The sequence below is a fragment of the Accipiter gentilis genome, chromosome 8 (assembly GCF_929443795.1).
Source record: "Accipiter gentilis chromosome 8, bAccGen1.1, whole genome shotgun sequence".
Lineage (NCBI taxonomy): Eukaryota > Metazoa > Chordata > Aves > Accipitriformes > Accipitridae > Astur > Astur gentilis.
The window spans coordinates 17,623,332-17,695,420 of NC_064887.1; the positions used below are offsets into that span (position 1 = coordinate 17,623,332).

Here is a 72,089-nt window from a genome sequence, read left to right on the forward strand (position 1 = left end):
GGATCTGGGTCCAAATATCCCTTAACTCAAAGGCAAGATCTTTATCCTGCTGATGTCAATGTGATTTCTATTGCTGGCTTAACAAGATGAGGGTCTACGCTGTGTTTTAAACCACAGAGTTTTAGTTTGACCTATACGTAATGTAAAGATGGGTATTAACTGGGAAGCCTAAATTTCTGGAAGTCTCTCTCTCTCAGTAGTTCTTAGTAAATTCACTACTCCAGCATAATGTAGCTTTCTGTTCTAATCAGCATTGCTGTACTTGGGCATGGCACATCAAAGGGGTTACCTTGCTCTTATAGCAGAATCCTCCTTAGGTTCACTTACTCTGGGGACCCACACCAGATTTCCCCAGTTCTGTGCACAGGCCAGATTTTCAGCTCCCTTTAATCTTTGGCAATTTGAATTTATATGGAAAACTCACAGGTGACAGTCTGGCTACGTTGAGACAAGTTGGATAGAAACCATGTCAGAACAGTCCCTGAAAGTCCTGCGATGTGCTTAAAGCATTTCAAGAGAACCCTTGATCCAAAGTATCAAAGGGTTACAGTAAGATCAAGAAGAATTAAAACTGATGGTGTGCCAGAAATCACGTGCAGCACAAGGTCATTACTCACCCTCGTTAAAGCGGTCTCAGTACTGTGGCCTGATCTGAAGCTTAATTGAAAAGTTTCAAATGATGCATTATAACGAAGACAAGACAGCCACTGCCCATTCCACGACCTCTGCTAAAAAAGGCAGATCGGTAATAGGGCAGAAATCTAAGCAATTGCTTGAGGATAATCAAGGCCTAATGAGGTATCCACTTCAGTCTTTCAAAGGCGAAGGAACCTCACTGTGATGCTGGAGAGAAAGCAAGGGCTGATGCGAGCAAGTTCCTGCACCCAGGGAACAGGCCACCTGGCCAGGGTAGTCCCGGTCCTCGGCAGCCGAGGGAGTACAAAGGGCAACGCCGTATCTGTAGAGTGGGTTTTCAGTTGTAAAGAAGGTTAGTGTTGTGGCCTAGGACAGCCTCCTCTCAGTTGCCTTCTTTTGCAATCATTTTCTGTTACCCCAGACCTTGACCCAAAATGATCATAAGGAGCCCATCAGGTCTGAATTATTAGCTGTGTTAGGAACCAAGACAGTGGTAATAGGAGATAGCTGACTGCTGATGTTATCAATTTTCCCTAAAAATTCACAAAAAAACCCAAACCCGTTGATGTTCCACTTGAGCGTGATAACAAACTGCAAGTCACAATTACCCAAAGAAATCAAGTATCTCCTTGGCATCTTCCTCTTTTTTATTCTATTATCTGTTCTAGCAGAGAGGTCAGTGCCCATATCCGCACGATTATCTCCACATCCAGCTGCCAAATTGTGAAAGCTGCTCTTCCTGGGCTATTGCTTGGGCAGCCATATTAAAGGGTTTGCACGTGCCCCTGCCCAATGAGCAGTTACAGTGTGGAATCACCTTCCAGGCTCCAGAAGCCAAATGGTTTTTCATCTTTTTGACATAGTCATCTTGCCTATTTTAACTCATATCTGTAGGCTTTGATTTTGTGAGGAGAGGGTGTCTCTCCAGATTCATAACTGTTTGCTGAGCAGGTTTGCTTGCTGCTCCTAATCTCTCCTGTTTTGATAAGATCTCCCTCCTGCCCTGAGATACACTAGCCATGGGAAGCTAGACCAGACAAAAACATTGTATAGGGTTTCAGGTTCAGTGACAGAGTACAGCCTTCAGTGGTGGACTTGCTTAAAGGCATCACACACAATGACAAGTTACAAAAATTGCTTAGCTCCATGGGCCATTTTCTTTGGCCTTCAAGTTCCTCCCTAGTTTTAAGTACAGTTAAAATCAAAGTACCTGCTTTCTTTGCTATGAATCCTACTTTATCTTCTACATTTGCGTATAATTTCTTTCAACTTTAAACACAGAGACTGAAAAAGAAGGCTAATATAGAGAAAAAAGTTATAGTAAAATAACTAAAACCCCACTTATACAGCTCTTCAGGTAGCTGTCTTGAAGACCATGAGAGGTGCAACTGGCTTCACTGGGACACCCCTGTGCTTAGCATTAAACCATGTGTTTTGCTGAAGTAAGACCTTTAATATATGACATATGGCATCAACTCTACAAAATACTACTGGTTGGCTGACAGCCCTGCTTCTGTCCGTTGCTTGCAAATTAATACTCTAAGTCTGTGCGGGTAAAGAGGTTGTCATCACCAGGGCCCGTGGTCACTGCAAGCTGCACCCACGAGCCTAAGGACTCTGGGGCCGTACCTTCCTCAAGAGGGATTTGTCTATTAAGGTGCTGGTGCTGTACCCATGAAAGCAGTGGCTGAGCAGTCTTGCCTGTGGAGGAAGCACTGCTGCTGTGTTTTCAGGTCTCCGAGGAGCGCTGGGACAGTGTGGGAGGACGGTGCGCTGCCGGCTGCTGGACGCGAGCTGCCGCGGTGGCCAGCTGAGCTCTGCATGAGCTGGAGCCAGCCACAGCATCGGCGGGGCAAGCAGTGAGAAACGGGCTGCCTGTACCAGCCTGAAGGTAGAGCGTCAAGAGGCATTTGTTGATATGTTGTTTCTTGTTAAGAATCATTGATTGATTTAGCCAGTTACAGGATTTTTTAACTGATTCTGCTTGTATATGAACAAGGACAAAATGCAGATGGAAGGATGCCTAGTGTGTCCTGGGAACGGGTACCAGTCTGCTCTTCTCAGGTGTTTGCAAATCTCAGCCAGGGCTGATCTTTTTGACTTCAGGGTTGCATTTTCCTAATCTGTTGCAGGGAGTACAACTGCCCACACTTTCCCTGGGTCATTGCAGCATTCAGACAGCTCACTGGGTCTCCCTGCTCACCTTGCAACACCTTCGGCTAGGGAGAGTTAAGGTCAGCCTTAATTTGTCTATTCTATGGGGGTTGTATGCATGTGTGTGTGGTGTGTGTGGGCTGGGCAATCGGTCATGGACTGGTCACTGCTGGTTTGGCTATGAAGGGTAAGAAAAAACTTGCAAAGTACTTAAGTGTGCTGGGGGTGGGGGGGAGGGATTGAGAGTGGCCAGTGAGAAGATGTTCTACCTATATGCAAAGCTCTAGCTTTGCTGAGTTTTAAGTAATGAGAGAGGGAAAATACCTCTGACATTTAAAAAAAAAAGTAGATGCTGGAATCCTTGTGGCAAAAAATAGGGCAGTTGAGTTATCAGTAGCTGATGAGAATATGAGAAGAATAATTATTGTATAGTCCTATTAATGAAATTGTACAGCAGCTCAAAAGAAAAAAGAAAGAAAAGTCACCAAAGAGAGCCTGGTGAGTTACTTCAGGGAAAAAATAGCTGCTCTTATATGAATAGAAATATCAGCTTGTTAGCTTAGCAGAGCGCTCTGGACACTTATGGAAATTCAAAACATTTCCATATATCCCAGTCCAGGATGGAGTTAAAGTGTTGTAAAGCTTCCCTGGAAGCCAACATTTATCTAATATGTAAGCATATTTAGATTTCATTTTGAAATGGTTGTTAAAGGCTATCCTTTGGCTGCACTCTATCCTTCGTTCTAACTTTTTTTTTTGAATTGTTGAACTCTGAGATTTTTATGCTAAGAAAAATGTGCTTTCAGAACCAGAAATGCCTGAATGACCAGTTACAGCATGTACTAACCATTGTTATATCCATTGAATCTGCTCTCCTCCTCCAATTTACTTGCTGTTTTTCCAATCATGCCTTGCATTAATGTTCTACACTTAGCTAAACTGTGTGTGTTATATTTTAGATCTATTTTTGTTTTGTCTAAAAAATTTCCAAATTGGCATTAAGTATTCAAGATGTAATCTCTGTAGCAGGAAACTAGTTATCAGATTCATAGAAAATAACTGGGCAATAGAAATAACTCTGAGCAGAATGCATTTTTTTTCTTAGAATTAATTTAGAGGGAATTTAATGCCTGTGAAAGGTGCTGGATTGCAACATCAGAGAACTGAAGCTACTATTTAACCACAGAACGGTTACAGGATGGGAGATGGCTTTACAAGATTCCCCATGAGGGCTGACAAAATATTTGTCTCAGGTTTGGTGCCTTTCATCTAGCTGGAACAACCAAGCTTTCATGTGTCAGTAACAGTCGCTCTCAGGTTGTTAGCTTTCACCTGGGTGATGAAGAGAGCCCTTCTGTAAAAAGGGGGAGATTTTGCTTTTGTGATTACTGGCTAACATTTATAATATGGTTAAACCTAAAAAAATAGATCTACTGCAGCTGAGTTGGCACATCGCTGTGAAGGACAGTCCTGGGTCACAGATTCAAAGCACAAGGTGTGTGCGTGCTGTCCCTGCCCCATGCCACAAAGGCAGGTAGAGCTGGAAGGGAAAGAAGGGGCAGGCACTGTGACCTGCACCCCACCGCACGCCATGCCGCCACCCTCACGATGCCCCCGGGCACGGCACCGCTGCGCTCAGATCCCTTCAGAGGGGCTCTCAGGCCCAAGGTTTGCATCTTTTGCGCTCTGTTGCCACCTGTTTATCAGAGGAAAGATGAGAATGGCAGGCTGTAAGATGCTGTTATTGGAATTTATGTCAGGTTTAGGGTCCAATTCTCATCTTTTCCCTTTTTTCCCCTGACATTTCCAGAATAGTTTTCTCTGAAGGCCAAGTATGGTCTGCATGGTTTGAGTCTCAGGTCTCGGTAGTCAGGTTCCTATTAGGCAGGTACGGACAATATCATGTGTGCTAACTGGTCATCTTGCCAGCCACAGGAGACACTGAAAAGCATTTTTCATGATACATGTTAAGCTTCAATTTATAGTTGCTGCTTAGTTAAATTAATAGGTTTGGTGTTGATTGTTTTTTACTGGCTTCATGAGGAGGGGGAGAGGTGAGTAGCCTCAGGCTAGTTTTCTCCAATTTCTTTCAAAGGGAGAGACTTTCACAGTACTGCCTGCCTCCCCGTGAGCTCATCAGGACCAGAAAATCACACTTTCCATGTTTCGCGTGTGCCTGGTCTCACAGGTGAAGGATGGCCTGCCCACACGGGATGCCTAGCAGGCTGTCCACCGTGGCTCTGCTGCTCTCACGGTGAGGCCAGCAGAAATACATCCGTGACTGAATAGATCAATAGGCTTCTTACTGTAATGCAAAGTCAACTTATGAATGAGCCCACTAGGAACCAGTTAAAAGTTTTTTCCTCTGAAGCCACATTCTTCTGCTTGTTATAGTATGTTGGACAGAGGCTGCATTCCCTCGCACTGGAATTTCCTGTATTAGCACTGCATAGGAATGGATTTATTTTGTAGTCCTTGAGATTTCCGAGCTTCATGGATTTCGCAGCCTTTATGCACCATGAAACAAAGATCTGGTTTCTACTGAGGCATTGCAGAAAGGATGAGCATCTGCTGACTTGTTGGTCTTCCAAAGATTGACACCCTCCAAGACCAGAGGTGAACCAGACTGGGATTATGTCACTGAAGACTGAGGTATTAGTGACACAGCTCACATATAGGTCACATATGCTTTTTGTGCTGCTTTCTGGAGCTAAAAGAAACGTTTCCTTGTTTGTTGTCAATTTGCACCCTAATGTACTGCTGAGGGAGCTCATGTTGCTTCTGTTGTAGCAGAAATATGGCGGTTACAATCTGTAAAACACTAAACTAGGCCGGGGCATAGGCATCCTGCTTCAACATATCCCACCCTAAACAAGTTTGTCATCCTCTGGGCTTGTAGGCTCAATACTGTAAAGGCAATCTTAGAGGTTCATTTTGTGCTGAGGGCTTTTTAGAGAGGCCTATGGACTCTCTCTCTTTTCTCAGACTCACCTGACTCCAGCCCAGCTGTGGTATTCCCACTTCTTAACTTAATCAAAATTGCATTTCAGATATCCAACCCCCAAATTTACAGCTTCATTGAAATGGAGACAGGTTATGTAAGACTTTCTGCATAGAAATGTGTAATATATTATACAATATTGAGTTTTGTGGAAGAGTGGAAAATATGTTTGGTTTTGGAAATACATTATGGAGTTATTTAGGTGCCAAGTTTTCCATTGTTCTACTAATGTCTTCCTGATCTGCAAGTTTTTAAAAGTAAAGCATTAGACTGTTGCAAATTTTAAAATGATATATCTAAGAAATTTTGCACTGTGGTGTTGAGTCAGGTCTCAGACCCTCACAGGAAAGGAAGTGGCAGCTGTGATTCTGTGGAACAGGTTCCCCAAAATTGCCCCGGCCCATCTCTTTGCCCCCTCTCCTTTATGCACTTCCCCACCTTAAATGGCTCTTATTGAGCTAGTTTGCCAGGGGCTCTGAGTGACTGGTGAAGTGAACTGAAATGCTTAGTTTTCCCAATATTTGTACTGTATGACTAAGCTACATTATTGGTTTAGGATTTTTTAAATCCAGGTAAGGATACTTTCCACCTTAATTGCATGCTAATTAACATTTTGCTTTGTGGAGTATTAATAGTATATAAACAGTAGCCCTACCCCAGCCTCTCTCCTATACCTGCAGCCCAGAAAACTGTTTTCCCAAGGTGACTGTTGTGCTTCCCAGCAGGACAACACGAATTTTCAGACTTGTCACTGAGCTCCCCAAATAACGAGTCAAACTTCTCCCACCCAAACCTTCCTGACAGAGTCTTTCTTTTATATCCTTACATTCTTTTTTATTAAATTTGCCTCAGCAATCAATATGTCCCAAACCTGTGGAGTGTCTTAGGTGGGAAATTTCATCAGCTCCCCCCTTAGAGGAACACTGTTGTCATGTCCCTGCTACAGCTCCCGCTTGCCTGTACAAGAGGATGTCAGAGCACTGGCTGATCTCATCTCTCCCAAGCACTAATTTAATTTGCAAAAGGTTGTGGTTTTTTTCTAAAGTGTGTGAACATTCCTTACTCTGTGCTCTTGAAACATGAATTAATGCTCTGTTTTCATCTGTATGGCCTCAGTATGTATCCTGCCTTTGCACACAAGCCTTCAAAGCTGTGTGGCAAGGACGGTATGAAAACAAATCACCGTTAAAGCGATGAACTTAAATTTTCTGTGAGTCCCACTGATAAGAAGTTTGCAGCGGTCCTTGCCGCTGACACCCTTATTGCTGCTCAGTTAATGGTGGCTCAGTTAAGCCACCACCCGTGGGTGGACACGTCTCGAAGCACTAACTTGATCACTAAAAGCTAACTGAAGGTAAAGGAGCGCAGTAGGAAACAGCTGGACCATGGTGCACCCTTCCCTACAGACCCAGAGTCAGACCATGTACTGTGCACTCGGGCAGGGCTGGTGAGGCCCTGCTATGTAAATACAAACAGAACCATGGTAAACTTTATAACTGTCATTGAATTCTTAGTTTTTCTGCTCCAAACTTAATTCTTATAATTTGTATTTGAAACCTTCTGGCCTTTAAATGAAGAGTTAGTATTGCTCCATGCAGCATCCAGGCCAAGCTCTGGTTTGAAATACCTGATTAAAATTCCCCTTGTTTTATAATTTCAGCCCAATAGTTCTAATCACGTCTTGTTGTGAGCCATGGTGCTGTACAGTGGGCTGCACATCACTGAGAAGCTTCAGTCTAGAGGTAGTTGCACTTCAGTGCCAAGGGAAATAATAACTGGATGGATGGAAAGTGTCTGGGATTGATGTGGTTTAAAGGTGCTGTTCGTGCAAGCTATTATCAAGGAAGGAGTTAGGGAAGAGATTCACTCTTAAAATGCAGGTGCTCTCGTGCTTTCTCTGACAGATGTGTTCCAACAGTGTTTTGAATTCTGTTTAAAATTTGAAAGAGCTAAACCTTCAGGCTCTTCTCTTCCTTTCTTAAATTCATTTCCCTGTTTAGATGAAAAAGAAACATTTTGCAACTTACTTTAAACTTTCTTCAAAAGAACTGCTGGAAAAGGAACATTCATGTGAAGCACATAAGCTGTAAACGAATGTTAAGCACAGCAGACGGAGCGATTTTAAATGTGCTAATGGACAGACATTAGACTGTAGGAATTTACCTCAGATGGGGGTGGACTGCCAGGCGGGGATAAAACCCCAATGAATGAGCCAAATGATAGGAAAGTGTTACCAGAGTAAAGAGCTGTTCATGCGAAATAAATACCGAAATGGGGAAAGAGCATCAGCAAAGATAATGAAACATAGAGAACATTTTGATTAAGTAACTGATGCAGGAGCATGTACACACAGCCCATACCGAAAATGCAAGCTCTGAGAGTAGATGTCTCTCTCTTTTTTCCTCTCTTCTCTCTTCATTTTGGCATTTTTTTCCCCTGCTAATGATGGTAGCTTAACAGAGTTAACAGCATTAATGGGCAAAGCTCCTGCCATCTAAATGCGCAACAGACCTTTTTTGCAGTGCTCTGTCAGATATTTTCAGGTGCGTACTTGCCTTGAAATTTCTGACAAACTGTTTTCCTCAGATAATTTTTGATTAATTTTGTTAGGCCTCCTGGCTGGTGGTTACTTTCTCAGGCTGTGTGGAAGTAGCAAAGCAAGTGGGTTGAGGTTTGCATGATTTGTGAATATGAAGGGGAGAAAAAGAGCAGTCTAAAAAAACACCCAAACCCCACAGGAAAGAAATAATGGGCAATATGTTTCCTTTTGAACTTTTTCAAATCAACCTCTGGAAAAGGTGTCATAAAGCCCCCAGAAATGAGTAACAGCACAGGGACAAAGAAAACTCTGTTACAGATGTCCCTGCAAGTCTATGAGCAAATTGTTTTTTTCTAAATAACTCCAGAACATTACATGGCCTTAACAAGTTTCCCAGGACAGGAACTCCTAGTTTATTACTTGCTCACATTGTCATCAGAAATTAATTTTGTCCCTGAAAGACAAATTGGCTGGTAGCTTATGAAGTTAAATGGAAAGAGCAAGTGAGCATCTGTTTCTTCTGCATTTTGTCTCCTTGGTGTCTTACATATAAATGAATCAGAGTGTTCAAACTTAAATTAAGATCTTTGGCTAGATAAACAGTTAAAACTGGTTCCCATAGCTACCTCTCACACATAGCTGTGATTGCATTATAATCCCCTAGTAATCAGGTCTAAATGAAAGAAAGATGATAAGGGTGCTATTTTCAGTTTTCAGTACTGATTTTTATTAGCTCTCAATCAGATCAGGACTGCTTTGCCTTTCATCACATTGTGGCAGTGTTTGTAGAATCATTAGAGTAATAAAGTGTAAATCTTACTGAGGTGCATTTTTCTTGAGGTGTTTTATATAACGAAAACTCTGAAGATTACATTGGCGGGTACAGGAAAGATTTGTTTCTGCAACTAAAGTGAGGATGTAATGTGTGCTATATTCATTTATTCTTTACCCAAGCGAATACCTAATGAATTACCTTGCTGAGGTAAAACAAAAAATAAAAATATCCAAAGAATCAGCCTGTCTGAACATGGTCCTAATATACTGTATATTGCAAGTACTGAGTTTAGTCGTTTTTTTAATTTGCCTTATTATCTTGTATCATATCTCTCCCTGTGCATTACCATGCACAAATGAATTACAGGCAAAACCACAAGCACTGCTATTACCAGCCTGCTGTTTTTAGTAAACTAGTGCAGCCCAATAAAACATCATGTTGCAGCAATATATAAGTATTTATTGTAGAGTAAATTTCAGCTAAACAAAAGCACACAGGGAGGCCTGATCCTGCTCATAGGAGAGGCAGTGACAAAGCTCGAGTTTGGCTCATACACCATTTGTGTTTCACCTGCACCCTTGATTTGCAGTATTCTTTGAGGTAAATTTTGCTTAATCGCTTTACTTCTAAAAGGTTCCTGACTGCCAAATTTAGAGGAGACTTCACCCAACCTTCAGAGGTGCTCCTGGGTGTTTCTGCAGGCAAAGCTTTCCTTGAGCACAGGAATTGCCTCGTGTAGTGTTGCAGGATTGTTCGCAGAGTTTGCAGGTGTGCCCCACATTTGCAATTAACTTCCAGTTTAATACTGGAGTGATTTTACTTTCCCATAGACTTTTTTTTTAATATCTGGTGAATGTTACAATGTATCATACTATAGTATAGCTATTAAAAGGCCTGCCCATTTTAAATATTCAAATTTTATGTATTCTATATTTAAATGAGGAGTAAGCTGTCCCAGTAATTCAGTGTTAGATATTTACAGTCATCCACAGAACTGCAGGAGTATTAGGTACCAACAGAAATGAGTCAAAAAGTTGAAAAAGCAAAAGCAAGCAAACAACTTTCTGGTTTTCCGTTTGATTTTAATGTACTTGATGTAGGAACTATGCCTGTTATTAACATTAACAAGTTATACTTACTTCCTGTTCTATAAAAGATGAATCTGTTCAGCCATCAAATAGTGGTGTTTGCATAGTTAGCAAATCTAAGATACCATTTGATGTTAGGAGATGGAATACTTTAGGACAAGGACCATTTAATGTATACAAATTTATACCTGAGATAATTAAATATTGGTATTCACATCAGGCAAAAAAAAGAATACATTAGTTCATATGATGTTATAGATAAGGAAACAAAATTTATGTTTCAAAATTTAATCTATTAAGACTTCTAAGATGCAGAGAAATTTTCAGTCTAAAATGATTCATGTGCTACTAATATTTTAAACTACAAAAAGCTCAAATTCAAACGCTGTTTCAAGGCAAATAGGCAAAGAGTATTTTGGTCAGAAAGGTGTTGTGTGTGTTTGTATGTTGACACGCAAATGTAATATGTCTGGAAGATGTTGCTATGTCTAATGACACAAAAGAGAGTAAATTGTAGAGCCTGATTATCAACAGATAACAAGACATACTGTATATAAATAAATGCTCAGCATCAAAACCCATTATTGGATTAGCTATATAATCATGTTTCAGGCTGTAAGTCTGTGCTGACAAATGAACACTTTTCATTTGGCTCAAGGTCCTCATCAGCAACGGAACTAATTTTACATTCTCACCCATTAAGTGAATAAGATGTGGAAAAAGCTGTCTGCTTTTTGAAGTGTAAATTTGCTGCTACAGGCTGTGCAGACCAAAGCTCTTTTGAAGCAGTGAAATGAGATCATCTCTAGGGACATGTGAACCTGACAAAGTTTAGGTCATTTCTGTGGAAGGTATGGTGGGGGGGGAGCCATTTGGATATGGTTTCAGTAGTGACTTATATGGGGCAATTTGGAAGATGCTGAACTTTACAAGCTTTTTGTTCAAATTTGTGAGAGAACTTGAACTGGGAGCACAGATGCAAGCTTTCAGCCCTCAGAAAGAAACCTCCATAAACATCTGAACTGGGTACTTGCCCAGCACAGTTTGGGAGTGCTAAGCAGGCTGTGTGCTGAGCCTCTCCTGCTCAGCAGAACTTAACCGAGTTGGTTTTAGGGGCTGGATGCTTCCCCTGCTTTCCCCTCTGTACGCACACGCACGAATGGAGATCCAGGAACTAACTTAGACCTCTTTCTGGAAAAGGCGCTGGAGGTGGAGGAACTAGGCCGTCACCTCTCACTTTCCACCCCTGGGTAGTCCCCCAGGAGAGAGGAAAATCGCAGCTCTGTGCCTCATCTGGCTGCCAGCCCCATAAATTGCAGCATGGCACCGGCTTTCGCTCCCCCTCTGGAAGCCCCTGGCTGCAGGGCAGCCTGCCCTGCCTGTGCCTGCGGGAGAGAGGCACGGAGGGGCATGGAGGGCAGCATGGGGGGAAGGGGAAGGGGAGAGGACTCCTCAGAGGGCTCAGTGAGGACCCCCTGGGTCAGCTAGCGTGAGGTGCAGGATTACAACAAGCTCTAGGCCTTCCATGCTAGGGAGCAGTGTTGTGATGCACTGCAGTTCAAGCAAGGGTGATGAAGATGTTGCTGACACCAGCTCAGAAGAAAAGAGTCTCATGAAGATCATTTAACTTTTTAGATTTCCAGACACACAAAGGAGTGTTTAACCACTGTTTAGGATCATGAAAAAAATGTCCCCAGGCTGTGTTGCGCGTCCAACCACAACGCTTGTCATTTGCAAGCCAACTAAAAATTAAGATAGGCTTTGATTGTTCATTCATTTATTTGATTTCACCCCCTTCTCTTTGTTTGCTCACTGGAACATGCTTGCACGGCTTAGGCTTTCAGCCTTCCTCGGAAAATGTGCAGTCGTTTCATCCACCACTTCCTGATGTCTTGTAGCCCAGAAGTGGTCTGTGGACCTCAAGCTAAGAAACACTGAAAGAATCCTGTATAGTGCTGTGTGGGTATAACAAAACTGAAGAAAATTGCAGGAAGCCCAGCCTTGCATATTTGCATGAGAATATATATCCTTGATATGCCCCTGTGTAAACAGGGCTGGTTAAATCTTAGTTCAAGCACCTTGAGCATATGGTTTTGAAATTGTTTTTCTAAGAGTAATGGCTATCAAAGACTAAAGATGTTTGTCAGGCACTTGTATAAAGCGACAGCAGGTTTTTAAAAATACCCTCTAGGCAAACAATTGCACTGCTTTCTCCCATAGCATTTTTAACCAGACGTATTAGTATTGCATAGGAACATCTGACCAGCAGAACTGAACAGAAACCTAGGTGTGTAACCTCTGTGGAGTCTTCACCTAAAAAATAAACTGAAATAAAGGCAGCTGAAAGAGAGATTTTGCACTGCGTTCCCTGAGCTCAGATTTCCGACTTTGCTGCTGCTGATGTTGTGCCCACTAGCAGGCTTAGTTGTCTACTTGCCTGAGCACATGACACAGACGCGATTTTCGGCTCTTGGAGCAGCCCATCTGCAGTCAGCATCGATTATCCAGGACCTCCTTTTCACTTTCCTCATCAAAATAAAGCTGTTAATAATACTTCTCTACCTGACTGGCATGTTATGAAAGTTAATGAGTTGATGTCTGCAAAAGACTTCGAAAGTATAAAACGGTGTGGAAGTTCTAAGCGCTGTGTTGTGAAGGTCTCCCTTTCCCCGGCTTAAGGCGGAATGAGTTAAAGTTAGCCAAAGGGGATGAGCGGAACAAGAGAGAGTTTATGACTGTATCAGGGGAAAAGGAAATACTGGAGAGAAAATAGAACCATTAGTAAATGAGGAAGGAGATGAAGTTAATTATGATTTTAAAATGGATGAGCAATAGAACTGCTTTTTTTGAAAGAAAAAAATCAATCTTTAACAAAAATAATAAGGACTGACAATTAGGAAGAAGTGAAGGCCTTGTGAAAACAGGTGTTGGATTAAAAAGCGAGGAGGAGAAAACTTGTAAAACATGAATATATGTAAATGAGCAAGTCTAGATGAAACTCATCTTAAGAACAACGCAAAACTAATGCATTTTTCCAAATAATTACAAGTAGTTTGGAAAAACCATGGCAGATGGGAGAAAAGTTGTATCAGAAAAGAAAAAGCAGCAGCAGCCACAAAAAAGCTAATGGTGTTTGGAAAACAATGCTGGTGGTTACTGGCCAGTAAGTATTCACCTGTACTAAAAGTGAGAAGCACAACTGGACTCAGCAGGCAAGCATCATGTCTGTTGGGTTATGAAGCCATGCTACACAAATGAGGTTTTGTTATAGAGTTACAAAATACAGCAATGACAAACTCAGTACCTGTTGGGTCAGATCCAGACTTGCTGCTCTACCTCTTTACACCAGCAGGTCTACTTGTAACATCTGAACTTGAGTAAATCATTTGACAAAAATACCTTACAAACTTGTGTCTGAGAAAAGAAATCCAAATTGGCTTTGATAGGAAGGGTGTCATTTGGGCTGGAAATGGCAGTATGAGGCCACATAGAAAGTGATCTGAAGACAAAAATTAAAATAGACGCTGGTTGTAAATATGTTATGATTATTTCAGCATAAAGAATGATTAAGACATAATTATAAAAAGAAAAACAAGTTACTGTGTGAGCAGCAGAACTAGGCCACCCTGGTTTGCTGTGTGTTTAGATGCTCTGGTTGGATTCTCTGGTGTCTAATAGGTTTCCTCCGTGACAGCCCCTCCAAGGTGGGGGTCAGCTGATGCCTTGATGGGGGCATTGGTAGGGGTGCGCTTTGTGATACCTGTGATAGACCTTGTGTGTTTGAGACCTACACAACCTCCAGATGCAACTGGGGTCAATATGGCCAACGTTTCTGAAAGTTAAGAGGAAGGGACGTGGAAAGGGTGATCACATTTCCCACATCCATTTATTGGGAACTCAGATTTAAAAATCATGTGAAAGGGTAAATTCTGAGTGAAAACTAGAATGTCACAAATGAACAAAATGCTCTGAATTTTGAGACTCTGTCCCCCTCTCCCTCTCCTTTCTCTTGTTTCCAAAACAGTGTCTACATGGATGGACTGCATACAGATAATAGCTGTCATGATCTTATTTTCATACCTTCTTCTTAACCACTACTTTAGAAGCTCCCCCTGCCAAAAGGATGCAGTATTTTTCCAAGCTGTTTGTTCCCTTTTAGTGTAAAGGGTTAAGGAAATAGGGAGTTTCGAGTTTCTATACTGATTATTTTGAGATACATTATTTTTTAAAACCACTGGTCTGAGTCTCTTGCTGTTGAACATGTACACCCAGCTATGATCAATAAAATTGCTTCTTGCAGAGAATGATGCATACAGAACTTCAGACAGGTTAAATTTGCCTATTGTAAGGAGGGGATTAAAGGTACTTAGAGTTTATGATACTCAACCTTCAGTATAAAGCTAGATCGGCAGAACCTGCTGAATATCAGGGCTATGTCTCTGTTGCTGTACTGGGAACTGAAGTGAGGACAAGGGCACTATTTCTTGTCTGTAATCAAGAAGTATCACTGAGTTACATGAGGCACCCAGTAGCTTCTTATATGGGAACAGAAGGATGCAACTGTTTTTAAGGACACAGGAATAATGTTATGGTGCTTCCTTTTCATATCCAATTACTATTCTTCTCTACTTATTAATACCAGAAATTTTAAAAGCTTCTAACCCTATTAGATTTCATATTTAAAAAAAATAAATGTGTCCTACATGATTTCACACCAGTGGAGAGGTCACAGCACACATGGACTGAGAAGCAGAAATCCCCTTTAAACAGCAGGAACTGTGTAAGTAACACCTTGAATATGGTTTTGAGAAAAGTGACTTAGCAGTTTCCATAGCTGTAAAGCTGGCTCACAGATGCATGGAAATCTATGTAGAAATCTACTGCCCTGTTTACCATCAGGATTACAAAGCTCAGAAAGGAAAATGTAGAAGGAATGGTATGAAAATGCAGCCAGCATATGTTTTGTAAGAGCAGGAAGGCTCAGAGACCCCAGCTCCCACCTGTAATCACTCCTCTTCCCATGGCTCCAACACTAACCTACGTTTGGAGTGGCAGCTTTATGGTGGGGAGGATTAGTGCACGTACCGAGTCTGAGTCCTCCTCCTCCCCTCCCTTCAGGTCCTATTTCTGGGGAGCACCCATGCACCTTCACCTGCTGCTGGGGTAGTGTTGAGCATGAGGATGTGGATTTGAACACCCCAATTCCTTCTGCGTTCCTCAAGGTCCTGATTCCCCCCTTCCCCTGGTTTCCCTTGCAGATTTGTTTATTTCTCAATAGTGCAACATAGTATATTGTGCATTCACTGGGAGCCTAAAAAAGCAAGACAGATTTTATCATTTGGAATGTGGATATCTAATGCCCATTATAGGCTGACTAAATTTAGTAGAGTGGCAATTCACCAGACTACTAAATTTAGTTAGGCCATCCGGTCATATCATTTTACTTAGCTTAATATTGGATATCATAAGATAGGGCCTATCAAACAGTATGGCTCCAGCTTCCCTAGCTGCAGATTATATTATCATTATAGCTTTTCAAAACATTCATGCTGACTTTCTTAAAACCTTGACATTTTCTAGTTGGTATATTTTGTTACAAGTTTGTAAAGATGGCCCAAATTCAGTTGGTTTTCACTGTAAAGATCACTGTTAAAAAAAAAAAAACCCACACCAAAAGACTCTGTTTTCATTTTAAGCAAAACCTTTGACTTTCCCTGTTAAACTTTAACTTCAGTTAGAATAGGATGAATTTTATCATCAAAGCTAGGTAGACAAGGTGGAGTCCAATTCGGAGAGAAATTTTGCACAGCCTTTTTCATTGTCTTCATGCATTTCTAGTTGCCATCGAATCTCAGTTCTGTTCCAGACAGGAAAAAAGCTTTATGAGAATCCAGTCAACCTGTACTGTGACAGTGAGGAGTTCTCAGTGCTGTAAATTCAAACTTGTCTTGTGCAGAGTAAACGGGAAAGAGATCTTGGTAAGGATCCCATGAACAACAGCTGGAGTTATGGCGATGGGATCAAATATGACTAACAGAATGGCATGTACAAACTCATCAGCCCTGCTATATTTCTTCCCCAGTATATGGAAAGAAAATTGCAGTAGCAACATTCTGGGAGTCTGTAGACTTAATCTTTTTTGGTAGGCCTTGAAAGGGAGCCAGTGTCTCTCCATGCCGAGTCAATCATTTGCTGTCCAAGTAAACTGAACTGAGATCATCTAGATGCTGGTCTTCGTTTCTAATGAGCTTTCACAGTAAAACAGGAAATAATAATCTTGAAAGGGGAAAAAAATGGTCAAAAATCAGCCAGAGAACATTTAAAGGTTTGTTCTGAACAAGCAGAGCTAAGAAAAAGGCCTGAGAAAAGTGTGTCCTGGGATCACTCACAGTTAAAGCACTGATTAATTAAGCAGAGGGTCATTCTTCAGAAAGACTCAAGGGCAGTTTTGGCCCTGGGGCTGTAATTTGGACACTTCTGGAGTTCTAGATACACTGAGCTATTCTGTGCTGGGCCTGTGAATATGTGCATTCTTCTGGCTGAACAATGGCATCTTTATTCAAATGGGAGCGACTAAGTAAGTGGCTGTCTCCTAATACGGGTGGTATTTCTTCCTGCTCTGCCTCAATCTCTGCTGCTTTCCCATTGCCTTATCAGTGCTTTGTAGCACAACTTAGAAAATGAAATCTATTCATAATGCTAAAACCCTCCCCTTTTATAGACACGGGGAAAAAAAGCCCCAAACGCTTACATATCCTCCAATTCTATAGCAGGGTGTTTACTTTTTTAAATGCAATTCTGCTTATCTGACGCTGGTTTGGAAATTAATAAAATGGTGCCTGGCTTTTATTGTTTTGACTATGGGAAGGAAATTAATCCACAACTATTACAAGTGTTTGATCCAAACGAGCGGAGATAAAGCTACGGCTTCAAGAAACGTCGTTCCCTGTTTGTCAGGTGTCCTAGTGCACCTGACACATCTGATTTATTCCTCCAATGTTTAGCAGCAACACTGTCCAGGTAGATGATGGCCATTCATCTTGCTTTGTGTAGGTATTTCTTCAGGGTGGCTTTATTTATTATGCCTTAACTACTGTTTCTTCTTACTCACTAGGTTCAGCTCTGCCAGAGGTTAGAAAAGAGGTTGTTTGTCTGAAGAGACAAGGGTGTGGTGAAAATACTCTGTGCCAGCCAAGTGAACCAAAACACAAACTGAATTACAAAGCAGGCTGGAAAATAAAATTCAACTGACAGAAGATCTGGACCCCACCTGTGCTGAAAGACAGAGCGAAAAGGAGTCCCAGGAATTGGCCATGTACAGCTCCTGGAGGTAGGTCTGGAGAGGGGGGCTGTGCCCCCCAAAATCCTCTCAGCAGCTCACAGTGGCAGAGCGGGATTTATAGCATTACTGCATGGGGAAAACTAATGTCAATGTCTATGCAATACTGGTATTGTTAATAGTTAATTCGGTGAGAGCAGGCTCGCTGTGAAACTGTACCGCAGAAATCTCTGACTTTCCTTACCATGGGCACTGGGCTGTGGCACCATGCGCACACCAGACCTGTCCCACAGCCCACAGCAACTAACCGACGGCTGCCGGAATCACTGGGATTGGTGCAGTGGGGCAGACACGTTACTTGTTTCCACCAAAGCCAGAGCCCAGGCACCTCCCAGCTGCACGTGCCTCCACAAATAGTGCTTCCCGAAATGCTTCTGAACGTCCTGGATCTGTGTCACCACCGAAAGACACTGTACAGAGCACTGGTTTGGTATTTTGTACGATTGCAATGCAATCTAAAATGGACCCTCCTTAGAGTGGAGACCGGCTCCTCCCTCCTCTGTGAGAGCCCAGCCCCATGAGTGTAGGCAGCCACCGTCCCTGTCCCCGGAGGCCCTTGCTGCTCCCCACCACCCCGCCGGCGCCAGGCAGACCGGCCGCTGGTCCGGAGGTGCGCCCGTCACAGCGCCCGGGGCAGCCTGGCACCTGTGGCCCTTGGTGGAGGCATGAGTTTCAGCAAACCTTGCGGCTATCATCTAAACCTCCGCTGAAACACCTGGCAGTCTTCGGGATGGGGACAAAATGGGAGGAAAGAAGACTGTCGTTATTCTTAGCTGCTGGCTGTTAGGTCCCTCTGACCTGCTACGCAGTGCGTACTGCGGGAGATGGCACTGAGCGGATCTGCCTCCCCATGCCCGCGTGGGGAAGCAAGGCCTGCGCAGAGGCCTGAAGAGTTCAGAGAACAGTTTTGCATTAGCGATGAGCCAGAGTCAGTTACTCGTATTTAAACAATACTGGACTCTGGGGAAATTCAGATGCAGACCTGAAATGCATGGCTTGGCAAAAGACTGTTGTTACTGTCACATGCCTGACCTCTTGAAAATAACATTAATTCAAAAGTTAAATATGTTCAGCTGACAGTGATGGAGTATTTGTGTTAAGGAGGAGATTTTTCAAAGTCACAGAATCAACTTAGTGATGTGCTACCATTGCCTCATTGACGTCCTACCTGAGTGCAGCAGGTCTTGGGGGGCTTTCAGCTGCAGTGAAGCACTCACTGCACTGAGAGGGGGCTAGCCCCCTCTAAAAGGGCTGCGTTTCCAAAGGGGGTTCTGAAGATTCATGATCTTTCTGGTCACTTTAAATACAACTACTTTGGAAATTATTTCCCCTGGTTTAGTTTCCAAGTAGGCAGTTAGACCTGGCAACCACAGACAGAGGTCTTGTAACTGGCTTTGATGCGAGAAAGCAGCATTGCCATAATTCTGGAGATATCCCTTTCTTTTCTGAACTACATTGGCAGCTCACGATACCAGCATGTCAAAATGACATTCACTCTATATTACACAGAACGTATAAAACTTTGTGTTTACATTTTGTCTCCTTTGCCCTTTTCAATTTTGCTTTATTTTTTTATAGTTTTGTAACTTAAGCAGTACATATTTGGGGATGTTTTTTTCCATGCCTTGTCTAGCTTTATGGCTTGTTCTGGCTGAGGCATCCTTACATGATTTGATTTTACAAGAAATATAGGCTAGCACATATGTATGTAATTGTTCCACAGTGAACCAGTCTGTCTGGAGCACTGGGAGAAGAGCTACATTAATACTTTTTTTCATGCTATTTACAAACTAAATCGCTAGATCTACAAATGATACCAAATATTAGGAACTGCAACAATAAGGCTTGTGCTAGTTAGCAGGAAGCACAAAAGTATGGTGGAGCCAGAGAAACGCTCATCAGAGTAATATTTTCATCAGAAACAGAATGTATTGTAACCAGGGGAGATAAGCATGAGTAGGCAAAACCAACTATGCTTAGAGCCAACATGCAGCAGCAGCTACAAATCACACACTGCTGAGTGAAATCTGAAAAATCGAAGTCTGATTCTTCTACTAGAAGAGCCCCTCCCTGCTCTGCGTGGGTGTGGAGCCGGGGGCTGCCAAAGTGTGCCAAACTGCGGCTGCGCCGAAAGCACAGAGCAGACCGTGACACTAGCTAGGAGGAGAGGCTTAGCCGTGCCCAGCCGCTGGAGACCTGCCACGCCGTCCTTATGCTGGTGGCAAGTGGCCCTCTGCTACCGGAGTGTTTAGGAAGCGGCACAAAGCCAAGTGGATTGAGGGCAAAGACCCATCATGGAGGGGCTGGTCAGCCTTTGCCACACAAAGAAATGCGGGAGGACTTTGGTCTTTCCAAGTAGGAGAGCAGTGGAGAAAACAGCCAAGAACTGATGCTGAGGTAGACTAGCAAACCTTGTTTAATAGAGGGTGCATTGCAGTGGTATCAGCAATGTGAAGTCAGTGCTGCAAGTGCCGCATACTAGGACTTATTTAAAGAGGCTATTGTAAAAGTCTTCGAGCCAGTTAATTACCAGTTTTTGTTATGTCAGGAACTCCTTGAGTTAAAGCAGAAAGAAACTATTCATGAATATGTTCCAGTTCTGTAGTTTAATGGGACAAATTTAAAAAAAAAAAAAAGAAAGAAAGAAAGAGAGAGAAACTGATAAAATGATTTAGTTCATGGAAGGATTGAAAACCCTCACAAAAAAAGCTGAAATTACATATTGTGCCCCATCTACTCTTGCATAAACCATTGAAATTGCTGGAGACTTAATTGGACTAATCGTCCATTGCAGTTATGCATGAGCCTTAGGGAGCGCACAGGGTGCATACGGGCCAAAGCACCAGCCTATGAAAGAGAGACAAATTATCCAATAGCATTTTGAAAAAAGTAGATGTCCAGGTATGAAAAGCCAAGAGGCTTGGCTTGCATTTAAAAAATATTAAGACCAAGTGAGGAATTTCATTTAATTTATTTACCAAGTGGACTTGAAGAGATGTGAAAAAGGACAGAAGTGACTTTAGGCAAGAGAAAACTTTCAATGGAAAACAAAAAATCTATCTGTAGAGGACACTAATGTAGGCTCATTCCCTTCCTGCTTACATCAGGTTTTTCCTCTGCACCTCCCTGTTTGTTGTGAAGTTACTGATGGACTGTGGTTATTGCAAGCAGATTCGGGCCTAGAAATTCCATCTGATCAGAATAAAAATCATATTGCATGCTGCATATTGAATCGAACCACAGATATTGGAGTAAATGGCAGTTTAGAGCCTGTCTCATACTATCAGTATTCTTCAGACATTTACTTTGCTGCCTTCCGCTGTTCAGAACACCCTGAAAATCACCAACACATTTACTGAATTGAGGTTTAAAAGCAACTCAGAAACAGAAACAAATAATAGTTCTTAGCTCTGCTGAAGGTTAGAAGAATACCCTTGCCAAGGGGGTGCTTTCTGCATGCATCTGAGTACCTCCAAAATGACCTGTTGTGTATACATGTGTCCTAGTTTCTTTTTTACAAAGAGAGTTTGTTATGAATTAAACCTACCTCTTGGGAGAAAAAACAAGCCCACCATACCAGAATACCCATCTTCCTAACTCTTACCATGCCACAGACTGAAATCTCAGACCTGCTCATGTATTATGAAGCATCTTGGAGAAAGCTGTTATGATTTTGTGCCTATAAATGCAATCATCTCTCAGGATATAGAGATAGTGCAGAGGATATCAAACACAGTCTGTTAGCTTTTTTCCCTTTGGATTACTTGTACCTTCTCAACCCTGGTAAACTTGTCTGTGCTTGGCTTTTCAGAAGTCCCCCAAAGTCCTACACCAAACACCTTAGGTGGTGATACTCCTGTAATGTGGGGCTGACCACACTGTAGAGGTTGTCAGCCTTTCAATGGTGCCCTCTTCCCAGGGCTGGTTTCCCATCTGGCATGCTGCTTCCCACTCCTCCTTGCTCCCGCTCTTCTCCCCTGCCCGGCTTCGCTGCGGGTGTGAGAGCCCTTCTGCTGCATGCTGAACTCCAGGAGTTCGAGATGTGAGGTTTTTGCTGCGCTGTTCTTTAAAGCACTAGCTTGGCCTTACTAACATGTTTTCAATGGCTGGGATTAGCAGAGCTTGTAAGAACATATCAGACCTGTCAGGTTTACAAGTCCACTCACCACCTCCACCCTCTTACATATATTTTTAAATAGCTAATTAGGAGATAGTGCCAGTGGAACCAAATACTGTCACGAGATAATGATCTCGCACTGCTATAGAAATGGTAAGTGGAAATGTTTATTTTCAAAGGGAAGAAACACTGATCATGTGCCTAATCCTATAATTCTTAAACAAGTAAAAATCCTGTAGATTTCAGTAGAGCCTGAGGTGACAACATCCTATTACTGTGGTAGTATTTCTGGATACCAAATGGCCGTAAGTGATGCAGTCATTTTCTCCAAATTATATTGGTGCAGTATTGGAACAGATGTTTCCCTTACCTTTATTAGCCTGTTGTATCTCCTAACTTGGAGGACAAATTTTGCATGTGCTTCATTGCACCAGCTTAGATGATTTTTTATTTTTTTTTTCAGTTGTGCTTTAGGAAGCAGAGAGCGGTGGTTTGGATGAAGTTATGCTTATTTTTAACTTACTGACGGTTCATAATGGTGATACACAAGTCTGTGTTGTTACTGCAGGCTCCCTTTGGTACACTAAGGATCATCTCTGTTTAAATCAAAGATGGCCTTTCCTCTGGCCTTCAGGAATTTTGGAAACCAGGGGTGTCTTAAATTCACTTTTCAGGAATAAACCACCTTATGTTTCCAGTGGGGTGAAGGAGTACACATGGGCAACAGGTTTATTAGCTGCTCAGGCGTAACTGCCCCTGTGCTGCTCTACCCCAGTAATAGATGTGAGACTATTTGGGGCAGCTTTACCTCTCGCTCAGGCTCACCCTTGTGTTTGTATTCCCACCATGTGGTGCTGGTGGGGGCTATGCTGTGCAAATCCTCTCCCAGATCACCTGCCCGGGAGCCTCTTGCTCTGCTACGCGGCAGCGTTAATGGGACGGGTACATTCGCCTTTACTGCCTCCCCCCAGGGAAGCCTTCTTTCTACTGCAGCTCTGGACTCACTTTAGATGCGGAGTTGTCTTACAGACAGGTGAATACTGCAGTGCAAATTGGAGGCAGATGCAGAGCTGCTTTCAGAGAAAAGCCTGTCAATGAAAGCATGAAGGTTTGTTCTAGTCAGAATTAACTTGCACAAGTCGTTAGTGCTTCACCATGGAAGGTGGCCAGTGGTTTTTAGAAATTACTGCTGCTTTCACAACTAATGAAGATTCATCATTCCATTGGATCATCTCTAACCTGCTATAATTGTTCTGATTTTTATTTTTTACCTTGTTCGCCAGTTCATGTCTAAATACAAGAAGATGTTTATATTGCATACATTCAGCTTTAATTGGCCCTTAAAAGAAGGTGTTGATTAGAATCTTCTCAACATCAACAGCTCGCTCGCACAACATTCTCTAATTACTGTTTATTAATTTAGTTCAAGTGGCATAGTTGAAAGCCCTGCTCAGATGGGAGAAGTAAATTGTCACTGGTATTGAATATGTAAATTATGTGCCATGTAAGTTTCCATGAAGAATGTTTAAAGTTAAATGCTACCACATAAAGCCTTCCAGTTTCATCTAACCCAACCATATGACAGCTTTGCAAAAAGTGTCATGAAAATTTACCAGCCCTGGCAAAAAACCTACTTGCCTATCCTTTACTTTTTTCTATTAACATAATCATGATGATAATGATAATTTATTTGCCAGTCAAAAAAAAAAAATCATTCATGCTGGCTGGCTGGAGATTTGCAAGGCTGCCAATTGAATGTGAACTACATGTTGCTGTAGTATAGACATTCAGCAGCCTGGATTTGTTGCCCTGGTGCAGTAACCCTTCCTTATTTTTAATTAGCTTATAAAGTCAGAATTTCTTAAACAAAGTACTCATTACACATTGCCTTGTTACATTACTTTAAAATGCAATTAAAAGTTTTAAGAGCGCCGCAGAGTTTGTGTGCCATTGTCAGCATCTGTGTCACTCACTATCAATTTCCACCCACTCACATAGATAAGAGGCCTCCCGTTAAATATAGGTGGCACTTCATAGCTTTTGTGTATAGACTAGGCATGAAACAATAGACTGATGAGGACGACCTGACTGCATCTTAAACTTCAAGGAATAAGAGAGGAATGGAGGGGAGGGTATTCTAGAGGAAGGAGGACCCAGGAGTCTTTGTCCTCCCACCCCTGCAGTTGTCTCTCTATGACCCTTTGCGTGGGAGCAGCTGCACGTTGCTGGTGAGTGTGCTGCTTCAGAATCTTCCCAGACAAAGCTGCACGGGAATACCACGCAGTTATTGTATTATGCATCTGAAACAACGAGACCAGGCATCGCCTTGTTAAAAGCAAAAGAAAAATATCCAATGCCTGAATGCTGCCTGGGCCTTCACCCAGTCCTCACACTCTCGCTGGCTGCTGTTATCGTGAATGGCACTAATCAATTCCAGGAAATCTCTACACCAAGCATTATGTCACATGCGGTTACATCATTCCCTCTAACCTCTAGGGCTTCCTGTTGACATCTTTGGAGCTCTTCTACTACCAACTGGTACTAGAAGAAATGCCAAAGGGTATTTTTAGCCATTTCTGCCTTCCAAAAGGAATCCAAATGTTTCCATTTTGCAGCTTTCACCTGCTGGATCCCATCTTTGCTCCTTAAAACAAGCAAACCTTTGTGGGTCTGCTCGGGGTCTTTCCAGGTGTTTGCATAAAGGATGGTGGGAGTGCATGAGGGTTTTATTGAGACAGAAGGGTCTAATGCCTCTGCAGAATTTATTTTTTCTTAATGTCTACCAGATTGCTAACCCAGCCTGTCAGTTGTGTAACTTCTGTTATAAATTCCACCCCAGGAGGCTGTTTCTTTCTGAATTCTTTCCTAGGAGATGCTGCTTCCCAGTGCAGGCTATGTTTCACCTTGTGGTTCATTTCCAGGCATCATCCTGCAAGGCATTCCCCTCTCCCCTTGCAACGCCATCCCTACAGGCAGGTAGGAGCCATTTCTCTCTTGGAACGGGCAGTGACACCCCATCAGCTTTGCCTTGCAACCCCCACTTTTCTAGCTGCTCAGCCAAAAGAAGCAGGGCTCAGAGTCTTTCCAGATCTAACTAGCAAGATTATTCCTCCTTGAAACCACTATGTTTCTTGGCTTGGGTCTTTTTTATTATTATTATTATTATTTGTCTGGTTTATGCCTTCCTTTCATTCTAACGGTTTCTTTTTTGTGGCTGTTTCTGTATTTGTTCACTGCTGCAGTAGGTATCAACAACATGATTAAATTCCAGCTCTGACTATTGTAACATAAGCGCTCTGCCTTCATTATCTGCGGTGCCTAAAACTATTTGATCTCTAATAAGTTCACCTGCAAGTGTGCCTCATTTGCATGATGAGGCTAACTGGTGCAGCCTGGTTGCATATTGGTCTGTAATTTCGGTTTCTCTTCGATCAGATGCATCACACAGAAGGAACTATTAGAATTGCCAGCAACTGTATTTTTTTCTGTTAATCATGCCAGAATACTAGGAGTCCCATGCAGCCTTACTAGGCTGGAAAAATCCCCTGATAAAAGGCACGGGAGAGCTTCTTATGTCAGGTCACATATAAACCACTGCTGTGCTGGGGATAGTTGGTCTGGTTTGATGGCACAAGGTCTTAAGTTCACATCTAGCTCCTGAGCTGGCTGTTCAGTAGCCTCCTTTGGTGAGCTGCATTTCCCATTGCCACCAGCCCCAAGCCCATGAGGGAGCTGTGCCACCCAGCAAGGACCTCTCCCCTGGCCCAGCAGGCTCAGAGCTGGAGGTGTCCTTCAGCTTCTCTGAGGGTCTCTGCCTGACTGTCCCCAGCTCACATCCATCCTCTCTGGTCCTGCACTTGGACCCAGTTGACATTTATTCGGCAGTAGTGCCTCCTTGGGCTTTACTGCCTAAAGTGTGCAGGGAGAGAAAATATGTTTTCTTACACCAAGCTTTTAGGAACCTGAACTTTTCTTTGTGTCTGAAATGGAAGCGGCAGACTTCAAAGCTAAACGTAAGTAGAGAACAGCAGCTCAGTAATTGTGAGATTCATAGCAATAGTGCTGAAAATGTGTCAAGTTGCTTGTTTCCTTTCTGGATCAAGCTCAGGATAGACCTGTGGGTTTTGCTGTGTTCGGTATGACTTTAAGAAATGTGATTTGCCCCACTGCAGCATCCCTTACTTCTCTGATTTCAGAATTCAGCTTCTTACACTGAAGTAATGTGTAGCAAATACTTGCATTTTCATTTGAGACAATTTTTAATTGAACTGAACGACCTCTGAGAACATGGAAATGTCTCTCATTGATCTGAATGGATCCCAGGCTGAGTTCTTATTTCATACAAAAACCCAACTGTTTTCTTTTCTTCTTGGGCTCACACAGAAACGAAAAAACTAAATCAAGCAGAACCAAACAAAAGAACTCTGAGGATCTCATCAGCAGTATTTGCTTTGCACATGAACAGTAATTTCTCCCTAGCACATATTTCCAAGAATTTTTAAAAATGTCATTCATACATCATCTGCCCTAGCAGACAACAGTTGTTCCAGAGAAGCTGTTGCTCTCTATTAGGTCAATGATCAGTGAACTAAACATTTTCTACTTAGGCCTTCATAAGATAAAAGCCTAAGAGCTTTGAAGGAGCCATTACAGACTATTGCCTAGAAGAAATATCCATTTGAAAATTCAGCAATTATGTACTTCTATAATAGCGTGTAAAAGGAGCTCTGGACCCATTATGGGTTATTGAGTAAATAATGTATTTTTAAAAGTGTCCAAGTAATTTATATGATAGCCTGTATTGGCAGCAAAGAGTGATTGTAGACTAAACATTCTGTCTTTCTTTCTTTTTAAAAATCTCATTTAAATCCCTAAATAGCAATTAAAAAAAGAAATCCCTGATGCAGTTTCAGTATTTCTATAGTAGTCAATAGCTAATGGCTCTGACTTTACTCCACCGAGGCTGCCATTTTGTGCTGAGCCAGTTTCCTCTGGTCTGACTTACTTTTTTTGTCTTGATTGGATAAGACAGGAGGCTTCATTATCAAATATTATATAGAAGTGTCCAGAGGCCTCCTGGAGGTCAGACTCAGAGTCATCAGACCTGCCCATAATCAGGAACAGCCACTAGCCAAAAAAAGCCACGAGTCCAGAGAGAGAAGACAGGAAACTGTCAGTCCCTATTTCAGGGAAAAATTGAGGCTTGGAGAGAGGAAATATGTTGTCTGAGATCATGCAGGGGACAAAGAACCTCTGCCTCCCAAGGCCAAGTTTAGTTTCCCTGCTTTATGTCCAGACTGTCTGTGGAAAGGCACAGTCTGAGATCTCTGAGCTGCTGTGGGTCCTCAGTGCTAATGCAAACAGCTCCTTTATCAGATGCTCGCAATAGTCTTGCTTCAGACCACTGCACTCAGCCCTTTCAAGCACAGACCCTGGTCAAAGCAGATAGGAAAATACTGCAGTTCACAAAATTTGTATTGCAGCAACAGTGCGCTGTGAAACAGATGTGCTGGAAAACAAACTTGTTTTCTACTCTTAAGTGTGGAGTAAGCTTTCCTTAGTCCTCCCCTCTGCTTATCATACTGCTTCCTGCCATGGCAGGGCTAGTCGCCTCTTTGATAATTTTCTGTCAGAAATTGGAAGAATAAGTTGAAACAGTTGTTTTTTAAGAAACACTGGTGTTTGAGCTGCACTGAATTTTGGTGATTATCTTGACATTCCCAAACACCTATTAGTCCAAGCAATCTGTAGTGCCACGGGGCCGCTACCGTACTTATGTATTACATGTACATTAAAATAATGCAATGGGCCTGACTTGAGGGCCCAAAAGTAAAACAATTTTCTGCCTATGGTGATGCTCCACCTTAACTCTTTTTGATGGTACCCTGGCATGAATTGGAGACAAAGTCACTTCATCTGGTGTTGTTGAACCTGTAGGTCCAGACCTGAGTTGTAACTAATTTTGTACATGAGATACCCTAACAGGCAGCAGGAAACAGACATCTGTTAACATGACTGTCAGGAGTTCTGATTTCCTTTTTTAGAGGCTATGTAATGCCTACCCCTGCAGGTGCATGTTCAGAGCAGATTGTGCGCTTCCCATAGCTAGCTATGCTCTTCAGTCACACCTCAAGAACATCACCTTTAGACCTGAATTTGAATGCATCTGTATAATTTCTCATTGTTTAAGAAAAGTGGTTTTGATGCAATGAATGAAAATGTGGCATTTTGGCTCCCCTCTAGGGAGATGACAAGCGATAGGACTTTGTAGAGAGGATACTGGCATGTGAGAGTCTGGTTTTCATGTGTTTGGAAAGACACAAAGAAGAGAAGAAATACAAGGGTGCCAAAGAGCACACAGTTCAAAAGACAAAAAAGAAAGGGAGTGACTTAAGGAAGAAGTGGTAAGGTTGTAGAGAGAAAGATGAAGGAAAAAAATGGTGAAGGAGTGGTAACAGAGATAGAAATAAATGGAGAAGAAACAAGGTGAAAGGTATAAATACATTTAAGTTGTATTTGAGCAAAACATACAATGTCTGAGAAAGCAATCAGTCTCTCTCACTGTTAGACTGCATTTGTCACTTAGGAAAGGACAGTTATCTGTTGGGATAATTGACTGGAACTCCAGTGAAGAAGTCTCCATCACTGGAGGATTTCAGTGACAGAGCAGTCAAAAATCTGGGAAATACTGTTGGGTATTGGACGATCCCTTCCAGCTCTATTTTCTACAACTTCAACATCCCAAAGTGTGTGAGTGGGAGCAGTACCTCAGTTGTGTGGTTATGGGAAACCTGTTTCTGGCCCAGTCACCTCCTCACTGAAATTCTGTAAGATCTCACAGAGTAAACAAGACATGTACTTGGAGATGAAGTTTATGAGGACGATGAACATACAGGGGGAAAAAAAGAAAAGGAACTGGTTGATCTGCAGACAACATTTTCGTCTGAGCTATGGACCCAATGCCACAACCTTTACAATTTCTTCTTCATACTGAAGAGCCCCATTCTGCAACAAATACATAGTTTGGCTTAGATACAGATCCAAAGCCCTCACAACTTGACATAAAAGATCCTGGGGTCTTTCTTCCATGAACAGAGTTATTAATTGCTCTACTCTGCTTCAACTCTAAATAATGCTATTCTCCCTTTCAAAGAAAATTCCCCCTAATTTCAGCCAAAATCATTCTTTGCTTCCTTTCCTGGCTTGTCTTGAATGGTGGGTGATAAGAGGACACAGGTAGGAAGTGGTCTGGGATTATTCCAGACTGATGATTATTTCTATGCAAACCACCAGTTACCATTGCAGTACAAAACAGTGTAAAACAGGCTTTTAAAAGAAGTCTGGACAGGCATCACATTGAGATGAAAGAAAGCTTCATTCTCCCATCTTGTTGAGTTTTTCAGGGCTTGCCAAGGGGATCTAGCAAAGCCCAGTGTGATAATGTCAGTGGTCCTCCCCTGAAGGTAGAAAGCTTGGATTGCTCTAGTACTGCCATAGGAAGGCACAGGCCTTTAAAGTTACCACTCCTTCCCCATGCAAATCTGCCGTATATTCTCCTTTTTTCTACTGTGGGCCACCAAGTACGATGCTGGTAACTGGAGGAAACTGCCCCCCCCCCCCCCCCGACATTACTTTAGAGACATTAGATTAATTATTTGAGGGTGTGTATGAGATTCTGGAAGTACAATTTACGTCTGCTATGCCGTGAGATCTTTGGTATGATATTGACTCATTCACTGGCACCTGAGAGAGGTTTGGGGAATTCAGCAAGCTTTCAACAATCCAGTTTGAGAGATTAAACAGAATTATGGCTCACTCAGGTTTGTCCTAATTTTATTAGATTTTCACCATTTCTAATTGCATAAACATATGCAGCCAAGTATACAGATGGGGACTGGGAAGATGTACAAGGACACTCAGGCTCCATAGCCAGCTAATTGGTGGACTAAGTAATAGGGCACTTGGAAAGATTGATAATTTTTTTCAGAACATTTCAGGGTAAAATCCTGTCCCCATTAAAACTGAAGCAATCAAGAGAGGAAAGATTTTAGCCGTAGATTTTGTTGGAAATAGAGAGAGCGAGAAGAGGAACTATGTGACGCAGAAAATATCCAGGATGAAGGATGTTGTTTTAGGCAAGATTCACTACTTATTTGTCTTAGCCGTAGGAAAAAGAATGTATCAAAGACATAGAACAACTGTCCTGATCCACATTGTGACATCAGAAGGCTAAATACAAGATAAACAATGGGTAACAATTTCAGATATTGCCAGGGCAAATGAGAAGTCATTTTGCGTGAACATTGTTATTGGTAGCAAATGCCACACTGTAATGTTTTCAAAAATATTTTATATTTTCTTTTGGAAAATATATCTGGGTTTTTTGCTATCGCTAGGAGAACTCTTGGGGCACAAGTCAAAGTATGCTATGACTATTTCTGGTCAAATGATACCAGCTGAGGTACTGGCATGGCTGTTTATACGAGTACTTTCACATGAAATAATATTGTTGTCCATATTTCTTAAAGGAATGCTGCTATTGACCTATTTTCTACAATCAAGACAGAAGGGGGCAGGAGGGAAAAGTCTACCCTCAGGTTTTTGCTATGGGACACACTTCATCCCTGATAGGGCATCTGCACTATGAAGTTCACCCTGAATGAATGGGCATTCAGGTGTCTTCACCTCCAGGAGACAGCACACAACTCTCAGGCTGAATGAGCCCCAGCTGGATATTTTTTTAGAATCTCCATGGGTAACAGACCTGGAAGACTTTTCCCTCATGCTGGCCTGGGCTGAACACTTGGTGGGTGAGTAAATTTTTTATTTTTTTATTTTTTTTAATTAAAGGTAGAATAAACCAAACAAGTTGGTCACATATTTGGACCTGCACTTCCCAGCAAAGTTTTGCAAAGTCCTCTAAAAAGTGAGAATATTTAGTAAATAGATAATGAAATATTTTCTAACAAAAAAAAAAAAAAAACAAGAGGGATTTAATAATGTTGGGATGTAGTTTTCTGTTAATGACTTTATTTTCTTCTTCCTCCTGTTCAGGCAGTAGCATGTGAACTCTGACCACATCACCAGTGTGAAATTGCTGATTAACCTTTTGACTCTGACAATTGGGACTTCTCTCAACACCAACTGGTAATGCAAAAGACCGTTAGTAGTTAATATTGGGACATCCCAGCTCCAGATGTCAAAAGGTTAATGAAAAATCAAGTATCTTGCTTTTATTGGGCAACTTGGAAACCTTCCCCCAAACATTTCATTTTTTTGTGATAAATAAACCAGACTGCTTGAGCTGAGAAAGACGGGTGTTTTGCTAATGTGTACAGCTGTTAATTGAAAAAGATTTTGTTATGCTTGTTCTTCTGGACGTACATGAAACAGAGATTTGTTGGCGAACTTTATTTAGTCTTGAACACCCCTTTGTCCAAATACACTACTTAATAATAACGCTTTGTTCTTTCTATAACAGCCATGGGGGGATTTTGAGTGGAATACTCATTTTCTTTAAGTCATATTTGCCAGTAATCATTCCTGGCTTAAGACCAGCTGCCATTTATGTGTTTTATGAAAATATAACACCACTTTTATGCTCAAAACTATTCTCTTTTAGGTAAAAGCTTGAGCACAAGCTGGTTCCCCGTGTCTACCACAAATGCTATTTATCACAGATTTTGGTCTTTAAAACAGAAAGATAATGTTAAAACATTTTGATTACCCTTTCCTTACCGCTATCGTTCACAAACCATCTTTTCTAATTATGGTATTAGGACATTTACATAACCGGGAAAAGGGTCCTTTAACTACATTTCTATTATGTTTGGCACTTGTGTGAAAGGATATTATATTCATGTGCATTAGAGATTGCTTATAAAAGATCAAGACAATAATAGCAGATCAGACGATAAAGGTTCCCTTTTCTCCTCCCAGACAGGCTGTCTCTGACAGAAGAATACAGTTCATCAAAAGTGTCTGCAGGTTGTCAAACTCTGTGAGATTTGGGGACACTCGGAGGCTGTCATGGCCAACAAGAAGATTTTCTGTAGGGTTCTGCCATCATTCACCCTCAGGAAATAATCACTCACTACATTCTGCATGCTCTCATGATAGAGCTCTATTTGAGAGAAAAGAGCCATTTTATCAAAGGACAATATATCCCTTCTCTTGGTCCATGCAGCTTCCATTATCAGACCATAATAAATCATATTTATGTTCTCAGTTAATAAGACTGATTACAATGCAGGTTACAGGCATGGGAAAAGCAAAGCAGGTGAAAAGATGTTTTAATGAAAATATGATAAGCAAACAGCTTCTTGTGAACATTTCAGGCTGTTATTTGTAATGATCACAGGCAATTTTTGATACATCTTCTTTAGCAATGGTTTAAGCTGCATAAATTGGCTTGCCACTTTATACATTGAAATAGGAAGGATCCCAGTGTCCTTCTTATGTTGTCTAGAATCATTATATACATTATAAGCATAAAATGAGTTTAATGTATGTGCTTTGAAAAGAAGGGGAAAACAGAAAATCAGGGAAGACTGATTTTAATGCTGCTCAAAATGATTTTGAAATTTTCTACTCATCTTTGTTACTAACGGTACATTTTCCATGAAATTTAGGAATGACATGTACTGCTTTCATCTCCTTAAAATTAATATACTGCTCTTTCTGTTTTTCTCAATTTCTTCAAAGTTCTTTTTAGAGCACTGTGCAAAGAGACAGAGAGAAATTCTCCACTCAATGTGTGAGCATATCTGCTATTAATGCTGAGGGGAGTTAAGTGTGTGCTTCTACAAGAGAATATACCCCAGTGTTCAATACTGAAAGGTACCCTATTAAAAAGGTGCAAGCATGTTTAGCTCCAGCACATGTGATGCATTCAAGGGCCAACTTCCTAAGAATTTTTTTAAGTGATTAAGATCTTTTTTGGTCAGGTAAAAGTTCTGATATGATTTCAGCATGTAACTGTATGGAGGGAAGTGGCTGATGGACTGTCTTGCTCTCATCTTGTGAAAAGTCTTCTTTTGTTATTGTTATGTTCAACATCATACTTTCAAGATGAAGTTAGAAATGTAAGGAATAATTTTCTCCTGCTGATACATAATTTCGACCAAGTGTCTGAAATTCTACAGCACTTGCAGAACACTAGTGACAAAGGCTCTTTGGTGTTGTGTGTCTGCAAGACCTATTCTGGTCACTGATATTCCCCTCAAATCATTCTTAAACAAATTTTAAAGCTTTGTAATTGGCCTGGCCCTGGAGAATGACCATGAAATTCCCTTAACCCTTCTAGGGCATTTCAACAAGAGAAGTGCCCACACAAGAAACAGCAAACTGCTTTTCAAAGGCAATATCCTGATATGAAAACAGACGTAGATAATGTACTTCATGATGGAACTGCTTGATACAGAGAAAAACATGTTGTAACTGCTTTCACTGTGAAAGGGGTTTAAAAATGCTGCCTGCCAACTCCACAAAACCCAGAGCTGCTATTTCAGTTAAAGGCCAGTGGATTGTATTTTTCATGTCAGATTTCACTAACCTCAAACATCACTGTTATGACAGACCGTCATCCAACCAAACTAGCACTCTGGTGCCATTCAAGCAGGCAGAAAGAAAGCAAACATGAAGGAAACTTAAAGGTCCAATTAGTAAGTGGGGGGTGCACGTGAATGAATTACTTTTATGTAATGATACTGATTACTGAAAATGGAACACTTAAAAGAAAATAAACAAAAAGCAGTGCTTTCTGAGCCAGTGGTGTTTTCTTGGCTGGCAATTTCTCTTTGTTCAGTTTCATGACACCAGCCTCAATGGTTGAAGGGGTGTTCTGGGCCAGATGTCAATCACAATGTCTGACATAAACAAAAATAGCTAAAAAGGCACGCCAGCATCTTCCTTTTGTTTTCCCATTAGCTCCATTTTTCTTTTCATAGGCTGACAAAAAATTACTGCCTCCAAGTGAATTCAGTAATGTCACTATATATCTAATATCTAGGAGCCCTTTTGTTTTAGCTTTACTGGGCTTAACCACAAAAGACACTTGACATTGACAAAGAATCTGTCAAACATACAATGATCAGTGCAATGAAACCTCTCATGACAGAAGGGCACTATTCTGCTTCCCCCCCTGCCTCCAGCAGCAGCCTGTCTGAGCAAAATATGCTGGAGCACATGTAGCAGCTGAACCATTACAGAGCAGGCCAGAAGCTGAGATGTGTCTTGTTTAAATTGTCATAGCATATTAGTATAATTAAAACCGCCAAAAGAGTAGAAAAGATAGATGGAAATGTTACATTACTTGTTTCTAGAGATTAACCTCGAGCCAGAACTGAAACAGAGAGAGACATTTTGGATTTCTTAGAGCTCTGATATGGAAGAAAACAAGCCCGAGAGTATGTCTCTTGAAGTGTGAGACATGAAGTCATAGTTCCTGTATTTACACAATAAAGCAGAAATAGTGTTCAGGCAGACACTCTGTTTTCTCTGTGATTACAGCTCCGGTTGTGGCTGTACTCTGCAAAGCAGTTGTGTCATCTCTCGGCTACCTCCTTCTCACTCTCCTTTGCCTTCGTGCCTGCAAGGTCTTGGCAGTCCTTCGGCCTGCTAAGGAGCTGGTGTTACCGCTCTCCGCGCCCCCCATCTCTGGGCTTGGCTGGTGCTTCAGGTGCCCAGCCCTGAAGCAGCACACAGTGTCCTGGCTGGTGGCTGCGGAGACCATGGCTTGGGCTCCGGGGCTCAGCAGTGCCTGGCAGCTGTGCTCAGGCAGTCCTCCTGCACAGGCTTCATCCCCCCGGCATGCCTGTGCCTGGGCAAGAGAAACAAACACCTCCTGGAGGCAGGCACAGGTAGAGCAGCCCTGAGACTGCTCTCGAATTGCATAGGGGAGCCAGACGGGAGCTGGGAGTCAGACTAAGATTGTCTTCGCTTAGGCCGTTTCTGCTTCTCATTGCCAAGGAAGATGTTCGAACAATGGCTTCAATTTAAAACCTGAACTTTCAAATGCCAAGCTCCATGCTTGCTTCTGTGTTGAACGGACAGATAAAAGCATATGGCTTTCTAAAATTGACCCTGAAAATTATGTTATCTTCATTGGATGAGATGTTTTCCTTCCCATGCATCATTACCTCTGATAACTATTCAGGACTAACTAGTTATGATCCCAATTTCTAATTATGCCCCAAGTTATATCTGGTGGTGAGAAACCAATGGAGAACCTTCTGTGGATCTGTTCAGTTGTGGATGTTGGAACCTGTTTTATCTAGAAGCTGGGGAGGACCTGAACTGGCTCCGGCAGTTCTGAAAGACAGCAAAAGCAGCACAGTTTTCCTCGGACAAAAGTGGTACATTCAAGGAGAAGATACAGGAATCAGGTAGGTCTCATACTCATTTCTTCTAGTATAAATGAACTTCACAGCCTTGCCCCATTTACTGGTTTGCTTGAAGTAGAGAGATGTTAAATGTGGGCCTTAAATTTTAGGTTTCCCCATATTTCCTGTATTTCCCAAATTTAAATCTCAGTTAATGACTTCTCCATATAGTGCTTCTCTTAAATTTCTGTCAGGGCCTGTAAATGTGCATAACTAGTCAAAAATATGTTATCTGCATTTAGTGTTGGCTTTTGGAGCCCTCACCGCCAAGTCATCTCACCACTGTGTCTCACCTCACATGCGTTTCTGTGTAGTGCCAGGAGAAGAATGGAAAATAGCTATGAAGTAAAAGCAGATTCTGCTCCCATTAACGGCAATGAAAACTATGCTTTTACTTCTACTTACTCATAATAGCGGGGAAAAACGAAGTGGAAACAAGCACAACAAAGCACCTCTGCCAGCTATCTACAAGCTAACCAAGGCTTCCACTAATGAGGTGCTCTGGCATTTTGAGAAAGACAGGTTCTTCCAGAAACGGAAAAAATATGCCAAGTTTTTCCTTCAGCTCTGAAAGGCTAGTGAAAGAGTAACAAATTGTATTTCAAAAAAGGGATAGCAGTCAAACTTTTAATGCTGTCTGTGCTATTAAATACCTACAGATGCCAGTATAGTTTCTTGTCAGCTAAATGCTTTTACATGTATGTTTGGCAGATTATTAAATACTGATTCTTATATACTTCATCTAATTATCTGGTGTATTTACAGGTTCATCTAAGTGACCATAAAATTCTTGAGAAGTTTATTAATTTCGAATCACAATAACAGAGTAATTTCCAGGTCATATTTCCTAGAAGACGACTCAGTACCACGGACAATCGCATGGTCTATTAAACAGAACAGTACGGTTTGTGGAAAAGATAATAGTCCAGATCATGAGATAGCACCAGATTTTACGTTATGATCTCCAGATGTCTTTGGGAACTTAATGCATCCAGCATTAGTTCAAGTCTAATCTGCATGGCAGAAATGCGAGTTGTTCCAATTTTCTCCTCTCTGGGGCTGTGTGGAGAAACTGTCTCCCTAAGGGCTGCAGAGGACAGGCTGGGGTAGTTTGGCCATGCTTTGGTAAAAATATTCACTGCATTGCCAACTGCTCCTGGACTGCCCAGTGGTATCACGCGCAGAAAATAAAAGGATTCATCTTTGCTTAGTGGGACAGCGCTGTGCCCAGGTCTTTCTGATACATGCCCGTCAGAGCTGGCTCTATGCGTTGGCCAAGCAGGCAACTATTTAGGGCAGCAAAGTGATTGTGGCCTCACGGCCTGCTTCATCGGTGCTTCCAGAGTGCTGGAGCAGCAGGCGGACGTTGTGCTGCTGCTTTGGAGAGAAGAGTTTGCCTGAAGGACAGGAAAGTCCCACCTGGCAGTGTCCACGTTCCCATCTGGCTGCAGAAAGCTGGTGAGTCTGCCCCTGACTGCCTCCACGCAGACAGAACAGGCCTCCCTGTGCTGTCCCCAGCCCTACGCTTTGAAAGCACCAACGTTCCCTTTCGCTTCCAATGCTGAAAAGCCCTGAGTTACAGCAGCTTGTCACAACTGTCAGGCTTCTGTGACAACCTTATTGCATCATTATAAGCAGTGCGTGTTGATTCACTGGAGAGAGGGTGGACTTTGCCAAATTGAGGCATCATTTACTTGCTTAGAAGCTCCTGGAGTGAGTGTCTCTGCAACGGGAAGGCAGCTCCCCTGCTGTTTCCAGGGTGCAACTTTGGAGTTCAATACATTCCCCTGAGCGTCTGCTGTAAAACAATGTATTGCATCAGTTCCCTGAACCGGGGACTTGGTGAAGTCCACAGTATGGTGGTGTTGAGTGAGGGACAAAGTCACCCCAGGGGATTTCCAGCGCTTTGCAGGGCAGCCCAGTATCCTGCTGTGCCCAGAGGGACCACAGATATCCAGGAGATTCTGGTGGGTCACATGTACCTATAAACACGATACAGTATTTGCTCCATTGTATTCCTGGTGGAGAGCGCTTTGTACTGGTAGAGGTAGATGGTGGGGGGTAACAATGCAAGGATCTGCCAGTGCATTTCCTTTTCAATTTCAGCACCATTGGGCTGGGAAGTAAAAAAGAGCTCTGCAAACAGAACAAGTGTCTGACATGACACTGCAACATGAAAAAAAGCTGATGGCTACTCTTCCTCCATGGACATCTGTACAAAAAATGACAATTTGGGACTTTGTGAGTTTCTCTCTGGAGTCAAACATTCAGTGTGAGTGCACAAAAGAGTGTGAGGAGAGAGCATTTTGGCTCCTTCAACCCTGTGTAGAAAACCTCCCAGGGTTTCAGATAGGATTTTAGCATTTCTTGCAGTCTTCAAATGTTGTGCTGTGCAAGGATGTGCTTATACATAATTTTGTAATTGAAATGGCATGTTTACTGTTCTATTTCATGCTTGATTGTGTTTTTTAAACACCTTTACTCACGCTGTTAGAAGTGGGATTATAATTAAAATGTCCTGTTGAACACCTTGTTCAGTTCAATGAAGGCGTAATAGAAGTATAAATACTTGTTCTTGTTGACTCTGTGATGTCAGCACAACAAACACAGTAAATGTCATAAACCAAATCTCTCTTTCGCCAAAGCATCCATCAGAAGGGAAGGGGAAACAGAATCTGCAGCTGGGCAATGAGGGGACCTCTTTTTTGGTAAAAGGAAATATTTTGAGATATTATAATATCTGTGATATAGATGTGTTAACTAAGGCATGGAATGATTGACTGATTTAGCTAGTTACGAGAAAAATCAGGGTGGCATTTGTTCCTCTTCTCACAGTCCCTTCGCCTAAAGACTAGGCAGTACTTTCTCCTTCTACAGTTGCCATTAGGAAATGCTGAGTCTGGTTATAAAGTGTGAAAGAGTAACTTGTATTTCTTATTATTCCTGTTTGCTTAAAATGTGTATAGATACGCAGGCTTCATGTTTTTATGGTGGGGTTGATCTGCAACACAAAGTCCAAACGTTTCTAAGTCAACATGCAGTCGTTACAGCACTTCTGCATAGCAATAGTGGTTTAATTTTCTCCATGTTTTCTCTTGTACTCTGAGTTACCCCCGATGATGAGATGTGTACCCATCCTGGCAGGCGATTGTTCAGTCTTAAGGAACTTTAAATTACTTCACAGCTTGAAATTCCAGGTAAGTAGGGATGTTCCAAAATTTAGCCTAATGTTTGATGCTTACTTGGGCAACTAACTTGGATACCTTGGCTCAGTTTCCTTCTCTGAAAAACAGGGAGAACAATGTCTGTGTTCCTTGTGCTGTTTGACTATGTAATAGTATTTTTAATATACTAAGTACTAGGCTCTACACTGCACATAAACCATGAGGTTTTAGGTTTGTGTCCTTTCACAGGCTGAAAGAGGGCTCTCAAAACCAATCCCAGGATATATAATATTTCTGTGCCAGAGCAGGACTTGGCAGTCAGTAGCTGCCTTATAGGAAAAGCCCATATGATCTTTATGAAGCAGGCAAATAAGCAGACCCAAAGGGTGTGCAAATTGCCTTCTGTGCCCAGTTTCACTTCCAGCATCTTTAAGGTCAGCAGAAGTTGTGCAGGCAGATGGTTCACAGGATTTGGTCTTTAGAATGAAAGCAGTGAGGAAGTGACAAAGTAGGAGGGGTTTTTTTCTGGGGTGAAGGAGGGAGATGGGTACATAGGGCAGTCCAGCCCAGTCCAGAGAAAGATTCAGCAGCAGAGATAAGACTACTGAACATGCAGGACAAAATGTACAAGAATGTTGTCAAGTGGGATTGCAACAAAACTTGGTGTATTTCTTTGAATGTCTCATTCTAAGTACAGGTGCAGCTCTACACACCCACACACACTGCATTTATTTCAGTGTGTGATCATATAAATACCTGCAGGTGCGACACTGAAGAGATACCCGTGCTGAGGCATGAATATGGAGTTCCACATCTGTATTTACTGCCTGGTTCACACAATGAACTAGTGCAGTCAGTGGATTCTCTTTCCACCTCCCACATGCACTTTAGAACTAACACCAAAGGAAATTCTGTCCTGGTAACTACATTTAACAGGATGTCAAGGCATAGAACCAAAATACGTGATGGGGAAGGAGTATGGAACAGCCATCATTACTTCACTGTTTTGCACATGTATATACAAAATCAGGAAGAAACTGATTTCAGATAATGATGGCCACATCAGTTTAGTGTATGGTAATAAACCCATGAAGATGGAATTTAATGTGTCTTTTGGGGCACCTAAAACTTCAGTTTGCCTTCAGTGCAGTGGCTGGTTTTTCTCTTCTGGCACACATAGAGATGGCTCCTTGTCTGTAATACTGTCAGATAGTCCATAATGCACGGGGAGCAAATCATGGCTGCTGCAGAAACCATGGTTTTGAATTCACCGACTTGCATGCATGTAAAAGTCTTAGTCACAGCATAGCACTCGTGTAGCTGGTTCCATTAAATCATAATCTGATTCTAACTACCTGGCTACAAATCCCCTCCTCCCAGTGTCAAAAATGTAAACCAGCTAAAGGATATAAACTGGGGACAACATGTAATTGCTGCCTGTAGAGACTCAACGTTGTGAAAGTTTCTTACTTTTTATAAGGCCTTTAGTGATAACTTTTGTTTTCCAAAGAGAAAAATAAACCTACTAAAGTTCCTTTGAACATTTCAGCAGCCTTTCATAGCATTAGCTGTGAAAGTAATGGTGTCACATTCCTAATAAGGATGTGTGGGAACTGTGTTTTAGGAGTCCCTGCTGCTTGCTTTGTGGAAACTATCTCAGATGCTTTGGGATTTTTTTGGCAGTAACTTCTTGTTGCACCATGATTTCATAGGGATCTTCTCTGTTATCTTCTGTTCAGTATATTCCTTTGAAGATCTAGGGAGAAAATGTGGAACTCGAGCATTCAGTGAAACCCTGTTTGTATGTCCATCTAGCTAAAGACAGGGAATGAGTTCTCCTGTGACAGAAAATGTGGAGGAACCATGGTGCCCAAAATTAGCGAAAATTTTAGGTAGTGCTGTTAAGTGTTCAGTGGAGTTTTCATAGGAAGCAAAGGAGGAAAGAAAGTCACAAATTTTTGTTTCTGTTCTGAATGTCACTGCTTTGGCCAGAGGACCACGGCTGCCATCCGTAGCTCATGATCACAAATGGGCTCTGTGCAGTGCCACGGCGAAAAGGACCAGAAACGGCAGGAGCAGTGGAAGAAATTAACACTGTGCTAACACAGAGTTTCATCCGGGCAAATCTACCTCCCTCGGAATTAGCCTGGGTATCTCTCCATGACACAATTGTTTCAGAATCACAGCATGTTGCAATTATTAGGCTCTGGCAGGCCTCTAGGTAGGAACTGTGTCCAAGAGCCTTTATTTCATCTGCTCCAATTGAGAAGAGTGTGGCAGTTTCTTTTGGTTGAGACTTCACCATAACGATCTGAGCTTTAGTCACTGCGAGGCTAGCCCAGTGCAAAGCATTCAGTTGGTGTTACAACCAGAGACAACTTGAGCTGCAAAAGTGAGTGCAGACCGTGTCTACTTATTAAGTAAAGGGGCATGTGGAGAGCCCATTTCTCAGTAATTGGTGCGAGCTGCCAGTTAGCATTCAGCAGGACTTGCAGCATTTGTATAGACCTTACAGTCCAGAATGGCCTGGGATTGTTCTGGCCTTATTTGCTGCCACTATAATCAGCTGGTGGCTCTCTGCTTTGCAGAGCTACCAAAACCAGCTTTATTGGAGTGAAAGGCACCTGGAAGTACTGGATGTCCCAGAGGAATTCAGCCAGAGGGACGCGCAGGTCTGAGAGACTTTGCAGCTAAGGTTGTGCTCCAGTGACTGCTACTTTTGTGGGCTTGCAGGTTTTTTCCCCTGCCGTGGGAGAGGAAAATGATGCCTGGAATTTGTGGTAGATGATACAAATGACTGCCCGATTGTGTAAAACCTTAAATAGGTCTTTAGAGATGAGACCCTCAAGTGTTGTGTGACTCTATGGATCTCACAACAGCACTTAGGCACGGGGAGTCTGGAGAGACAAGTGGGAAGTCTTTGCAGAAAAGACTGCATCGACATTTAGACAAAAATATAGCTCTGCGAGGTACATGGCACTTGCAGCAATGACCTGGGTAAACCTTTTGTTCGCTTGGTACCGACTGCTGCTGTTATTCACACGGATGCAAAATCACAAGCAGGCGGCTGGGTGGGGTTTTAGGTGGGCGCACCCAGACCCCCGGGCCGGGCCTGCGGGACTGCCCAGGGAGCAGGTCGGACTCGGCGCACACAGGGTGGCAGAAAGGGGCTCTTTTCACCATTAGTCCCTCCAATATTGTGTATTTTTAACAAATTTACAGCATAGAGCAGCACTAGCCTCAGAAGGTTGACAAGGCGGTTAAATGCATGCAGACAAGGTGCTCCCTCCACGCAAGCAGGCTTTGTTAACACCCGTAAGGTTAAAAACCTGCCTTTACACTGTACTTGAGAAAGCAAATAACGCCGTGTAACGCGGCAGCAGTAACACCACAGCCCCGGGCCCACCCTGTAGCGGGACTGCGACAGCCACGTCCGCTGCCCCCAGCGACGGCGGCCCAAGGCTCCTGGGGCTCGGGCAGGGCCCCCCTCGCCCCCCCCCCCCTACCCCCCCGGGCTCGAGAAGAGCCCACCGCCGCGGCCGGGCCCCCCACCGCCGCGGCCGGCCGGGCAGCGGCCCGGGCAGCGGCCCCGCCAGCCGGCGGCCCTGCGCCAGGCGGCGGCGGCGGGCGCCGTTCGCCGCAGCGCCCGGCAGGTGGCGCCCTTGATCGCCGAGTGGCTGGCGGCGCGGGCGGGCGAGCGAGCGGGCCCGAGAAACACATCGTGTACACCCCCCGCCCTTTAATTTAGGAAGTATTATAACTAAAGTGTTTTCAACTTATTATTATGCATGAGTAAAAATTCCATGAATGTGTAACATTTTCGCCTGTATTTCCCTCTTTTATAACATCATTTAAATTCCTCATTAATAATTTAGAAATGTTCTGGATTTTAATCACTTTTCTCATCACAACGGTATCTATCCGAGGGAGAGCTCTCCTCCCCTACCTGAAGGTGACATGGAGGAAGGGCCTGCCAGGCCAGGGGTAGGGGAAAGGGTGGGTGCCGCCCTGCCCCAGCATCCTGCCCCGCTGCAGGGTATTTTGTTCGGTGATTAAATACCCCAAGCTTACCAAGCCTGAGGTTTGAGTAGGCCACCATTAATAAAAATTTAAAAATCTCTCTCTTTTTTTTTTTTTGCATCTGAGTTTAATTATGGTGGTATTTGTTTGATAGCTTGTTACTGTAAATAAAAGAGATAAAAGCAGCCCTTCACTTGAGTAGCTCTAGAGCTGTGAAATATGTACCTAATTAAAACTATTGGTGTAAGAGGCTAATAAAGTACATGTGCCTACTAGATGTCTTATTCTAATGAATCTCGGCTAATTTGCTTTGAGTGATGAATTTCGGTGTTGGTAGTAAGGGCTGAATAATTATGAAATTTATCACGAGGTGCGGGGACTCAGGAAGGACCATGGGGGTCTGGGGAGGGAGACGGGAGGGAAGGGCCCCATGGCCATGGCTGGGTGCGGGCATGGGTGCAGGAGGAGTGGAGCCGAGGCTCCAGCCCACGCGTGGGGGCTGCCAGGACCCAGCCCGAGACCCCCAGGGAAGCCAGGGAGCCCCCCCGGGCCTGGCCAGGCTGGCAGACGTGCGGGCCTGGGGTGGCCTGGAGGGCCCCGTGTGAGGCCTTTCTGCACGGCCGTGGGTGTGGAGGTGAGTGTGGTCCTCCTGAGAGCGGGGGGGCCAGGGAGCGCCCCTCCCCACCCAGCTCCTCACCCCCTTCTTTCCCCCCTGTCTTCTCCCAGCACCGGTGAGGAGTGGGCCACGGCATGCGCTCCTTAGACTCCCAAACCGAGCGCAGATGGGTTGTCTAAAGCATTTCAGATGGAGTTTTGGTCCGGTGCCAGCATCTAATCAAAGTCTTAATTCTGCAGAATAAAAGCGCTGGGCTTTCCAAGCTTGCTCCGGCTGGTTTCTGCCAGGGATGTGGACGGCCAGCACTCCTGAAGACCTTTTTGGCCCGCCTGCTTCCCGCGCCACGGGCTGGGCCGCGGGGCTGCCTGCGGGACGGCGTCGCTCACGCCCCGCGCAGCCCGTCTGTGCCACGAGGGTTACCTGACCCAGCTAAAGGGGTCGGCTTGGTGCAGGCCTGTGGATGGACGCCCTCAAATCCATCCCGGTTTGACCTGTAGTGGAAGGAAGTCAGGCAAGTGAAAAAGCGTGGGTCGACAACCCCTGCCTGAGACCTGAGCTTTGCCCTTTGGAGCAGTACCGGCTTGTTGGGAGAAAGGGCGTATTCTGAGAGAGGCTGGATAATAATAAAGGGGCTGGTTAAGCAGAGAAAGAGCCCTCAGAGTAGCACATATTTTTGTTGCTTTTTTGCAATAGAGAAAACATCCCAAGGCAAAATGTCTATTGTAGGCTTTCCTGTAGTCCCCAACAACGAGTATTTAAACACTTGCACGTGCGTACATCCTGTCAGCGTCCTCCATTTACCGGCGCTGCGGGAGGGCCGGCGGGGCTGCGGCACTGGTGTGCCCCATCTTAACCTGGGGCCTGTGCGAATCCGCAGGGCCCCAACCTCGCGTTGCCTCACCCCACGTGAGGCACAAGGGTTTCACGTACGGCCGAGCTATCTGGGCTTTGCTGTCTGTCCCAGAGTCAGATCTGATGAGTTCAAATGACTCTCTCTCAAAGTGTGTGGTAGTTGCAGCTGTTGAAAGCATGCTGGCAATTTCTGATGTGCACGTGAATTTGGAGGTTTTTTACAAGTGCTGCATCGGCAGTTTTTCTGCAGAATGAAATTTTCACTATTGCTAATATCAGCTGGAGAGACAAGTGGAACTTGTTATTTTTCTCAGAAAACCTACCTTTTCACAGGGAAGAGATCGTTTTTCATGGCTGTACAATCTGTTAATGGGGTAGATTGAGAATAAGATTGGGGAGAACTAGACTGTTTCTGTCTTTGCCCCTGACTTACTGTTTGACCTTAGGGAAGTCTCTCAGTCATTCCGTAAACCTGGTTTCTCTGTCTGTAAAAAAAGCAATAATAGCTATATCAAAAGAGACAGTCATCAATACCCAGAAGTGGCTTTAAAATTTCAGGTGGAAGTGTTAAGTATTGTCACAAAAAATGGCGTCTGTTGTGCTTTCTTGGAGAGCTGTGAAAAATCTGTTTTTTCCTGCTGAGAGAATTCTTTCCATGTTGCTCAATCAATGATCATTTTAATATATTTTTCTGCCTCTCAGTTACATCTCAAATATTTGTGTCTGTGCAATTTTCATGGTCTCATATCTTGTCTCTTTCTGTATAAAATGTATGTTGTCAGCTTGAGGGGATGCTTTTCCTTTCAGCTTCTTTGTAATTACCAAAAATAGTTCTAACCTGTTAAAACATTTCTGAGTTGTCAACATGGCATGGTATGGTATTAAAATCTTGTTAGTCCACAGCTAACCTTCCTGTGCGTTGTGTTTGCCTTCTGATAACATTTCTAAAAAGAAGCCAAACACCAGCAGAATGAAGGGGATACTTGCACTGTTGGGTCCAGTGTGAGTTTACATAATGAAAATATGCAAAAATAAATGACACTCCTGTATAGCTAACAGAGAAAGAAATATAATCAAATTGTTTCTGCTGGCTTTGCTTCAAGGGAGAAAATCTGTGTGTGTGTTTTCTGGACAAGTTTTATTTATACTATGATCTGGGACCTGACAGCAGGGATTCCTGCGCCTGTGCAAAGCTCTTTTGATTTCAGCATGATGCTACCAAGAGACCCCAGCATAGATGACTACCCCCTTTTAGAGGATAGTACACTAGGGCCCTCAACAAGGCCTAGATTTGAGGTGCTCTGAACTAGAGTTACAGATAGAACAAGAGCTTAAGAGCTAAACTCAGTTACTGTTAACAAAGCCTGAGGCTGCAAGGGAACTTTCCACACAAAGTACCTTTCCTAAATGTTGGTAGTAGACAACCCTCCCATCCCACAGGCTGGGGATGTGCTGACTTTTTACTCTCACTGTAACTTGTTCTCACATTACAGGACTTCTGATTTTTATTTATTTTATTTTTTTTTTAATGAGCTTGAACTGATAAGCTAAGCTAAACACACTTCTAAAATAAATTTCAAGTTAAAGTTCATTACTAATTCTGTTGTTCAGAATCACAGAGATGTTTAATAGAATTTACTTTTTCCTTTGGCACCTAAGCAAAATCTGGCCTAGATTTAAATCCTCTGGTAGTAGATAGGGAGGAGTCTAACCAGAGGTGACCAGTAGTAGTGCTACCTGAATGTGTCTTGCAATCTCTGCTTTTGTAGTGAATGATGAATTAATGTTCCAGCAGCATTTTGTTTTTCTATACCCTACCCCTACTCATTAGCTTTATTCTTCTTTTTCTGAGCTTTACTTCAACCTCCTCTGTGAAGCCAAAGACACCTGGCATTGGCAGTCATGTTTTTCAGTTTACCTCCTCAGGAACATCTGCCCAAAGAAGTCTGTTTTCACTATTTTGCACAATTTGAAACAACTTGGGATTTGATGTGCTGTTGCCTGGACAAGTGTATGAAGAGAACTCGTTTAGACTAGTTCAGCAGAAGGGAGCTGTTTATGAATGGACTCAGATGCACGGAGGTCTGAGAATGATAAATGCAATGCTTCCTCCCTCTGGGTCAATGGTCTTTGGGACAAGGCAAAAAGGAGACAGAAGTTGAGGAGACACTGCTGTTTTGGAGTCTGTATTTCAGGTCACAGTCTTGTCAGGTCAACAAAACTCATGCAGTGTGAATGGTGCCAAAGTACACTTGATGATTGTGCATGACTATTTGTCCTCTGTCTTTTTACTATCAACTTCATTTTGCATTCTGACTCATCATTACACACCTTCTTTGAAGACCTACTAGACAAAACCCCCAAATGTGCTTTGTTTTCTAGTACGCCAGGCAATGAGCCAAGACATAGGTCTGAGGAAGCTTTTGTGTCACCCTCTTGGAGCTTTCTTCCAGATCATCTGTGTTGTACTGGATTCCCTCCTAACTGAGGGAAGGGGTGGAAAAGCCGTTTCCAGCTGAGCAGTGGTGACCCCAGACCTTGTCCTCAGACATGTTTTGAAGCTGCTGTCTGGTCTGTGGTGCTGCTGGCAGCAGCACATGCATTTCTTCAACTGATCATCGTTTGGAGGGTATGGATGGTGCTTGACCCCTGAGCAGTGGCTCACACCCTTGTTCTAGACCCTGGTGCTAACTGGTGAGCCTGACTGCCTTTCCTTCCTCCCTTTAGCTTGTAGGTAGTTCTTTGGCATGTATCCAAACCTAATGCAGTATAGAGGGAAAGGTCTTCAGGTTCCCAGAGCGTATATACACATGTGGTCAAATTCCCAGCTCATTAAATTAGTATGTGCAGTGGAGACCAGCTACTGATTTATGTTTTCATCTATGCAAGGTAAATTGGATTGAAACTTCACACTGTTTAAAAAGGAGAGCTGAGATTCTTGCTTACATTTGAGTTCTAAATTAGCAGGCACATGACTAAGCTTCATGGACCTGAAAAAGCTGGGTCTGAGTTAATATGATGCCTAGACCATTGATTTCATTGGAGCCTTTTGTATCAGAAACCACATGTACACAGCCTCACATTGTGAAGCAAGATTAATTTAGCTGTTGGCAAATTATGTGCTGTATAAGAACGTTCTGTGAATGACTTGGATTGCAAATTCTACTTCTTAATATTTGCAATGCAAAGTACCAGTAACATGAACAGGGCACTGCTGGTTTCAGCTGAACTTTGCAGAAATGTGAATGACAGGCACCCAAAATAAGGAGATAAATGCTGGAGAACTAAACAATATAAGGCCTACTGAGTCAGATATTAAAAGCCTCAATCTAAGTGATAACATAGAAGATAGATATAAAAGTAATTGCAAAGGTTTTAAAGCTGCAGTCCCTCTAAAAATGCAGAAGGGGTGACCGCTTTCTTACAAAAAGTTGATTTGTGATTATTCTCAGCTATAATTACAGGAAGCACCACAGAGGGGACTGCCAAGAATATTACCACGTTTCAGTTTAAGATGCTATTTTAATGTTTCTAAAATGTATCCACTTCCAGAACCAAAATTCTTGTTCTCTCTCTTTGAATTGTTATAGCAATAGCTGAAGCAAAACAAACTTCCCATGATCTACCTACCTTGGAGAACAGAACCACTCTGGATAATAGAAGTAAATTAATGGTATGCAAGCTCAGTTTTTGATGTGCTGCCTAACTGTACCAATTCACTTGATGTAAGTCCCTAAAGGAACACAGGTATTAAGCTATTACCCTGAAGTGAAAGCCACTGTATATTGTCCTAGTGATCCCTTATGTGCAGTTGCTCTTCAACTTTGCTCACTTTTATGTTGGTAAAAAATTTGATTACTTGGCATTTGCAAATGCTGAGTATATGAAGCTTAAGTAGCATAGATTAGGGTTTTTTTCTATTGGACCAGAGACAGTAAAATCATGAAACTCTTCTGTTATGGTTCCTGGTAGTTACTAACCAACCAGCAACTGTTACTTCTCCCAAGCACATAGATACACCTCTGCAGAGATTATCCTTGCACCAGCAGCAAAGATATTAAAAATGTTCCTTACTCACATCAGTGAGATGTAAAGGTGAACTTTTCTTGCACTCTGTATTGCTGATGATAACCTTTTCCTTGAGTCTTATTCAACCTTAAGAAATTTGCTTCCTTCCATAAGTTGGATTGGTTCCAGTCTTACATGTTCATGTGTTCTCCTAGACCAAACAAATTTCCTCCCCCGTGCCTAACCACCATTTACTAGCTGAAAACTACACCACATTTGCTGCTTGCCCCTGGTCCCTCCCCATAGCTCTACCATCAGGAGAAGCCAAGCAAGCATTCCCTAACGCACTACAAGTAAAGCCAGCCTGGTTAGCTCATATCCATGTTCATCACCAGGTGAAATTAATCTGGCTGATTTAGCTTAAACAGATTAGGAGGTAATGTGTGATCCCTTTTGCTAATGGAGTAGTATGTTGGGTACTTGGAAGGCAGCAACAAGCACTAAAGACGGTGCTGTCAACTCCCAGAAGAGCTTCTCTGCAGTCTCAGGTTTTCTCAGCACTCCTATCCTTGAACCCAGTCTTGCACTCCTCAACTTTCATGCTTTTTCTACATACCTTGCCCTTATTTTTACCTTAGTGGCCACAGCTAAAGATATATTTTGACATTTTAAATGAGTCTTCTCTGTTCAGCTTGCTCTGCCTATCTTTATTAGTTAAACTTGTGTCTTCATATTAGGTTCCTTCAGCTCATCTTTTCCAGTTTCAGCTCTTAGCTCCCACTTGCCTTCAGTATACTTTGCCATTCTTGAATTGCACTGAACTCTTCCTCATTTCACATCCTCCCATACAATATTCAGACCTGCTATTTCTCTGCCTAATTTTACCATGGCTGATGTGAAAATCTTCTTTGCTACAGAACCAGCAGTGAGGAGACAGACCTTTCTTCTCTTTGCCACATTCCTTTTCACTCTTACATAAAATCCCAGCTGAAAAAGAAGGGTATTCTCTTCTGTGATCATAACTTCACGTTCCTCTTTTTCCTGCTACCCTTCCCTTTGGGATACATTTTAATACGTCATCAACCATAGAAACTGCACTGTTTATGTTTGCAATTTTTCAATGTGCTTGGAGCTGGGGTTTTCCAGATGAACGGTGTATTAAGATTTAATCTGAACCGAGTCAGATAATATTGACCTGCAATGAAAAAGCTGTATGAATGAGATAGCAGCAGACAGCTTAAAGTGCTGAGTGCCAAGCGCTGACTGAAAAATGATACCCCAGAAGTTTGGTGGTGGCAAGCAGATGGGACATTTATGAATGGAAAAGCTTTCTGACTATTTAAATATTGTGATTTTTTTAAAAAAAAATTCCTCCATTTTTTCAATGTTTGCCAGAATTTGCCTGCTCCTCTAGGGTGGTACAGCATAGAATCATTTAGGTTGGAAAAGACCTTCAAGATCATCGAGTCTGACAATCAACCATGCCCATTAAACCATGTCCTGAAGTGCCTTGTCTACGCGCTTTTTGAATACCTCCAGGGATGGTGACTCAACCACTTCCCTGGGCCACCTGTTCCAATACCTGACAACCCTTTCAGTAAAGAAATTTTTTCTAATATCCAACCTAAACCTCCCCTGCCACAACTTGAGGCCATTTCCTCTCATCCTATCTCCAGCCACCTGACAGAAGAGACCAGCACCCACAGCAGGGAGCTTCCAGGAGCTGCTTATCCCTCTGTAAGCTACTACATCTCAATACCAACTTTAAGGCCTCTCAATTTTGCCACAAGAGACTTCCCCAAAATTAAAACAAGTAAGAACAGAACCCAAGACTTTGGATTCCTAATGTTCCTCTCTATGCCCATTTCAGCTATACTTCCCACTGTTTGGTGTTAGCAGTCATCAGGAAACCTGTATTTTGTTTCCAAAATGAGGGTCTCCTGAAACAAATCCCTAGGTATTACAGTATTGCCACAGCTTGCAAGCTGCATTGTGTTAGGGCCACAAACAATGAGTTGGCCCTTGCTCAAAGTAGCTTTTAATCCAGGTCATGTATATGGAAGATAGGCAAGGGAAGCTGTTTCCGCATATATCTGAATTGCCTGGGTTAAATGTGGTGAATTATTTCAGCAAATATGTTCCAAACCTTCCCCTTCAGTTTTTCACAAGTTCCAAATTTGGATGCTGCTCTAAATGAAAAGGAACAATTAAAATGCCTTTCTGAATGCATTTGAAATGAAATAAGTTACTGTAATTTCCCTGGGCAAGCCAGCTCTTTGGAGGGGGCAAAAGTTGCAAATGGAAAAACAAACAAACAAATGAGTAACTGTGGGAGGTGCTGCCAGAGAATCAGAAACAAGACTGGAGAGAAGGGGGAGGGAAAGGCTCTTGTCTGCCCTGGGACAATTTGTAGGAAACAAAATGTGGGAAAGAGTTGAAATGAATGGGGGGTGGAATCCACTGCCTTTTTTTTTTTTTTTTTTTTTGAAAGCCAGATAATCAGGCTACAAGGACCCAGGATGCTACTGTTAAAGAGGACTGACTTCAAGGCCTTTGAGAAAGAAAATAGAAATTTCCATCTTTGTTGCTCAGGTTCTTCCTTTAGAGGGGTTCCTACAGCTGCATGACTAGAAGGTGAGTCCCTTGGTCTCAACTGTGAAGGGGAAGAATGAATGAGGTTGCCAGATGCACCAAGTTAACAGTGAGGTGAGAAAAGCATGACTACCAGCTACGTTTCTGATTTCCAAATCCTGGACCAGTGAGAAATCAAAACATAGTTTAGGTCAGCCTACAGGTATAGAGTATGCTTCACCTCCCGTGAACTGGGGATGGGAAGCGAAGGAAAGCATGCTGCAGAGCTCTGATTGTCTGCTCTCCAAAGACTTCCTGTTAAGGGGAATCCTCAGTTGTCCATTTAGGGCAGTATTATAGCTGCACTGAGCTGCTGAGGCATGCAAAGAAGCTGCAGATGGAGCTGAGAGTACAGCATGATACTTCTCTTTTGAGCCACCCAGTTATAGCATTACCAAATGCCTGCTAGAGGTGGGAACTAAGACTGCTGGTAATGGCCAAAGGCAAAGCAGGGGGTCTGGTTTTAATAAAAAGGTAGTTTACAAACAGCATTTTTCTTATTATAATGATAAGATACGTGAAACAGTTACACTCCAGACCCTTATTTTTCAGTGCTATTTATTTTTTTCAGTACATTGACAGAAAAGCAACCAAAAGCGGGGGCAGAGGGGGAAGGGAAAAAGAAAACTCCTTTCAGACAACAATCACCTTTTGAGTTAAATTCTCATGCTTGGTCTTAGCCCAGAGGGATTTGTCTTGAGTGAAGTTCGAAGAAAATCCTTTCAGCAGTTTCTGAGTTATTTAAATGTAACCATGGAGGTTTGGATTCAGATGCTTTTTTGCACTTGTATAACTCAAAAATAGCTTTGCTTTAAAACTTCTAAATTAACCCTCCTTAACTTTTCAACTTGTCACCTATCCTACTGTATGGCTTATAAAATTTTAAAGCTAATAGTATAACAAACTCAAATAATGATACTGCAGATGTTCAAATGAATCTTGGGAGGAATAAATTATAGGAGTCGCAGTAGGTTGTTACCGAAGAAAGAGCAGCTGCATGCCTTAAACCATGTGTTCTTATTGGTCTGAAATAGGCCCAATCTTTTCTACTATTAAAAAGCGTAAGTGCATTTGGGCGTGGATTTTAATACTGAGTTACACATACGAAATTAAGCACGTAAGTCCTGTTCCTTTTGTTCCTCCTGATAGCAGTGCTTCATACTTGTCAGAATATTCTCTTAAGTTTTCCTGCTTTCTTTTTAACCCAATCCTGATCAACAGGGCACTTAAATGTCTCCTAAATATTTATGGACTTCAAAGTCACTGAAATGCTCTGTGATTCTCTTATTATTATTTGTTATTATTGTTATTATTTTATTGCCAGAAGACTGAAGCAATGAGAGGCGAAGCGTCTTGGTCAGTCATGGTTTTTCCTTTTCCTTTTTCTTTGTCCAATCCTCCTGTTGCTTTCTTAGGTTTCTTCCTCTTTGTCTTCTTTCCAACATTTCTGCCTCACTTACTAGTCCTGTTCTCACTGTCTCCTAGCTGTCTTTCAACCATCTTTCTCCATTTATTCTTCACTAACAACTGCACTGAAGAGGGCCTACGATAGAGACAAATGATTTTTACTTTGGCAGCAGCTTTTTACTTTTATCTTTTCCCTAAATATCTGGGATTGGTCCAGGCAGCTCTCCCCACTTTCATCCTACCTCTTCATATCCCTCGTGACCCTGAACTCTAGTCAGCAATCTGATGTCTGCCATGAGAGCACCTCCCATGATCCAGAGCCACGATCAGACTAAGGTGTTGTAACACCGTGAATTACTTTACCTACTTACCACGCTTGCTCTGCTGCTTTCTAGGAACTGGACACCCGCGCCAGGTTTTTCTCACAGAATAATGACAGATAGCACTGCCACCTTCTGCACGTCTCTCCTCCTTGCTCCTGTGCCCTTCTTCGCCTCCCAAGCTTTTGTGGTTCAGTCTCGCGACTGGGGCAATTTAGCCAAGATACCGGGAGTCTTACATTCAGCCTCTGCCTGAGGCAATTTGAACTTGAATCTCTTGCCCCCTGAATTAGCACCCTACCCAAGAGATTATCAACTGTTTGGTAAGGAGTGTGACCCGAGCCCTTTCTTCAAGTGGGAAAGCTTCTGCTTGACTTGTCAGCCTTGTAGTGGAGACACTCAACTGGGTGGGGAAACCACGTCTGCCAGGGCCCGCCCCAGTAAATACTTAATACAAAGTATGGAAGTATTCCCTGGAAGAGGGTACCAGAACCCAGGTTTCTTGCTTTCAGTAATGCTTTGAGAGCAAGCACACATGGCAATCCAGTTAATACTTAATTATTCCATACAAACTGGAACAACTCCAACAGGATGGATTGGAGAGAGCCCCTGTTCCACAAGATCCTTTTAGACTGTTCTCACTTGGTTGCTGTGGGTCGGCTCCCCTCATACCCCACAGCAGCAATGGCAGCTGCCTCAGCACCATTGACACATTATGGGACTAGGTAGTGAGGACATATGTGGAAGCTGGAGGGAAGGGAAGGAAAAGGTGCTCATGAACATACCCTGTTAACCATGGCGACAAGTCTGTATCCGTAGCAGAAACAAGCACCTGCCACTGCTGCCTCAGTTACCATTCTGGATGGGAGTGACAATGAATATACGGCGGAAGGAAAAGAAATCTGTTAAAAGACAGGACAGCAGACGGGGGCACTATAAGGGAAATTGCTTTTAAAGGTGGAAATACAACAAAAATAGACTAAAGAATCTTAAAAGACAAAATCAATGCCAAAGCAGAGGAAGCCAGAATGACTTCCAGAGCTCAGCTATAGGCAGTTGTCCCCCAACATAAGCCAGACAGTGTCAGTATGTGGGAGACATCCAGGAATTTTCTCTCCTACAAAAACATTAGGGACATTATATGTCTTAACTGTAATGGAAAATATAGAGCTCTAGTGCTCAGTTCCAAAGGAGAACACTAACGATTGGAAGCAATGTGGTACAAGGGGCTGAGTGTGTGTGTGTGTGTGTGTGTGTGTGTGTGTCTGCTCCCTTTTCTCCTAGGGATTCTATAGCTTCCTTCATTCTTCGCTTCTCTCATATTACAGAAAGAAGGTAATTTTTCCTGGCCATTTACTAAAGCTCATTAAAGACCGAAGAGAACAAACAATGCTACTCCTTAGAGACTACCATTCAAAGTCATTCTACAATTCTCTGTTCTAATACTTGAGACAAATTAATTATTCCTTAGTGAAAAGTGTATAATTCCTATTCTTCATTTTTGGGGTGGGGAGTGGGGAATAATAATAGGAAGTTTGTATTTGAGTCGAAAGCTGTCTGTGCTGAAGGGAAATGAGAAAAAATGTGTGTTCCAAGAAGAGTAAAGGCAATTATTCTAATAATAATTCTAGGGATATTAATGTCTTCTTAAAGTAGATTGCTTTCAAATAAACACCAAAGTTGAAGGGATAGGAAAGGCTGGTTTGTTTATTAATCATTCCAAAAGTGCATTTTTCTAAATGAACAAGTGCATGAGCAACTTCGCTGGCACATATTAAATTTAGTTAAACGGCAACTTGTAAATGTCTAAAAACTTCTGTAACCAGAGACTAATTTGTTTAACGTGTTGAAAATGTTATGTGGATGTGAAGAACTACATATTAAACTTCAAAGCAAAATGCTCCAGAGATTACACCATCTTAAAGACTGCATATTGGAAAGGCCTTTATACATTAAACATAAAGGATTTTTAATTCTCTTCTATTTTGAATACTTGTCAATTTGTGTGACTCACGCTTAGGATTGTAAACTGTCATTTAAGGTGTGATGTCCAAGTTGAGGCCAGGACCATGATTTGCAAGGGGCTGGCTTTTCTCTTTCATCTCTATTAATTAATCCTGTCTCAGTTTGCCCAGCGTACACTTCTGTTGACATCACCTTTTCCATATACTTTAAAGAGTCCCCGGAGAGATCTACTGCAGAACAAAAACTGGACAGAGAATACATTTGGAAACCATTTTATTTCTCAATTACCAACCAAAACGTATGGAAAAGATTTACACTCTATCTGATTTACACAACAATTATACTTTGAAAGCTTAGAAATAAATGGCTTGATCCTTGAAATCATTAGTTACTATACCAAATGTAATTGGTGTAAACTAATGAGTTTACTGGATGGCTGACCCTTAATTACTGATTATAGTTAAACTCTAGCCAATCAAAAATGAGTTTACTTATAAAAGTACAGTATAGTATTAACAAGCATTACATTTCCAAGTAAGCAGCCTTATGATTAGTTGTAGCACACAACTCAAGCCTGTTCAGGGCTATCAAAAGCAGCTTTTTAATAATAGTGCACTATGCAACCATCACTCTCTTACCTCAGCATCTATCAGACAAACAGAAAGAAACCACATAATTAATCATCTCATGCAATAGAAATAAAGCATCTGGGCCAGATCCAGGTGGGATATACATAGCCGCCTTAGTCAAAAGAGCTGCAAGAGGCTGGGGATTCACTTTAAGATAGGATAGCTGACATGGGGAATTCTGGCCCTCTGTGGGAGCAATATGCAGTATGGAAGTTAAATATTGATTTATTGTGTGCAGTCCTCTGCAATATGGAGAAGCCTATCAACAAAATACGTTTAATAATTCCTTGAATTGAGGAGGATTCCTTGAGAAGATTCAGGATGTGGTGATAGGACATTTGGTTACCATACTGGCAAGCCTAAAAATTCAGAAGCCATAACTCCTCACTCTTTCTTAGATCAAACGAAGAATAATTTTTTAAAATAAAATACTAAATGGGAAGAAATTATTTTTATTTGTTTCTGCTTGATCTTTAAGAAATAATGTTTTTACCTAACCAGGAAGACTCAAAATTCCTATTTAAAAAAGTCGAAAGCAGATTTGTATAAAGACCATGATTCCAGAGTTGGCACTTTAAATAGATACACCAAATATTTTGATAAAATCATAGGACTTTACAATACTTACAGTCACATCCTTAAAGGTACTTGGGTAAGTGACTCCGGTGTTTTAAAAATGTGGAAATTCTCCATCTCCTAGAACTTTTCTGTGAATTCTAAACTTCAGATAAGAGACTGATACTGGAAGGCACAAGTGTTAGAAGATCAAGTCTGATACACTGCTGCTATGGAGATGATCTAGTTGGAAGAGTATGTATTTGCTGGAGCTCTGTAGCCTGTGTGCTCTTCAGATGACCTGATGGACCTCACAGCTGCCAGGATTCATTCTGTTGGGACTACAGGTCTCTCCGATTTCTGCTTTTCTCTATGATGTTCTCTCTGGTGCTCACCTTTCACAAAGACCTAGTCTCAGCAAAGAACCAACATTATCTGATGGCTCTTTGGCACAAATTCTGTAACACTTGCCCGTTTATTTGTATAAAAATTTTCTTAAAACTCAGAAAATGAAGAATGAATTAGTTCTTAGAATGTCTGCACATGGGTTAAAGTGAAATTTATGCATTTACTGAACTCCTGTTTGTGAGATGTGTCTGGGGTCAAGAAAAGGTTAAAGTTGTTTACTGCCTTCAAGCTCTGGTCTTAGCAGTTAATTCAGAGCTGTGCTGTGAGCAGCTACAGAGAATAAGTCCTTGGAACGGTGAATTGCTGGTTTGATGTCAAGGTCATTGGGCCTTAATAATAAAATTAGTTTGTTTCTTAAGGAAATCCTAGCAGAGACTTTATGGTCATATAAAGTCATTATGCCGTTTTACAATATAACTTTAAAGATGCTTTGGAACGATCAGAGTTTGTGGGAAGGGATCATATTTTTTATTATTTGTGGGATATTCTTAAGCTGTCATAGCTACAACACTGCCACTTGGAATAGCTGCTCTACAGTTCAAAAGAAAAGACAAAAGATCTGTTGAGGCCTAAGTCAGGCAACTGGGGTATACCTCTCTGGAGAAAGCTTGTTGAACTGAATGGATCCCATGCACTTCCTGACAATCAGCTCCAATTTTGTAGGAGCTGGATACTTGGGGTAATCAAGGCGTTTTACTGCAATTCCACAAGAGCAGATAGAGAGCCTAGGAAGCTTTATAGGCTCTGCTTTTCACAGTTCTCTGTTGCAGCGTTCAGGGGTGAGCAATTTTAAAAGCCATGGGAAAGGAAGAAGGCATATTTTCCAAAACTTCAGGATCCTGTGAAGTCAAAGGCAGAGGAAACACTAGTCAAAAACTTTCCACCCCTTGCACGGCAGTGATGGTAAGTACAATGCTGCCATTTCTGCTCTGCCAATGCTGAGGCAACACCCTCCGATGCAGAGGAAGGGAGACAAGGAGCCATTGATGTGGGAGGAGGGGAACACGCTACGGACAGGTTCACCCTCCCCAGCCTGCCATCCCTGTGGCACAGAGGAAATGGGGGCTTCTGGATGGGCCGGTGGAACAAGCACCGTAGGGCCTCGCTTTCCTCCTTTTCTGTGAACTATGCCTAACTGCTTCAGTGAAAGAAAGCATCAAGCCCCATCTTGTTCATAGAAATACAACATATTTTAAAGCTGTAGTTAATGGATAAACTCTTTTCTGATTGGATGAACCACACAATAAATCTCTTCCTGAGCCAAGTGCAATGCAGCTTATTCAGTAACAGTGAAATGAGCCACTGTCACTTTGCTGCACTTGCATACATCAGGCAAAATGCTTCCATCTCCATCAGTCTTTTAGTGAAGTAGAAATAAAACAATTGTAACAGAATGGTGTCACTGGATCTGTAGCACCTGCTTTAAAAATAAATCTTTTAGTTTTGTCTTCACTATTACTTTCAATAAATGTCCTAGCATTGCCACAGCATTTATCTAGCAGCAGGAAACCATTATCCTATGACAACAATCTATTCCATTAACATTAGCTCTTAATTGTAAGATTGTTTATAAGATGGCAAAAGCTACTGAATCATAGTAGAATGATAAAAAGAGTTATGGTCATGGAGTATAGTCGTTGCTCCAGTTCTGAAAAACAACTTAAGAAAAGTAGAGGGCTATATTTTTATATGAAAAATAATGTAATATTCTTATGCAAGAAAATGTTTTTAAATAATGGATTACATCAGCAAAGTAACTATTAAAGAGTTAATGTTAAAAACTGTTACTAAGAAACTTGCTTTGATAAATGGTATGACTAAAAAACTGAATAGAAAGCTTAGAAACTCTTCCTGAAAGCAAGGCTGTGCCGAGTCAAACAGAGAAATCATAATAACAGAAGCACATTTGTCTGGCGGAGTGAACAGAAGGAATGTTGCAGAATTGAGATATGAAGAACCTCAGTGCAGAATAGAAGGAGAACTGTCATTCTGACTGTTTGTCATTATTGTTTCATGTCCAGTTAAGTGAACTTAGAGTGACAGTCGTGTCATAACTACTGGCATCTATGTAAATTTCAAATCAAATACAATAGAGGCATTTCTGCCAGACACAAGTCACCAGGCTGCTCTTCCTTTTTATTTTTGTAACCCTCCATTTTCTCATACTGTGCTGCTAGCCCTTAAATTCAACAGACATCTTCAACAGGAGATCCCTGTAATGCGTGCATTTCAGTTCTCAGTCCTACCTTGTTTTCTCTCAGCTCTTCGAAACAATGGCTAATGCCAAATATCCATCAGAAACAGTCACGACAAACATCTAGATGTATTAGCTAAACCTATACCTTCCCATCGATGATGTATCATACAACAAATTCCACTGAAACTCTAGGTTGTGGGCTTCCCTGGAAGAGCTACAGAGAAAATGGCTTGAGCAAATGTTCCTCTGTTGGTTTACTATAGCCCAAACCATACATCACAAGGGTCTTCTCTGTAGGTAGGTGCAAATAGGTGGAAAAGATCAGTCATGGACCTTTGTGTAAATTACAGCATCGTTCAGAGGTTATGGCAACTTCACAAGGATATCAGACGTGCTCCTCCACGGCAATGAGTTGCAGTAAATAACTCATTTCCTGGATACGCTCATAACAGGCAGATATTCTAACGACACAGGATTTGCTACTGGACACACATGTTTGAAAAGAATTTCAATGCAATTGTAAAAGTATTATGGTGTGTGGACAACACCATCAAAAAATATTAAAAGTGCTGTTTGTTCACTTGGGCATAATACTGATTTCTTCTGCATATTTAAACTTATTTGGCTAATTAATTAAATAATACAGGCTAGAGTTAAGTTTTTGTTTTTCATTGTAACACATTATTCCAGAACCTTGTTTTTACTAAATTCTGCACAGGACTGTTTTCAGAAATCATACCAAAGTGCAGCTATGTTCTTCAAAAAATGTTCCTTTCACAAAGGAAATTTAAAAAATGGCTACAAGAAAAAAAAAAAAAAGCTCTGAGTACATTTAATGTTTCAATGATTTCTTATCTCAGAGAGAAAACAAGACAAGTTTACTTTCTCTGCTGAAATTTTCTGAAGTGAATTCTGACTGAAAAGAAGTGGCAGTGATTTAACAAAAACATACTGTTATAAAATATGATGTATGTTCAGAAGCATAAATGATGGTGTTATAAACATGTACTTCTGCATCAGGTAAGAGCATTTTGGTCAGTTGAATTAGTCAGATTTTTTTTAAAAAAAATTCCTTTCCAGTTGATCTTTTTTGTTCTGTAAGTTTAAAGTAGCTCAGTGGCTACTTTTATCTATAATTTGGGTCTTCCAACAGCACCAAATTGTGCTGTCCCATCCTCCAGTCTGACTATTTGTTATGGTGACTGGCAGATAGAGGCAACATGTTAATGCAAGTTCTAGAAAAGTATCTGTGAAGAAAACATTTTTTTTTACTTTAAAGGGTAAGTTTATATGAGTCTATATTTTTAAGTATTTGTCAAAGAGTATTTTTTCTTGTTAAAGAGAGTGATACCTGAATCATAAAAGTGTTCCATGTTTATATTTGTGACAAAATATCACTTTGCAGATGTGTATTCACAAAAATCAATTGTCACTGTATGTTTAAGAATATCACAATAATTTTAACTGATTTTCTTAAAAAGTGCCTTGATTTATTAGACTGCGGAATGCAAAGCCCTCTTTCAAAATTCATATAGCATTTCCAGTTGTAAGATTGTTTTATGTAGTGAACTTATTATTACATATGCATATTCTAGTGGCCTCTAGAGACTTTTAATTTAAAACATAAATTACATATAATTTCAAACTCTGATGTCTTTGACTTTAGTCACAGAACTTACTTCCAGGACTTTCTGCTACTGATGGCCTGTGGTAATATATCAATTCTCCCAACAGGAATGTGCACAGGACAAATTAGTGAACATAATTTTAGCCATATGAGGTCATTACAAATATAGCCTTAGCTCTTCCTAAAGTGGACTTCATTGTTAATATAAATATATGTCTATAATTACTGACATTTATATTATTTGGCTCCTGTCCTAAGTTATGGATGCAGTGATGATAAAAGGGTCTTGCAAGCCCTTACCTAAGCGAACCACGCTTACACTAATTACCTTCCATGGTTCTGGGTTCCTGTAAATAAAGTTACTCATGTATTTATAAGCAAGTCAAAATCTATACACATATTTCTAAAAGTGAATTATCTTGCTCTTTGGGGCAAACAGTACAGTCTACGGCTTGGAAAAGAATGCTGAGAGTAAAGCCATCCAAGATTCTTCACAGCTTCTGCCAGGACGCGTACTCTCCTGTATCATTGGATATCTGACTCAAGTACTTAATCCAGTCACATTTTTTAATTGTCTGAGGCCCTAAAACAGAAGATCCCGTTTGAGTAAAAAGATGCATTACTTTAAAGTAACAAATGGCTGTTGATTTTTCATCACTGTTTCCAAAGAGACTGGGATCAGAGGGTTTGTTTTAAAAGTCTGTTTGTTCAAAAGGTGTAGTTCGCAAGACAGAAGGAGTAGCGAAGTGCAGCATGGAAGATCTCAAGACAAAGCAGCAGCCTCAACGTTTCTCTCTAATGAGAAAAGGAAAAGACAGCTGAGGTCCCATAGGAATGCAGTATTTAGGGAGAGAACCAAGACTTCTTTCATGAATGGAGAGATAACCCTGATGAATTCTGGACTACCTGCTATCTTAGGCATGTCTAGGTTTAAGAATGATTTGGATCACAGGCTGTAACATTTTCCAGACATTCAGATTGCAACTACTAAGCCAGCAATTTTATGCTTTCCTTTCCCTGACTCCAACAGTACCGCGATATAAGCAGCCAGATTTTCTTCTGCATTGTGTTTTTTTTATCCATTCAGCCAAAATTAACAGTCTTCGAGGATAACGTATGCCAAGCGAATTTAAATCTTGCGGACTCAAATCGACCTAAAGTTGATGGATACATTCATGCCTACTGCTGAAATCTACCAATTACACAGAACTATGTTAACTTACCATAGAAACATCTCATCTAATAGCACAGATGATGTTGAACTAACTAATTACATTATGGCACATAGACAATGAAAAACATAACGAAGATGACAGCACAGCAACAGCAGATGCTGCACAAAAGAAAAATTAGAAAAATATTGCTCTGCAAAATGCTCTCAGTTAAGGTTTCCTCCGTTAAAATTAATCACAAAAATTAGTGAAGATCAGATTTCAGAAAAAGATATGAACATTGTAATGGTATTTGGGAGACATCATTAAGCCTTTTAAAACTCTGCTCCTTGAGAAGGTAATTCCCATTCTTTTGTATCACTGTCAGTTTTAAGACTAGTAAACATTTTAGTGCCTATGGCAGAGTTTCGTGGTAGAATATCTCTTCCAATAAGGAGAGGTCCTGATGGCTCTTCCAGAGTCTGAATTTGGTAGCTTCCAGCCATTACAGGCTTAGATAATTAGACAACTTAGATTTTATTTTAGCTTGGCATTTCCTCTATTCTTGTGCTCTTAGCTTTCAGAGAGCTAGAATAACAGTGACTGTTGATTATCTGTAGCATGCCTTGTTACTTTATAGATTTTAAAGTGTACCAGATCCTAAATAACAAATCTAAAACTGCTGAGTATGTTTAAATGTAGCATGTACATGTAGATTACATCCAGATGATATATTTCATAGACCTATGGTAAAAAAATATATTCTTTTTTAACCACAACACTGGTCCTCTCCCCCCTTTCCCCGCAGCAGCTTTCCACGAGCTCCCAGTCCGCTTTACGTGCAGACCGAACACATCCCAGACTGCGGAGAAAGGCAGAACGAGACTTTTCTCCCGCGTTTAAATCATACCTGTGGTGCCATTCAAATTTAAATATTTTATTTGCTACGTAACTAGAAGCAAAACACATCTGCGCCGCCCTATGTTCTCCCAAGCACATTTTTCCTAGCCAGACATTTTTCCCTCCAGTTCTAAATGGTTACCGGGCACGCGTCTCCGTGGTCCAGCTAAGGCCAGGGATGCAGAAACGAAGGAGGCCCACAGGTGGCGGTGTGGTTAAACCACACCTGGGCTGCGATTCCCGAGACCAGATGCACCAGTCGGCCTGCCAGAAGGGAGTCGGTCTGCATTTTTGTACCGATGCACTCATCTGTAAATAAATACTCCCGGCTGAAGTTTCGTATACCTGTGCAGGTACATCCCTTCTACGTTAGCCTCCAGCAGGAACAGGTTTCAAATACTTTGTTGCCTTGGACAACGGAGAGGCCGTGGACACACGCAAACTTGTAATTCAATCACCCTGCCACCGCTAAATATTTATTTGACAACAGCAATTAACCGTACCCCCCCCCGAGCGGTGCCGGGACCTGTCCTGCCCTCTCCTGCGGCGCAGGTCAGCGTCAGCCTGTGTGCACGCACGGCCGCTGCCCCTGCCTCGCTGCAGTTGCATCGGCGCCTGACCAGCCAGCCCCACTGTCCTCACTGCATTGGCTGCTCCTTACGTCAGCCGTCTGGAATCGAGAAACTCGTATTATGAAGTTTTTCTGTTCTTTCGCAGGTCCTGGAAATGCATCATTTATCTGACTCTGCAGGCGCGGTTTGCTCGGCGAAGCGGGTTTGCGTACGCTGCGTGACAGAGGCGTGCGTGTGCCCCGTGCGAGACAATACCAGGCAAGAGCCTCTTCTAGCACTTGGGCGAATCCCCCGACGCCTGCAGGAGTAACTGTTCGCGGGGATAACACCCGCTAATTACCGCACATTTATAGACTCGTCTGTTATATCGAGGGTCTTCCTCGGCTACACGGTGCCTGCGTGCTGCGCTTAGGCCTCAACAATGTGCAATTAATACGTGGGTGGTTGGTTGTGGGGGGTTTTTTTCCCCAATGTTAAGTGTCCCTACTGAATATTACTTCTTCTGATTTGCTATCATCCTTGGGCTTCTTCCTCAGAAATGCAGTTGTCTTCTCAAATGACAAGCCGTGCAGCTAACTGCCAGCCAACTGCGGCAGTTTAACCCTTTTAAACCTTGACAGGGTGCTAATAACAGAGGGCCGTACCCGGACGCGGATTCCTAAGGACGGCTCCCCGACGGTTTCACCGGGGGAATTCTTCAAAGTCGGCGGCTCGGCGCGGCCCCCTCCACCCGAGGGGCGAGCCGGGCACGTCCCTCACGGCCTCCTTCCCGCCCCAGCTCGGGACGCGAGCGCCAGCCCGCCCTGGGGACGGGGCTGCGCGGTCCCGGGGGCAGGACGAGGCCGCAGGCACGGGGGGGAGGGGGGGGCGGGGGGGGGGGGGAGCGCCGGGAGGGCGGCGAGGACCGGCTCCCGCGGCCGCGGAGCCGCACCTCCCCTCAAGCGCCTCCGCGCCGGCTCCGGCGGCGCCGTGGCGGCGGGGAAAGCGCCCAGCGCCCGAGAAGGGCTCTGGCGGACGCCGTCGGCCGGGCGCAGCGGGCCTGTCCTCGGCGGCGGCCGGCTCGGGGGCAGCCGGGACGGCCCCGCGCCGCCCAAGTTTCTCAACTGGTGGCCAGGAGCGGAGCGGGGCGGGCGGCGCCCTAACGGCCGCGCGCGCGCGCCTCTCCTCAGCGCCCGGGCGGGCGGCGCGGCCACCGCTGCCCACCTGACTCCCTCCTTCCTCTCCATTCCCCTCCTCCTCCTCGCCCCCTCCCTTTCTCTCCTTTTTTTTTTTTTTTTTTTTTTTTTTTTTCCTCCCCTTTCACTCATTCCTTTGTCTTCTCGGGGATTGGCAGGTTTTATTATTCCGCCTGAACAAGCCGGGGGCGGATTGGCTGCGGCGGGCTGACGGCGGAGCCGAGCCGGAGTGTAGTTGGGATTCTGCTCTGTCAGTAACACATGTGTGAGGGGCAGCGGGGAGCACACGCACACGGACACACACACACCACACACACACACACCACGCGCGCGCGCGCGCGCAGGGACACACGCACTCTCACACTCCACACACACACGCTCACGCAGGCAGAGGGGCCTCCTCGCCGCGTCCTGCCAGCGCCGCCGCCGCCGCAGGATCCCCGGCAGCAGCTCCGCGCCCGGCCCCTCGCAAACTCGCCGGCTCTCGCCCTCTCCTCTGAGGCGCTTCGGCGGGCCGCGGCCGGCCGGCTCCGCGCCGCGGGAGGCTCGGGAGCCGCCACAGCCCAGAGAAGGGGGCGGAGGTGGGGGGGGGGGGGCGGGGGGGAAGCCGTACAAAGTGAAGCCACATTGCCAAACTTACCCGGCGATTGCAGCAGCGAGCGGCGGCGGCGCCCTGCGTGTGCAGCTCAGCGGCAGGGACTGAGCTCTGCAGCTCCCCTCCCGGGAAGCGAGAGCTGGAGGAAGGACCCAGGCAGACGCCTCTCATAGAAATATCTATATTTTTCCAGCCTGGGCTGCCCCTTCCCGGGCGGGGGGGCTCCCTCCAGCGCTCCCGAAAGCCAGAGAGAGGGCGAGCGCTGTGTTTGTTTCTTTGCAAGGAGACCTCCTCAGGCACCCCGAGCGGCGTTGCTCCCCGGCCTTTTGCAATATAGAGGGGAAGCAGGTAAGAAGTGCCGGTAATTACCCCTTATTTTCCAGCGTACGTGCGTGCGGTCGCATGCCCGCGCCCCCTGCCCCGCCGCCGTCCCGCGCTGCCGGCCGCCGCGGCGGAGGGGCGCGGAGCGGGGCGCCCCAGGCGCGGGGGGAGCCGCGGGCCCCGGGCATTGTCGCGGCCCCCGCGTACAAAGCCTGGCGGCGGCCGCCGCTCGGGGCGGCTTTCCTTTCCCCCCCTTTCCAGCTGCCGCCGGGAAAGGGCTCTGCCTGCCTCGGCTGTGAATGGAGGGGACGCGGGGAGGGGGGGGGGGGGGCGGCTGGGGCACCCGCTTCCCCCGTAGTAAACAGTGTTCTGAAACAGTGGCAGAAAAGATCAAAGTGAGCTCTCTATTTCTCTCCTCTCCAGTTCCCTTCCTGCCCCCCACACGGTCTTTTGTTTCAATCCAGGAGAAATCCGGTGAATCACCTAATTAAAACCAAGACATGAATTAAGCATCCATTTTTGTACTACAAATTGCCAGCTCTCCGCTTGTCCCTCCCTTGGTCTCCATTAAAAAAACACCAGAGACGCTGTTAAAAGGGGGGGTTATTTTGCCTCTAGCTTCCAGCTCTGCTTTCTATTTCACTGACTCCTATCCCAGGACCTAAATTGCTTGGCTGTGTAATTACTAGAGTAAGCCTATTTAAGTTAAAAGCTCCCCCCCCCCCCCCCCCCCCCAACTCTAAATGAAACTTGATGAGGGCCCGTCCTTAGTTATCAAGGGAGTCACTTTCTGGTCAGTCCTCTTGATTCATCTTTTTAGATTTAATCAGCATTAAGGTATTGCTTGTCCTTAAGAGCTTTAGCTTAATGGGGTTACTGGATGGTTTTCTCAGTATAACGTTTCCCGTTTTGTATTTATATATATTTGCCTTCGACAAAGACGGGCTAAGGTGGTGGCATGGAGTCTTTTTCTTTCTTTTAAGAAATCCGAAGTGATTTAAAGCGTAGGGAAACGGTTTAAAGACTCGGAGCAGGAAATGCAGATTCATTTAGGCTGTAGCTGGAAACTGTAACAAAAGGCAATTCCTTGAACAAATGCATCAGAAATCAATTTACATAAAGGTATATGATGCGTTCGGATAAATGCAATGCTAATGGCTTTTAGAGTGGTTTTCTTTCCAAAGTCTCGGGGTTTTTGTTACAGCTTAATTGGTGCAGTTTTTCTGGTTTATTGTGCGGTCACTGGACATACCTCCAGGTACTCTTTCTGAGGAAATGTGTGTTTAAAATCGGCCTCAGTTCTCTTCCTCTTGCAGCCGAGTTGGGCCAGTGGCAGGAAAAGTTCGCCCTCGCTGCTCTGGAGGTATCAGTCTGAAGGTCCTTAGCAGATAGCCAGATGCCTCGGCATGAGCACATACGGCTTACAAAGGACAAAGACAAAACATGCTGCTTAATTGGCAGTAAATAACTTGATCTTTTTATAGTATAAGTGACTAGAGGAACACCGGGAGTTTGTTGGACTCTGGATTGAAGGCAACAAATTAATCGGTTTAGAGTAAGCTTTATGAATTGATTCCTATATTATCTCTCGGTTGTCCTGCTTGCATAAAGCATTTATTAGAAAGTAAAAATGCCATTAGTAGCAGTTTTGGGGGTGGCCAGAGTAACTCCAGCCGGAGCGGTGCACTTCATCATTCTTCTGCTTTCCTATGGTCGGTAAACTTTTTTTTTTTTTTTGAGTAACAAAGCTTTAGCATTTAAACTGCTGATCAAGGGCAGATTAGTGAGACAAAAGTTGAGTATGTTTGTGTAGGAAGTTAACAGGCGTCCTAAAGTTCAATGATCTATTATTCGGGCCAGTGTCCTCAGTCTGGAGTGTTTTCTTTGGGTGGTTTTATGCCTCCAAAATGAAACGCAAGAAAAATAAAATCCCGAGGTCTGGACGGCCGGTTCCGAGCCCCTCGTTACCGCCCCGAGCCTGCAGAGTCTCTCCTAGACTGAAAAACCAGTTTCACAACTTTTTTTTTTTTTTTTTTTTTCCCCCACTCTTCACACACTTTTTTTTTTTTTTTTTTTTTCATAAGCAAAACAAACCCCGGGACTGTTCCTGACTTGTGAGCTGCAGCTGCACAAGCCCGGAGCGGGGGGGGAGCGGGGGGGGGGGAAGCGCTGGCGGCGGGGCGCGCTCGCCCTGCTCGCCACCCCCCCCCCGCCGCCGGCCGGTCCCCCGCCAGCTGCGCGGCCCCGGGCCTGCCCCGCGTCGTCCCCGTCCCCCCCCCCCAGCCCGGCCCGGCCCGGCGGTGCCCCCGCCAGGCCCCGGGAGCGGCGCTGGCCCCGCCGCGGGCGAAGCGGGAGGCGGGCGGGGTGCTGGGCGCCGCCGTCCCGTCCCTGACCCGCCTCCGGCCCTCTCTCCGCGCAGGCCATGGTGAACCCCGGCGGCAGCTCGCAGCCGCCCCCGGTGACGGCGGGCTCCCTCTCGTGGAAGAGGTGCGCCGGCTGCGGGGGGAAGATCGCCGACCGCTTCCTGCTCTACGCCATGGACAGCTACTGGCACAGCCGCTGCCTCAAGTGCTCCTGCTGCCAGGCCCAGCTGGGGGACATCGGCACCTCCTGCTACACCAAGAGCGGCATGATCCTCTGCAGAAACGACTACATCAGGTGAGGCGGCGGCCGGGCTGGCGGGAGCCACTTTCCCCCTTCCTCCCTGCCTTTTTTTTTTTTGTTGTTGTTGTTTTCTTTCTTTTTTTCCCTCCCCCCTTCCCCCCCCCCCCCCCCCCTTTATTTCTCGGGGTGGGTAGGTGCGCGCGGGGTGGGGGGGTGAGCTGGCTCAGGATCGCTCCTTCATGAGGAGTGGAGAGACGTGCGGGTGCGGATGCTAGCGCCTAGCCCAGGGCGCAGTTGCGACTGCCAAGTGGAGGGAAGAGTTGGGGGGGGGGCGGCGGAACGACGACTGTAACTTTAAAGTGGTTTGTCAGCACAAAACAAGTCCTAACTAAAAATAAACAGCAATCAGAGAGACTAAATTAATCTGCTTTGTTGTAGTGTTGAAGGAGAAGTGTGCATATCTGAACGGTAAATGTTAAAATCGTAGAGCTTAAATAAGGCTGTGGCAGAGGTGCGAAATAATGAAATGCCTGCCTTTAGTATCTGATTAATTATGATATTTACATAAGCACCTTTAAACTCCTTTGAGTGGAAACAGAATGACTCATTCTCTGTTCTCCTTGTGAAAGAGCTGATTAACTGTCAGTTGGAGGGCCACCGATTCTACTTATAGCCCAAACCAGTGGTATGATGTTTGTCTTCGCATTTGTTACACAGAAGCTTTGAACTGACGTTTTTCTTAACTTCCAGTATAGAAAATGCAGGGGATAGGAGAGGAGGGATATGCTCTTGCCCTTTATTTCTCATCTCTTTCTTTTTTGAAGCTGTTGGCTTTAAATGCCACAGATTTGGGTAGGGGGAACTAAGCCTTATTAATCTCGCATCTGTTGGGGTACAGTAAGATTACGCAGAGTATCCCTTCCAACGAGTTTCTAATATAATTAATAGAAAGAATTCATGAGGTCAGGTGCCCGTACGATCTTTTCAGGTGAACTCAAGCTACTTAAACTCATTAATTTAAAAGGAGGCATTTTGAAGGATTACACATTTAATTTGAGTAAATGGTTTGATAGACTGATGCACATGAATGCTTCAAGGAGGTGTTCTGTTTCAACATTCAGTAATTAAAAAAAACAACAAAAAGCCCCATACCTTCCCGGCATAGCAGAAATGCTTAGTTAAAACAAATTGTGTTTTGTTTAAATGCTTCTGGCTTCTCATTTACAGTAAATGTGAAGAGTTAAGCCAGGTTTTTCCTTCTACCTGATGGTCAAAAAGTTCCACTTTCTTTTATCCTTCCTGGAAAAAAAACCAAACTGAAACAAAAAAAAAGCCCCAGCTACCAAATGTTAGAGTTTGCTTATCTTGTAAAACTTGACTTCCATTTGAGCAGATCAGGACTGTAATGAATGTGTGCGTGCATATGCCTGGAGACCTCCTTAGTCTAAAAAGACAGAGTTAGGACTTGGTTACTCTGACAGTGCAGCCTCTGTCCCGATACGTGGCTGCATCGTGGGTCAGTTAAGTAGGTGAAACACAGCTCCTCGGTATCTTTGAGGAGTCAGAGTCTTAGCTTCGCTGGTTTGGGGGGTGTTTTTCGAGAGAAATGCTAGAAAATCGGCACGCAGGGGGTTTTCAGTGGTGCTTTTCGGTCATCATCCTAAGCAACAAGCCTAAACCTGGCAGAATTGTGATTAAATAGAGCAGAACGGTGTTAGGGAAAGAGTCTCGTTTGAAGTGGAAAAATTGACACTACTGTTAAGATGCACTGAATAGTACAGATTCATCACTCGACCAACACCATCAAACAAACCCTCATGTCTGATTACTACTAATTAAAAAGAGAAGATGCGTCCACTGTATCCCAGAGGCAAGTTCAGGCAAGCTTATCGCAGTCCTCTGGTTTTGTGTTGCCAAAAATTAATACTCGTTTATTTTAATGTAGGCGATTATGAATAGGATGCTTTATCAGATGAGGGTTTTGAATTGATCTCCTTGTTCTATCGCCTGACTTCTCTTTAGATCTGTGTAATTTGACTTGCAAAAATAACTCTGACAGATGCTTGCTGAAACTTGAACTGGACACCGTACACTCGAGGTGGGGTAGGACGGTCTGGCCCTGCCAGGGCTGAGTTAAGTTGGAGCTTTCCCGCTGGAAACGGACTTCACGGGCTTCCACGTGGGTTGTGCGGGCATGAGCAAGGCCCTCGCCCTTTTCTTGCTTGAAATGGCCTCATTTGGTTGTGGAGGTGATGCCACCCGTTTGGCAGCGAGTCTCTCCGGTTCCCCTCTGCCATCCTCCCCCCTCTTAATTTTCGGTAGGGCTTTTGCGGCGGCACATTCCCTTCCCCAGGCAAGAGCCACGGGCTCAGTTCTTAATTGGAGACGTGGGGCATGCTAGACACGACTTACAAAATGAGAAAGGGGATTGATCGGCCCGGCAGGCGCCAGGTGAAAGGGACTTGACTCCTTCGGGCCAAGACCACGGGGCCGTTTATTAATGAGCTTTTTAACCGTCTGAGGTTGTACGTGTGGTTTTTTTGTTGTTGTTTAAACAACACACCACTCCCCTTTCCCTCCCTGCCCACCCCCCCACCCCCGAACGCGACAACAAATTAGCCGTAGAGCTACAGCGGCAGCTTTCACGGAAAGCCAAGGTTCCTGGGAAAAGAGAGGGGGGCGAAAATCCCAGTGCCTTCCCCTCCCTCCCCACCGCGAGCAGCGCACTTGCAGGGAGGGGAGCGCAGCCCAGCAGCCCTCCCAACCTTAAGATGCCAGATAAAGCAGCAGCGTGGCAGCGAATCCGCACAATTAAAAGCTTTAATTAGTGTCTCCTCCATTTTCTCTTAGTTCTGATAGGTTTTATCTAATGAGATCTGGTCCCTGGCTTAGATCTGCTCGGAATGACGTGTCCGAAATGAATGAGAGCCGCGTCGCAAACAAAACATTTAATTAACAAAATTGGCCTCTAAGAGAGAGCAGGGAGTGGTGGGGAAGGGGAAGCGGGGGGGGGGGGGAGGCTGCCCAGGCGCGTCTTAAAGGGGCAGCGCCCGCGGCCCCTCCCTCCCTTCCCCGGGCAGCCCGCTCCGCGCCGCGCCGCGCGGCGTGGGCGCCGCCCGCCCGGCCCCTTCGGCGGGGGGTGCGTGGGGCCGCGCCGGGGCCGGGCAGCCGCCGTGTGCGCCGCGCCGCCGCGGGGCGGGGGCCGGCAGGCAGCGGGTTCATTTCCCTGGTAATCAGCGGCAAGCTGCTATATTCAGGGAATGCTGTCCCTTTAATTGAACAGGCTAGGTAATTAAATGGCACTTTTCCAATAGGACGTGCTAGGTAAATCTAATAGTTGGTTATTTAATATCACTTTGAAGTCTGCCCACTCAAGCACAATGACAGCACAGGAGCATGTGAACTATTAGCTAGGAAAAAAAAAAAAAGCCAGGATCTCAAAAATTAATTAAATCGCATGCAATTTAGGGGGAACGTTTATCTTGATTTGTCATAACAGAATTAATTCAAGGCCTCCAATTCACTTGGGGGCAGATCTGTTACTCTGAATTAACCAAGCGTAATTTGGCTGGGTTTTTTTTGTTGTTTTTTTTTTTTTTTTTTTTTTTTTTTCCCCTTCCCCTTCTCTAATGCAGCACTTGCCATTATGCACAGCCCCCCTTTTAAGTATCAATAGCTTCTGGTGCTTTTAAGGTGCTTGGTCTCTAGTTATTCTGAAGTACCTTTAATGGACTTGGCTCCAGGCGTAATTTCTGTGTTGCCTTTCTTTGTTACATTTAATATAGCTAGTGCAGAATTTAGATTAAATATAGGGATTGTACAGAAACACCAATCGCTTCTGGATCAGTAGGTCTGGATGTGCATTTCTCTTTGCTAGAGCTTGGATATATATTTGTGGGCACAAATGTGTACCGTGTTGTGCAAGAACCAGAGCACTTAAATCTGTCTCCACGATTTTAGAAACAACTAGAACCTCATTTTGTTAGTCTAAGTTGCTAGAGATGTGTTTCTGCTGATACTGAATTTTGAGCAGCAGGACGGGAAACTTGGCTGAAAAGGTTTCTTGCTGCCTTCATTCCCACTCTAGTGAAAGTTCTGAGGGGGGAGGGCGGTGAAAAGGCACCAAACCAAAACCCGGGAGCGTTTGTGTGTTTGGGGGTGTGGGGAATGCTGTGTTGGAACCACAGAGTAGTTAATTTAAGGTGGCTCAGTGAAGTGCTGCTAAGTGTAGAAGCGCTGCCTTGTCCGTATAGGGAACCTCTTGATGTTTGTGATTGATTGCATTGCCCAAATGTTGAAATATTAATGACCTTCTTGGACTGAGGACCCAAAGAGGAAACTGAAACCAATTCTGTCATCACAATTAAAGAGTCCCCTGGCTTTAATTAGCCTGACCTGGGGTATCTCTACCCATTGCTGCAGTTAAAGAGAAAAGAGCCCATTAAAGTCCAGTCTGAGACCGATAGCTACTTAATTGAGCACCTAAAGCCTCAAGCCTTTTAAATCAAATACTGTCCTGGACAGTCCCCCTGGTTAGATAATTAGCTCTCCAGCCTCTCAGAAACCATGTGAAACAACTTTTTCAGTAAAGAATAGTTACTGTGGAAGACTTCCTTTACTGGTAAGGAGGAATAACATTTTTTTTAAAAGATAAAATATTTTTCCTGTTAATGGTATTACAGAACAAAACCATTCAATAACAGTAGAGAAGGAAAAATAAGCTCAATTTTCCTGGTAAATAATACAAGGCAGCAGAAAGGTGTTCTGACTTTGCATGTAATTTTTAGGAATTTTAGCAGAAGATTCAGCTGAAGTGACTTCCCAAAACAGAATTGTTCTGGGAATGTGCTTAGGGAAAACCTAAGATGTGTGGAAAGCCTCTGGATTAGTTTGACTCCATTTATTAGAATTCACAGACGTTCAAGGTGTACGACCACTTCTAGTCAGAGAGAATTGTATAACAAATGAATGCTTAATGAAGACAAGTAGTGCAAGAAGATCAATGTTCTGAAAGCTGTGTTTTCAGTTGGGTGGTGCAGTTGTACAGAGGGTTGTGAGAGACTGACTGCTCATCAGGTTCAGATTCTCCCGGACAAGTAACATTGTCTGTTCATCTTTGCCTTTCTTCCTCCACCCTACCCAGCAATGCCCTTGTCGCCACCCCCTCACCCTAGATTTTTGGATCTTTGCTCTGGAAAAGTAACAGTGCCTTGCCACCTCCTCTTGCAGTGCTTCCCATGCACCTTTTCTACGTGCCAACTTCATTACTACTAACAATGGAGGAAGAAAAATGCATATCGTAAAGCTTTGGAAGTAACCTCAATACATCCTGTAACTACTC

General features: G+C 43.4%; 1 protein-coding gene and 1 long non-coding RNA gene across 5 annotated transcripts in view; both read left to right on the forward strand.

The window, feature by feature from the left end:
- Positions 1-2,254: 2,254 nt before the first annotated feature.
- Positions 2,255-40,027, forward strand: LOC126042189 (uncharacterized). 4 transcript variants are annotated; one of them, XR_007507073.1, is made up of 6 exons: positions 2,255-2,527; positions 17,308-17,523; positions 30,178-30,459; positions 34,847-35,034; positions 35,797-36,489; positions 38,139-40,027. It is a non-coding gene; the product is annotated as an uncharacterized LOC126042189 (long non-coding RNA). The 4 variants fall into 4 exon arrangements; XR_007507072.1 differs by lacking the exon at positions 38,139-40,027 and having other exon boundaries at positions 35,797-37,556; XR_007507074.1 differs by lacking the exon at positions 38,139-40,027 and having other exon boundaries at positions 36,375-37,556.
- A 23,805-nt stretch (positions 40,028-63,832) lies between these two features.
- The window catches only part of LMO4 (LIM domain only 4), a 15,491-nt gene continuing 7,234 nt past the window's right edge, over positions 63,833-72,089 (forward strand). Inside the window, exons 1-2 of the mRNA XM_049808416.1 lie at positions 63,833-64,171; positions 66,564-66,802. Coding sequence (XP_049664373.1) covers positions 66,567-66,802 — 236 coding nt within the window. The 5' untranslated portion in view covers positions 63,833-64,171; positions 66,564-66,566. The remainder of the gene's footprint in view (positions 64,172-66,563; positions 66,803-72,089) is intronic.